General features: G+C 41.3%; 1 protein-coding gene across 1 annotated transcript; it reads left to right on the plus strand.

Annotated features, from left to right (window-relative positions):
• The first annotated feature begins 22272 nt into the window (after nucleotides 1–22272).
• On the plus strand, nucleotides 22273–49558 carry RAD21 (RAD21 cohesin complex component). The gene is made up of 14 exons (XM_082308451.1): nucleotides 22273–22455; nucleotides 29636–29809; nucleotides 31684–31813; nucleotides 34025–34124; nucleotides 35092–35198; nucleotides 36093–36296; nucleotides 36901–37026; nucleotides 37224–37346; nucleotides 38595–38818; nucleotides 39131–39296; nucleotides 39667–39818; nucleotides 41355–41504; nucleotides 44992–45075; nucleotides 47737–49558. Exons 2-14 carry the CDS (start codon nucleotides 29666–29668, stop codon nucleotides 47926–47928), a joined length of 1902 nt encoding a protein of 633 aa, XP_082164577.1. The 5' UTR covers nucleotides 22273–22455; nucleotides 29636–29665; the 3' UTR covers nucleotides 47929–49558.
• Nucleotides 49559–66223: the final 16665 nt, after the last annotated feature.

Raw genomic sequence — 66223 nt, forward strand, 5'->3', positions numbered from 1 at the left:
TAGATGTAGTGCCATATATTAAACTGATGCTACAGCTGACCTTGTTTCCTGAAGGAGAGACAAGAGATTAACTTATATGGAAGCTTTCCAGCCACTATAAGTACAATAGAACTAGACAAAATATCATAAAATACGTCTCAGTTATGGGGCAATCTAACCATTAGCGTTGAGGTGAAAATATTTTGGAGAATCATTAGGGTTGATTAATAGATTTACAGGCCCTGTGAATTACAGAATAAAACTCTGTGGGGACCCCTATTTTCAGTCTTTCTTTTTCTGAGGAGACTACAGGGACTACCGAGGCCACACCAGCCTTGAGGCTGACATATCAAGGCAGACTGCTTTTGATTTCTCTCAGTAACTAGAAGATCGACTTACCTGGCATGGTCTGGGAAGAGAACTTGTGCCTAGACGATTAGTTTAGGAAGTCAGCATGGATCTTTCATAGTTTTCCAGTCATTAAATAATTGTGGCAAAGGAGGCCAACTGCCAGTTTCCAAGCTACTTGTGGCTTACCAAATAATTTATGTTGCTCAGAAGGGCTGCTGATGAGACAGGCTCTACTTGCACCTTGGCACCAACTATTTATGCTCTGGTTCCAAGGTGAGGTGTGACAATGATGTAGTGTGCTGTACTGGTACTCGGGTGCTATACCTGTACTGTTGTGAAGGCTACAGTCCCCTTACAAATTCAATAAGTTTGCGTCAGACACTAAAATATCCATCACTTCAGTGCCAGCACAGTACGCAGCCGCTGTTTGTCACATCCTCATCGTACGCGGTGGAGCGCTGGCAGTGCTAACAGCATTGTATTAGTTGAGTACAGAATAAGTTGTTGACCTACGGTAAACCACTAAGGCTGTCATGTCTTAATCTGAAATATAAAAGTGACTTTATGTATCCAACATTGAAAATGCTAGGGCATTCTCCCTATAAGCAAGAAGAAATATATCCTTGCAGATCACACCTAACTTCCCTGCAACAGAACAAGATAAAGAAATTGTAAAAAGAGCATTCTAAATATATTGTTCTCTCTTGCTTGTGTAGAAGAGTACCAAATAATAAATGATATGAGAATAAAAAATGTTTTAAAAAAAGGCCACCTACCATTGTATGCCTTAGCATAATTAAGTTCATTTAGTGGGGCAATGACTTCTCTCTTCTACAGGACCTCTTGCAGGATGATCTTGGTAAAGATGTTAAACAAGCAATACATTTTTAAAAAGTGATCACCCTTCAAATCACTCAAACCAAAAGACTGACTTTTTTATCTGCTTTGAAAATGATTTCTTTTTGCAACACAAAATCAGCAGCACAGTAGTCAGCTTTCTATTTTAAAATGGCATGGTAGGAGGATGCTTTCAGTTTTTTTTTTTTTCAAAGATTACATATTCTTTATGGTTTCAGTACAGAGACTGCCTAGCCTCGTTAGGAAGCTGGGTTGACAAAAACTTCAGAGAATCTATGCAAATCTATACATTAACATATCTGATGATTAATAGCATGTGAATTTCTCGCAACTCAGATCCACTTATATCTAATAAGAGGCAAGAACTTTGGTAAAACTTCTAGTCAGAAAGAGACCCAGAACCTCTTTCCAGAAAATGTTTGTTTTATCTCATTTGCACTAGTCTGTGCTAGGAAGATATAATTTCCCTACTCTTGTCTCTCATGTAGATGTTGACAGAGCTTCTAACTAGTTTTTGAAATCTTCACTCTAAGAAGGGTTAAAGGAAGTATAACAGGATGATAAAATCTGGCAGATGAGATTTGGCACAAAATGCTTGAAAACCAAAAGCATGTATGACTGATGAAAAGACATGGCATCCTTGGATCAGAAATGTAGAGAGAAGAAGATGCATTGCATATAACAACTCACAATCCTGTAGTTTTTCCCATGCTTCAGAAACCAGTCATCTCAGCTGAAAAATACCCCAGGCACCAGAAATCCAGGACAATCCAGGTTGGATTTCAATGACTGGAATTCATTAACAATGGTTAGCGGTTTGGTAGAAAATCAGCTGTGGTCCAATTACAAATCCTTGTGAGTTTATTCTCGCATGCAAAAGCCAGCACAACATTCGACCACGTAGTCAACGGTGTGTGGTGCTGGCTCTTCAGGGGCTAAGAACCACATGGCTACAAGGCTGAAACATTTTCTTACTCAAAATGTTACTAGAGCTCCTGTACTGATGGCACATGGTAACTTGCAATTTTGAAACTTCCATTGTATTTGTTTTATGAATCATCATAGGATTTCACTCTTCAACTTTCTTATGCTGGCACCTTTAACTGGCAGCTAAGTGACAAAACAATGTACAAGAGCATTTTTTAAACGAGAAGAAATAAACCCAGGGAGAACAAATGGAACTCAGGATTTTGGGATTTACATTTCATTTATTTTAAAACTCCTAGAATTCTATTTAAGTCTAATTATACACATTAAAAAAAATAGGATATACTTATTTTTAACAACATAATTTTTGTGGGACTTTTGTACTTCATGCTTATAACTTCTTTCCTATTACTAACCCTTTCTTCAAACTAACCTGACCTGGGTGGGGTTAGGAGCTGTCCCAGGCAGATTTCAGCCTGTAAGGTGACATTGGAGCTCCCCTTCCTCCCCCTGTCCCCCTTCACCTGAGTACTGGAGACATTACCCCAGTGCAATTCTCCCCAGATCCTCCTTGAGGAGGCAGGAGGAGGAGAGGATAGCCCCAGACAGACAGGCAGACAGGCACTGCAATAGCCCTAGCTGGCCTTGAGGACAGGAGGAAGGACTAGGCAGAGCAGTGCAGAGCTGGGCAAAAGACCAGGAGTGCGGATACTGTTACAGGTACCAGCATCTAATGGTCTTGACGCTGTTGCTTAGTGGATAAATCCAGAATCACTTGTCCCATTGCACGTTGTTTTGTTGCCCATCACAACCGAAACCCTTGTGTCAGTTTTGTTATGCTAACAGAGGCCTCTAGCGGGAGGACAGCAAACACCAGACAAACGCTTTCTGTAAGGATAGTTCAAATGGCTTTAGACAGAACTCTCCTTCAGAGTTGTGACAGCCCAGTGGACACAGCTAGCTAGTGGTGTGGCTTTTTTTTCCCCATCCCTAGCTGGTACAGGATACCATATGCAGAAACACCATGTACTAGCCAAGCTTGGGATCCAGAGGTTCGTGAAGCCGAGGTTCATCACAGAGAATGGCTGCACTTGGGTATTGGCATCGCAGAGCTGGGACCAAGGTCATTTACTCCTGAGAAGAGACGGGGTAGAGCTAGAAGAGCGCAATGTGCACACCACGGGTGCACCCACAGGATATTATGACAAGAGACGGGTGAGGTGCGCCGAGCTTTCAGCAGTCGGGTGAGTCGGCATGTGAAGATACTGTGTGGATGAAGACAATCTCACTGTGATGCTGTACAGCCACCCACTGACCAAAGAAGTTTTAAAAACAACCTTGTCCTACTATGCAAGGATTTAAAGCATAAGCTCTGACACTAATCTTTAACATTATCATAATCTTCACTATTAAATAGTTACCATTTTATTTCAACTCTACAGGGATTCCCTAGAACTTCTTGCATCAGGAATGGCTAAAACATTCCCGAGACCTCTGGCACCAGTCTAGCATATGTAATGTATACTGGGCCTGCTTCTTCACTGTATCAGTTTTATTCCAGTGTAAAACTGATATAATAGAGAACCAAGTCTCCAGCCTCTGTGTTTGAATTGCCAGACCTTAGCTTTAGTACAAAAGAAAATAAATCAGTGTAACTGTTATATATTTCTTGTCTTTCTTATCTCCAGAGGTAAAATCATTTTGGATTGGTGCCCTAGAGAGCAGAAAAGACCATGTGTTTTCAGCTTTTGTGATATTTGTTGCTTCTTTGATCAGAAGATTACACAGTAATCTCGACAATAAAATAAACTCCAAACAATAATAACCCTCCAATGTTTTAGCTGTGTGAAGAAAAACCTCCTCAGTGAAGACTTTGAAAAGAAATAGGTGGTGGTGGAGAGGTTAATGTGGATGTAATTTTATTCTTAAGGTGATTTGACTCATGACTGGGAGCAGCACTACTGAGGAAAATGCACTGAATCTCTTTGATGGGACTTGAATTCAATCACTAGCAAAGGTCCCGTCAATAAGCCTACAGCAGTGGTCCACGATTCCCAGGAAGCACGGCCAGTGAGCAGGTGATGTGACCACTGCAGACGGGCAGCCCTCAGCAGCACAGCCCAGATGGGTATTACGTGTTGCTCTGCCCTCTTCTCTCCCATCTCCGCTTGTCTTTGCCCAAAACAGGTCTTTAAAACTGCCTTCATGCCTCCCTCCAGCCCCAAACGTCAGAGTTTTCTCCTGGTTTCTAAAAGGACATGCAGGTATAGACTTAGATATGAACTTATTTCCCAAAGCTAAGTTCTATGAAAAACAGGTAGATGCTTAGTGAAAACATTATTTCTCTTCATTCTTGTTCATGCTGCAAAACAATAGCCTATTTTATACACAGCCACAACTATAAGGGCCTCTCTCTCTCCCTCTGAACAAACATACACTGATAGCTGGATGGTTGCCATTAAACTGATGAGTGAGCTGGAAGTACAAACTGCTGGCATGAAGAGGGTTTTGGAGTCAGGTATGCATTTCCCACAGCGTTACGTTTTCCATAGCAGGCACGAAATTTCCTCTTTGAAAAGACACTTCCTTTTTGAAATTGTTACTGGCTTTGAGAAAAATAACACATTTCAATCTTTCTTTGCACATTGTAAGGAAACACAAACAGGTTACAAACAACATTTAAAAAATTCTCTGCCGGTCACCTTTAAAAACCTGCAATTTTCTGTAAAAGAACTCTGCTGCATTTTCTTCCATTAAATCCCTTTTGTCTCATGCCTTCTCAGTGCTCTGTTTCTGCTATATGTGAAAAGGTATCTTAGCAATATAATATCATGTCGGGGGCAAAATTCTTCTATGATGTGACATACTACCACAGTACGGTTTTAGGAATCATCTGAGCTGGAGTGAGATATTAGTTTATTTTCAGTGATGATCTTAAAAGGTGTGTTACACTGTTCTAGGAAGACAAGAAGAAAAAAAAAACAAACAAGGTACAAAAAAATGCCACAAAACTGTAGAGAAACAAACTGTAGAGATACAATTTTTCATAAAGTTATATTTAAAAAATAGGTTAGAGGACCCAAAGTATGGAAGTTCTCTTCTGTACTTACATGTCTTTTCTGGTAGGTGTACAAATCAAGATCTAGCTGAAGAAAATAAAGCCGCTATAAGAAAAGTCCCTTTCTACATTGGACTATCTTCCTCAGCTACAACATTTTGACTGCCTGTCATGCAGATCTCTTCCCAAAATGTAAGTCTGCACCCAGTGCTATCAGTGGTAATGTCTCCCTAAACATTCCAAAGGGACCTTTACCTGGTCATCCAGGGTGCATTTATCTTCACATTTCTTATCTAAAAGTTGGCCACCTAGTTCAAACCAGTTGTCCAGGGAACCTCTCCAGTCAGCGGAGGGAGACAAGTACCTTCACCAGGCAAAGATACACATCTCAAGATGTGTGTTTGGCACCAATAAGAGGAACTGCCCTCTGCATGTACCTGTGTCAGCCCACTAAATGTGAAGACAGCTAGCTTAGACAATCTCAACCTTTACATGACTGAAAATCGGTGAGATAAAGCTCACCACAAATGCACTGTTGCAGTGGGGCTGCTGTTGGGCTCAGATTCACTCCACCTTTGTTTAGGTACATTTCCAAAGCACCTACGGGAGGAGTCACTTGCCTGAGGGACCTTCTGTAGAGACTGGAGAACGACAGGCACACCCTGAGCATGAGCCATACCACGGGGCTGCACAGAACACAAAGGCACTCTCAAAGTCTATTCAGGCCACCTAAGATCTGCTGGGAGACTATAGGAGCCAAGAGTGAGCCTTTTCCATTTCAGGCAACCTGGACAAGCGGTTAACATCATGTGGGATGAATCCCAGCTTAAACCCCACTAAACTGTGGATTTCCACATGTACTGTACAGCACTACCTGCAATGTCATACTTTGCTGTAAGATAAACGGTACCTAATAATAAGGCAAATCTGTAGTTGTCTGAAACAGTAGCTCTTAGAGAGTTTTTTATAGCAGAGCAAACCAGATGTTGACTTTATGGATGTGATAAACTGTTTTTAAAATCGTAGTACAATAGGATTTCAGCTGTTAGCACAGATTCTGCTAAGTCATCTGTTTATGTCCAAGGAGAGAACATGTCCTTAATGACTACACTTCTGCTTATTTTTAAGTGGCAGCTTAAAAACATCAGACACCATGAGGTATTGGAGCCAAGTGTCCTCCTGCTATGTTTATTAATTTCAGTGCAGAGCCATTTTAGCTTTGTTTTTTGCCATTCAGATGTCTGTGCACCATATTGCCCAGTACTTCTGCCTGCAGCAGTATGATGCATGGAGATACACACAGAGCTTGTGTGTCAGACAAAAACTGCTGAAGTGTTTCTGGCCCAAAGCTTGTCCTGGCAAGTATCAAAGTCAAGTATTCAAATGAAGTATCCAAACTAGCACACCAGGAGTCTGGCTAACCCCATTAACGTCAAGTTGTTATGGTTTAGCATTCTTGTCCACCCCACAAACTCTGCTCACCTGTAACACCACTCTCAGGGGTAAGCAGACTCAGCTGAATGCAGAAATACCTTTCTTTCACCAATCTCCCCTAGTCCAAGTCCTACTCTGAAGTGCAGCTCCTTGGTTATTTCTACTATTGCTAGTTTAACTGCTGTTATCTCAGCCTTGTTGGATCATGGCACAGTAAAGTCAACGCTGCTGCTAAACCAGGCTGGCCTCCACTGTGCAAAGACCCAAGGCCAGATTAGTCCAGTCCTTCAGCTTAACTCTACAAACCTCATTAGTTAAAATCAGATACCCCCCTCCTTCTCCTTCTCCTTCTCCTTCTCCTTCTCCTTCTCCTTCTCCTTCTCCTTCTCCTTCTCCTTCTCCTTCTCCTTCTCCTTCTCCTTCTCCTTCTCCTTCTCCTTTCTTCTTCTTCTCCTTCTCCTTCCCCTTCTCCTCCTCCTTCTCCTTCTCCCTTGACTGCATCTCCTTACCAAACTGTCCATACAGTCATGCAGGAGGTGCTCCCTGCAAGGCACCTCCTGTTCATTTGTTCCCTTTCATCACTAAGGTAAAAACAGGATTCTACTGACATCTGAGGAAAGCAGAAGCATATAACGCATAAAGAGAAATTATGAAGTACTGTAATTCATACATATGAATCAGACTAAAAGCTACTTTTCTCCCTATACACAGAACAGAGATTTCTATGCTTCTAAAAAATATTCTTATAACATTTATATTTCATATCAATTGACTTGGGGGCTCTCCCTGGGTCACTGTGGACATTTTCCCATCACCAGTGATTTTCAAGTGCTTTCCTACAGTCTAAGGTTTTTCTGTGCTAAGGTAACAACATGAGGGTAAACCTTACTTTGAAGGAACATTAAAACCAAATTTATAACAGCATGTGGTGTTTAACTGCTGGGAGTTGAGGATATTATATACAGGAAGTTTACTGGAACGCTCAGAGCTAGGGGATTTCTGCATATTAGTTATGACACCTCTGGGAATATTTAGATTTTGAATCAGAACTCAGGTGGGTTTCAGTGACATCAATTTTATCCCGAAAGGAATATTATCGCACTACAGGCAAATAGTACTGGTTTGTTCCTATATAAGAAAAACTTAATTTTTATAAAAAATAATGTGCTGACTAGATGAACTTCTCTGCTGTGCTGAAAGATTGTATAAGGTTTATGCAAAACCTTATTCTGAGGATACACAAAGACCTCAGAATAGGATGTGAGGGGGTGTGTATACATATATGGCTTTCATCCTCAAAACACTAAAAACTGGGATTGTTGTGCCCCAGTTAGCCTGTTAAATGTTCACACTAATAGATATAGTTACTAACTGACAAAACAGCTCTTGATGTTGAGATTGTTATATATCCGAGTTAGAGATAAGCAGGATTTGTTAGAGTGAAACTTGAACATAAGTAGGTAAGTAACTAGGTGATTATTTACTAGCATTGTTTCCAAATTTCAGCCAAAGGCAATTCATCTCTTTCTTGGAATAGAGGGAGCCACATGATAGGAAAAATATTTATTCCATGTTAAACAATTCAGATGGGTTTAGCAGCTTTAGTTTTCCAATGACTTGAAACAGGAATTTGGAGCCTGGCATAATACAAGCATGGTTCTACTGATCTGTGTTTGGCTTTCTCTGTGAAATGCTGCCTACAGCAGAGCAAGCTGTTAGCCTGAATTTGAAAGGAAATGAGGCTTATTCAATTACGGTCTCTGTCAATCCTTCCCTAATAACTTTTGAACCAGATGGCCAGTTTAAAAAAAAATATGACAAGGGGACTGAAGTCTTTGCAATCTGAAGTGCCTAAAAGCTTTCAGAAAAGAAGCAAATACAAAAAGAAAGAATTAAATATTGCATACCCAGTGGAAAAGACAAGTGAGCTCAAGTTACCTGTTGTGTTGGGCCTGCCAGGCAGCCCCTCAGCAGCGGTACATCCAGGGAACTAGCATCCCAGCAGCCCAGGATCAGCCACAGTACACGCTTTCCCTTGCCTTGCCCATGGGAGGAAACTGAGGACAAAGTGGAGGGAAAAAAAGGCTTAAGGGAAACGAGGGGGCAATATTTTAAGAAAAGGCAAAGTGCTAGGGGCCGTGAGGGAGGCTAGTGCTCTCCCAGGTGAGGGTAGAGGGAATATGGAGTTACAGAGACACAAATTGATAGGAAATGAGATTTAAGTCGTTCTGTGGCTCATGTGGCTTCCTGCTTATTAAACATAATCGTCATGGTATCATACATAAGCATTTTCACTGAACTGAGCTTTTGCAAAAAGATCAGAAAAAATTGTGATGTGTATATATATATACATATATACATGTATGTATTTAGATCTGATTAACCCCATTTTATCTGAACATCAGGTACACAAAGATATTTCTGGTGGCAACAAGAAGGGCACTTTAGGCAAAGGGAAGAACAACAGTAAGAAGTGAAAATTCTCTTTTTCTTTCCTAACTGTAAAATTAAATTTGGTCTTGCAGTATTTCGATTTGAAATTACTACTTGCAGCTTTTTTGATATAACTATTACAGTGAGCATGAAAGCTCTTCCAGCAAATTCAAACTGATTCTAAAATACCTGCAGTATCACCAGAGTCAAGAATTCCTTTATCTTTTTCATCACCTCAGTAGAAGGTGAGCTTGAAAAATGTTCCACAATGTAGCAAATGAGTTTGCAGACCTACAAAGAAGGGAGACCAGTACAGCAATGCCAATTTGTTTTACTACATCTTTTATTATCGTGAACTGTAGCTTAATTTCTCCTACTGCTTTCATGTTGCTGCTATTTCTATTAGACAACGTATGTTCTATATTAAAACGTGTTATCATAGGATCACAGAATAAAACACTGACCAGTAATAGATGTCAACAGAAAATGCTGGAAGCCCTGTAGTGAAGAATTATGGGGCAGACAATTTGGAGACAACCTGCATATAGGAGCAAATGTTCCCTTGTTTTCATAACACAGTAGTAGTGGCTTTATGCAATGACATATGGGGTTTATATTACTGAAGAAAATTCTGTCTAAATGTGGGGTTATTATCTACATAAATATCAAATTTTTTACGTACCTTACTTAGCCCTTGACCTGAGTCTGACCATGAGTGCCATGGGTCGGTCTTGCATTAGATGCTTCACGTTTTCTTTTATTAATTTTATAAATATTGCCTTCTAATTGCATTGGAGGTTCCACTGTAAGCTTTTGCTAGTGGCTAAACTTTGCAGCCTATTACAAACTAGGGGCAGGCTATGTTCTCATCTCCTTCTCAATCTTGCCCATTTATTGACCTTCTTTAAAGCTAGAAGGCCTAGTCTACTAACTTAGACTAGGACAACTTAAGCAAGATAAACTCCACTGGAAACTTCAAATCCCCAAGATGTAAATAAGACTTTTTCCATTGATCTTTCCGCATAGTGGCCAGAGGCATTAAAAACCTTACTGTTTCCTGGCACCTTGGGTCTCTGGTAGGCTAATGGTGTGTATTTTCCTCTTTTATCACTTGTCTTACAGTATGCCTTGCCTAACTCCCACTCAGATCCAGCCCCTCCTGTCTTTTGATCTCAGTTTGATTGCTTTGCTCCTTTGCTGACTAGATTCTCACAGCTTACGGGGAACTGTGATTGAGAAAGCGGTTCAGAACTAGGCCCATCATAGTATAATTTAGGAACAAATATAATCATCCCCAGTGCAGTATATGAGTTTAGAAAAGTTCAGAAAAATTACTAATGCTTTTTTTGTACTGAAAAGATAACAAAATAGCTTAAACACATTTTAGCTATCTGTATTTGAAACAGAAATGCTCTTCTTGAATAGAGATTATCTGTAAAGATTTAGGAAATAAAATCACAGGTTTTAGGAATGTCGAATAGGAAACAATCTGCCAATCATGTCATATTACCCCCTTCACAAACTAACCAAGCTTTATATTAAAAACAGTTGGGGAGGTTTTTTGAATCTGGCATCTCCTATTGTAGAGTCATAGCTTTCTGATGTTTGGAAATTTTAATTTCTAGCCTCAGTTTTCCTGTGAAAAGGTTATATATGTTTGTCCTTGAGTCATTACTGCTAGTTGGCTGAACTGAATCTTCACCTTCTCTGGCATTTACCTCTCTTGCCAAAAAGAACCCCATCATATCCCTCTGCTTTTGTTTCGTTAACTTAAATACACCAATCCCTTTTACTCTCTTGACATAAACAGGTTCCCTGTTCTCCTGATTCTCTCAGTACTCCCACCTCCCAGTACTGCAAGTCAAGTCTATGTTTCTAGGAACAGAAAATTGTGAAGATGATATTTATACCAATAAAAAATTCTGTACTACCAGGACATGAGGGCACAAGTACAGGATCATCCACACTATCAAAATGCTAGCCTGTCCCCAGCACAACTTTAGCCCATGCCGTCCAGCATTGCTCCAGACAACGCACGGTTCAGGGAACAGAGCAAGTCATGGCCATTCCCAGGAGATGCTCTGAGATGAAGCCTGGGCTTCTCTTTTAGGAGAGAAGGTTGGGAAGGGGGAATGCAATTTAAGCTTATGAGCCATTTATTTACTAATATAGATATAGCCAGAGAATTTCAGACATTAATGAGACTTCATTTACATGCTGTCAGTACCTCCACTGGAGGTACAGCTAATGATTGCATTTTCTGTTTTCATGGACACGTTACATGGATGACATCACATCAACTGACCTTTTGCAGTTGAGGCCCTTAGAAGATGCTTTTGTTTACACTGCCATTTAGTTATAGCTGAACTAATTTCTGATCACTCATTTCAAAGTATTTTTCAACGACCACCTTTGCAATAACATCACATCACAAAACAAGTCTAATATAGTACCATTTCTGATTGGTTCTGTGGCTGTTTGGTGCATGTTCTTGTCAGATACCAGGCTCGGAAATATCTACATTTTACCATTTGTTCTCCAATCTATACCAGAATGACAGACTAATACTTAAGTGAGTTGCATCTATGTCTAAATTGAAACCTGAGGAGAGATCTCTGGCAAACTTCATTCACTCCCTTCAGGAAACTAACTTTCTTTTTTTAACAATCCATCATCAAAAGGGACAGTAATTATTTTTTTTTTTTTCTCTTTGTATCCCCTTTTATAGGGGATACCCATTTATAGTCTCTAGCATTTAGCAATCTGTTCCACTCCAAACTGCCTTTAACATTTTTTCTGAATATGTGATTTCTAGTTACTTATTTCTGAACATTTTATGCTTTACAAAGATGATTGCTATTCATTATGTCCCTGTAGTTCCTATAACATCTAGTTTCATATTCTGCATTGGTTGTTCTAATTTCTTTCCTTTCTTTTGTGTAAACCCCTTATAATTACTGTATAGATACTTCAATTGCTTTTTACTGTTTATATCCAATTTCTCAGACAGATGAGACACAGTCCTTTTTATATCTTTTTTTTTCATTAATATAATTACTTTCTTCTAGCTAGCAATGTTTTCCTACTCTTTAACCTATTCCTTTTTTCATTTGTATACTTTTTAATCAAATTTGGGGTTTTTTTTGCTAAAACCAGATGTCTTTTCCACTCCTCATAATTCCTCCCACTTCTTCACTCACATAACAGACTCCCAAGAGGCCAGTATCCCTGGCACTCAGTACTGTTATCATAGATGTTTTTTAGGAGATGGATATCTTAAAATCTTTTTTTCACAGAGACAATCCTTGGCTGCATTATATTATTATGACTATGCCACAGAATTATAAGAAAGGTAAACTCCAGGAGCCGCTGCAGATCAAGACCAACCTTGCTGCTCAAGGCAGGGCTGGCTTCAGGGATAGATCGTGGGGTGTGGAAGCAGCAGCAGGCAGGATCAAAGGCAGGAGAAGAGCAATAGGAATGACCTCACATTGAAGGCACCTAGAGATTAGCAGTTCATCATGATCCTAGCACATAGATAGCAGCTTCTCAGGACACCCAGATCAGAGATAAAGAACAGTGAGTAAATGCCAACAATTCATGGAGGTGAGAGCTGGGATAGGATGGAGAAACTCATCAGTGAGAGGCCCTAAAGGGTACAAAAAGGCATGTGCAAAAATCAGCACATAGCTCCCAACCTAAGAAGAGACCAGGAGGCAAGATGAGGTCTCAACAGCCGGTGTCCTTGTCCTTCAACAGGACTCCTGGACTAACCACCTGGATTCAAGCATCCTGATGCCTGCATGCTGGACAGAAGACCTGGGTATACATGGCCTGGTGCTTGTCTGTGGGAGTGTGAGAGAGCATGAGTGAAATCAGTATTGTTCTAAAGTAAATCACTTCCCAGTCCCATTTCCAGGGGGCAGCAAGAGCGTGGTTGCTCCATGAGGGGAGATGAGCCGGGAGCTGAGCGTGACCCCGCACAGGCAGGGGCAGTGTCCTCACCAACCAGCCACCCTCCCACCGCCCCTGAGCAAGGTGAGCAGGGCTGGGTTGACAGGAACAGGGCCTGGTGACAGCCCAGTGACCATCAGATGAATGCAAGGTGATCAGTCAGGTCCCAGGTCAGCCCAGGAAGTCCCCGGCAGGACTGAGCAGAAATGGGACGCCAGGGACCCTAGGAAGAGGGTGGGGGTCCCAGGGGAGGCCCATCAGGGCAACTAAGGGTTATTGGCCACGCAGGGCCCTGACATCCACAGATCTTTCACATGGATTTGTTGCAACGTTGCAACACTATTTCCTACTCATCCAGTTGATTTTTAAAAATCTCTGAGGCCAAAGATTCACAGACCCTGGGGCAACCTGTTCCGGAGCATGTTCCATGTTCACAGTAAAGCTTTTTTTCTTGTTTGAATCAAAATTACCCTCACTGCAGCCTGCAACTGCTGCTTCTTGTTCTTTCACTATGCCAGCCTTGTCCTTTCTAAAGCCCCCTTCAAATAGTGGAAGATTGCTCTTAGAGCCCACCACAGCCTTCTCTTCTCTAGGCTGAGGTCCACTTTGCTTTGCCTGTCCTGGTACGCCATACACTCCAACTCCCTGGCCAAATGGTTTAGTAGTCCTCTGCAGTCTGCTGACAACTCCCTTGTACGGGGCAGGGCCCAGCCTTTATAAAGTGTTTGAGATGTGACCTGCCCAGTGTTAAGCAGAGGGTGAATGGAGAAGGTAAACGAAAGCTAAATGAATAGAGGGCAAATGGAAAGAGATGCTCCATTTCCTGAGCATCTCTCCCTAGCTTGCCATAATCCTGCCTGATCTGTTCCAGGTCATGTCATTTGTCCACGGAAGACTGACAACCAGAGGAGACTCTTCTGGTTCATCAGTCTACAAATGTACATCAGACTACATCTTGGTCACTCTTCAAGACCACCATAACAGCCAATACGTCTACAGCTTGTTTATGAATTTGGTATATGAAAATCTCTTAACAAACATCTTCCACTTATATGCTTCCAGGCACCTTCAGCTGATTCTATATGTAGCTGTAACTCATTTATAACATTTATTGATTATCTATTAATTCCACATGAACTATTTATAAATGTACCCTTCATACAAAGTATGATTCATTCATCTACAGAAATTTATTGTTTGGGGGGGTTATATTACATAAAACAATCTTTATTATGAACAGAATTAAATTACAGTATCCTGTAAAAATCATTCATGATTATAGAGACAGAGAAACTATGCTGACATATTTAATAGTACTAGAAATTGGATAGTATAGCTATTATACTGTATAGATAATATATAATTTTTTATGGCTGAACAGCATTTGGGTTCATTCTTTATGTAATAGTTATTTTGATCCACCACATCATTGCTCTAACTTCTATCATAATTCTCTGTAAATCATGTAGCCCACTTAAATGGTTTAATTAATTGTTCTACTTGATCAGAGAAACAATTATATAGCCATACCTATATACAACAGTAAAATTTCCAGGAGAAAATTTCAACAGATAGATAGTCCCAGATATTTGTACTGAAAAATATTTAAATGACCACTTTTAAGTGTAAAGCAACCGCAAACAGGAATTGCGAAATGTAAGAACCGACAAAGGAGAAGTGCACAGCTAAACAAAAAGTTCATTCAGTAAGAAAACTGCATTTTTGTTCCTAAAAAATTTTAAGACCTGATACTTATCTGATATGAAATACTGTATTTCTACTAACTTCCAGTACTTGATTTAATGACAGGCTGATTTATGCCACTGGGCAACCTTGCCCTACATCTGTTAAAGTTACATACTTTGACTCAGAATCTGTATTCCACATTTTTCCCTAAGACTTCAGCCTCGCCTACAAGGTTACCTTGCAGTAAGAATATTCATTATAGTCATGTCATACTAATGGGGATGCTTCATCCATGTTCAATGAGGTGACTTTTACTTTACTGTGACACATCATTGTTTTTATACAGAGAACGGAATTTATTTTCAATGACATACTCAACTTGAGGAAGAGGTATGCTGCTCTCTTCACTCCCCTTTCAAACACCATGCTTTGGAGGACAGCTTCCATGAAGGCCTGGAGGATACTTAAGCCAGTGAGGTTGGAAGTCAATGTAATTCTGAGTATGGAACCAAATCTTTTAAATGGCAGGATTTGTTTCTAGACATCACTTATAATATAATTTTATCAAAGTATAATCCAGATATAATTTTCCATACTCTTTCTAAAGAGTCTTCCATGCTGCAAGGACAATGTTTGGGAGCAGGGTACAACTTGTACCTTCTGTCTTTGGTAAGTCACCACGGGATGACTGCACCTTTGGGGGCCAGACACAGCCGCTGACAGCGGTTTTCAAAATGGCAGCTACATCTTACCACTGAGTGACAGAGATGGGCAACCACAGTGGAAACGGCTGTCGGAGCAGCTTCATTCTGTGCAAAACTGTTTCCAGACCTGGGAAAAACACGGATAGGTACATTAGCTACACTTAGCCCCATAGCTGTAATATAACCAGAAGGAAGGTGGGTGCTTTCCCGGTGATCTGTGCAGAGCCTGCCTCAGAAGCCCAGTGGCCTAAGAGCTTCTTTTTCTCTGCTGAAATGTGCGGTTATTTTCCTCTGAAAGCTCAGCACTCTGCATTGCTACTGGGAAGTTATGAGGTAGAGACAGCAAGCAATCTTGTGATGGAGACAGGTGCCATCATTTAATAGATACCCACATGTTTTAGGGCTTACCAGGAGACTATTAATAGTTTTGCCGCATATTGGTGTACATCATCAGAAAGATCACTTTAGGGTTATTGCCTGCACCATGGCTATCAGTTTGAGCAAATGGTGGAATGCAGGAAAGCATAATCTGGAAAGCCTACAAGTATACACTCGCCAAAGAATCAGATTTGCCTTCTTTGACAATTTTAACTCAAAAGACTTATGCCTACCAATACAGCACAACTATGCTGTAAGTAGCGTAGATAAATAAAACAATAGTTTTAATGTAAATACACTTTTTATGTCAACACATGGAAAATAATGATGATATTGACATCACAGGAGCCTGAGAAGTCGGAGAAAAGGGAGGGAGGTAAAATTGAATTGCCTAATGACAACTGGACCAACAATATATACTTAACACTTTCATTATGAATTCTAAAATTTTCAATCCATCTAATTATTAGAGTGTGCCAAAATCTAGTTAATTTGTATTTTAGCTTCCAGAGATGTACTAGCCTCAGAGCCACAGTTAAAGAAGACTTCATGATTCCTTAATGATTTTAATTATGTACTCTTTTTAAAAAGTTCTCTATTTAGAGAGATGTATGGTGGATTATAATGGGTAAGAAATGATGAAACTCCTTGTGCATTGTATTTTGGGAATGCTTTCAGACATTATCAATAACAGATAATTTTCATATACATCAGCATTATACACCTTTCTGGTTCTATGAATCAGATAAAATTATCCTAACAGCATGTTATTATTGAACTACTCCCAGGGCAAGTATTACATGAATATCACCACGCTGCTAGAGATCTGATGTATACTTTCATTTCTACAAAGTTTACATTAATGTAAGACTGTTCTCAATTAAAATGCTGTAGAGCATCAGCACTCAAGGTATGTATAAAGTTGGTGGATTTGACTGAAAATCCTTTTAAAAAGGAATGTTTCTTTTGTACTTCTGATGCTTGCCTTCAGCCTCTCCCTTCCCTGCAGAGCTGTCCCTGTGCTCTTTTCCCTGCGCCTTCTACTACCAGCCAGTTTCCTCATCAGTTTCACCCTTCTGATCAACTTTAGAAGTTAAAAATGACCACAAATTGCAGCTAGCAGGCTGGGAGGAGAAAGGCAGAAATGTGTAGGAAGAGTCTAACAGAAGACAGGAAAGAAGAAAGACTGCAACTGAGCAGCAAGTTGAAACCTTCAGGCCCAAGAAAGCATTATGGTGTTTATTGGTTAAATCTGAAACCTATTAGGCTCCAGCATGCAAGAAAAACTTCCTCTGATAAACTGCAATTTAAAAAAAAAAAAAAAAACAACAAACTTTTCCAGAAAATTAATATTGCAAATGGCTAAATGCATATTTCAGTTTACTGGAAACAAAATGGGTTAGGAAGAGAAAGGGAGGATGCTTTTAAAGTTTTCTTCTTGAATACCAACAAACTTAAATCATTTAAAAGCTGTTCAGCAGAAGTGGGCTGATGATACATAATTAAGTCAAAAGGACAGTACAAAAATGCTGAGTCTATAGATAATTTGAAATTCCTATACTATTTCTCCTGAGCTGGGAAAAAATCCTTTTCATTCTAAGAAACAAATTTACAGAGACCTTGAAAACCCCAATACAAACAAGTTTATTTGTACTGATTATGTGGTGCATGATTTGCTGTGTCAGATCCTAACAACATTCTACCTATGCAGTATTAGCAAATGTTGAGAGCTGAATTTCCATTGCAATTTCAGAAATCCAAACTTTTTTTTTTGCCTCAGTTACAACTCTGTGTTCCTCAAACGAAATAAAGTGGTAGGAAACATCTGTAACTTGCCACGTAAAGAATTCCCAGCAAATATAAAACCTTTCTGCCTGCAGCTACTGGCAAAAGGCTGTATTGTGAACAAAAAGCCAAAGTGGCAAGAATGCAATGTTTTCAGCTATTCGCATCTTTCATGTACTTCACATGGGATCTGTGCCAGGTGGCCCATACTGAAAATAGGAAGTCTAAAGTACCAGCTAGAGTGCAAATGTTTGTCTTCTAATGTTCAGAGCAGAGTACCACACTGATTCTGTGGTGGCAGCTGAGTGCCAGTTTCAGAAACCATTACACCTATGGATCACCTAAAGGCACTCGTGGTTTACAGTTGAAAACTTTTGTCCATGTGCACTTGCAGTAGGAGGTCCCTTTCTAGCACCTCCTGCTCTTCTCTACAGCTGCAGCAGAGCTGACTTGCTGTAAACAGAGGCTGAAATTGTTCCTCAGAGAACGTCCAACATATTGGATAAACTTTGGATTATCTGCTTTGAAATGTTGAAGTTTTTAGAGTACACAGGTTCTAATCAAATTACAAATGATGATATTCTTTCTTCTGCTTCACATGATAGAGGCATGACTGTGACTGTCCTGAATTTCTTTTTTGATGGCTCAGAAAAGCAATTTATCTGGCAACCATGTTGCTAGTACTTTGAAGTGATTGGGCAAAATAGCTTAGATTGGAAGGAACTCGAAGATGGGTGTGTGATTTAAGACAGGATCTGGATCTCACATTTCAAGGGAAAATGTTTATCAGGGAAAAATGATTACTTCAGTTATTCAAAAGGAATTACAACATGTTGTCCTTTCTCCTAAGAGAAAGTTATTTATGTATGAACTAAGCTGTTCTGCACTTGAAAATCAGGGTTGTGTTGCCTGATAGATACACTTGACCGAAGCTGGAAACGAAAATAGGCTTTTTGCCTCAGTTTCTTTCTAAATGTCACTGCATAATGTGATCTGCTATATGCCAGCAAGAGTGTACATAACAGTCAAAAACTTGCTTTTTTAAGTACCATCTGGAATGCATGTGTCTGAGCAGAGCCAGAGGAGAAATTCAGCGGAGTACTGGGTGCTGCATACAAATCAAACAGTGTGCTTCTTTTCTTGTGGTAGTTCTTTAGGGAAAAAAAAAAGCGGGGCAGGAAGATGAGTTATGCTGTCTGTCTGAGGTCAGGACATTCAGAGCACTTTCCAATCTGAGTGAAAAGAAAACCGTAAGCAAACATTAGTAATGGAGAATATTATATTTTTAAAGTATTGGTCTTCATGAGAAACAAAGTGAAAAAGGCTACAGTTGAAAAATATTTGACTTAATCATAAACATTTGAAGGAGTCATGCAATAATTTAACATGTGATTAATAATGAAGAAAGCTCATTTATGTTCTTTAAAGCTGATATGTCAGTGGATGGAACTCAATGGACATGAATTCCAATACACTGTATTTTGGTCTTCCTTGTGTACTGTACTATAATTGTTTTAATTTTTAGCAGAATATCTGAAAATTATGCTGAAGTTTAAATATCAACTTGCTCATGAACTGCATTCATCCCCACAGTCAATATGAAGCATTTTTATATCAGGCAACTACCTTAGTTTTGGACCATGCAAATGAACTGTCTTGATTTTAATTTTGACGGAAGGAAGCATTCTTGTTAGATGAAGCAGAAAAGTACCAAACTAAAAGACCTTGGAAAAAATAAGCCATATTAAATTAGACTGGCATCATTTTAGAATACTTTCAAGAATAAATTACAGGACAAGATTACAGACTGATCTTCACAGTAGTCACATACTGCCATGAGAAACAGATGTGATAACAATTCAAATCCTTTAGATTTAAATTGAGCCAAATTTAGACTATAAACTCTCTGGGATTTGCATATACTTGCTTCTTTGAAGTATGTACTTTTAAAGCCCTATAATAACTAAGTATGGAAACACTGGAAACTAAACTTTGGAAGAATTGCAAAATCTGACTAGAGAGAGTCATCTGGAAAGGACTGGACCTATGTACTAGCTTTATGCTTTTAATTAGATGGTAGGTATTACCAAAAACTTAACTTTAAGCATCCTAGCTTTGGTTTCAAAAAGGATGTCTTTCATGGACAGAATTGCTTGCTCAAGTGGCATAGAGCATGAGAAAAAAAAAACGAGACCCATTTTTAATTATTTTGTGAAAAAAATGGGCAATAATTAAGGAAATGGTAGTGACAATTAAAAAAAAAAAGATCATAATTCTCTCCCATTGTTAATTTCTGCTATTAGTCAAAGGAAATTTGATGTAGGGCTTCTAGACAGGCAACCAGCACACACTGGCCAATACTAGCTAGAAAAGCCATTTTGGCCAAAAGCCACTAATACTCAGTGTCTGCCGAGACAGAGAAAGAAGGATTTCTTATTAAAATGCATGCAATTGAGATAAGGACTCAGCATGGCAAGAGCCAAAGCAAGGCTATGCTATAGACTTTTCAGTAATAACGTGGGTTGGGGTATGAAGAGTTTACATTTCCGACTCACACAGTTGTGCTATTACTTTACTGGTGTGTCTCTTTTTTCCCTGCTGTGAGTGGTTGTTTTCCTATAGCAGCAAAAAGATGCCTCTTTGCTGGTGGATTTGATGCAATCCAGTATATCAGCACTGTTAAACTAATTTAAGTTTCTAATCAGTGGTCCAGTGGCCCATAGCCTAGATACTCACTGGGTTCAATGCCTGGACCACTACCTGATTTCGTACGGGGACAGAGGAAGGAATAAATAGTGGTGATACAGCAGATGTTTTCCTGCAGAAAAAAAAAGTTGAAATATGACTATACCTAGCAGCACTCCACATGGGGCATATGCAGCATGAATATTTGGCCTGAATAAAGGTTCTAGTGAGACATTATGAACAAAAATGAATGCTGAAATCTGCAAAATTGAGTCTGATGAATCGGGAGACTGAGCCCGCATGTTTTTACATAGTATTTGTTGATGTTATCATCCACCAAGACATATTATCTGAGTGTCACAAATAGCAGTAATACTTCTTAAACCCTTGGTAGGCAGATTTTCTTGATATTCCAACATTTTTGTAAACTGATGCCCCTCTTCACAAAAAAATATTATTTCTGAGAGGTTATTTTAGTAAGTTTTTTGTATTTTGGGTCTCTTTGGGCTAAGGACTGTTTGTTATTTATCCAGAACATTATTTTATGTATGCCCAGCTTCAGATCTCCTAGTGTCTTAGAGAGAAAACCAGAAAAAAACTATTCCCAAAACCAGCCTCCTTGTTTTCCCTTTCCACTCCTTTTACCCAGTCATTTGACTCCTTCTGTTTACGTCCAGGTTGTAGCCACCGTTCCCTCTCCGTTACATCACACGTGGCTATCATAGATTAGTGAATTAAAAACAAGAAAACCTTTCTAAGTCTGTTGAAATCAAGTAACTCCAACCAAAGAAAATGCATGGTGCATGCACTTGTTCCCAACATAGTCAACAAACACCTCCACAGCATAAAAGAAACACCTGCAGGGTCCCAGATAGCAGGAGCAAGCCGTAAAGCTCAGGAAGGCCTGGTGTGTTAACCTCCTTAAGGAAGCAGGCTGTAAAAAAGGGTATTTGCTTTAAATGAGAGCCTTTTGTATTTTTGTAAAACAAGCACAGGAAGGACATGGACCTGTTGGAGCGAGTCCAGAGGAGGCCACAGAAATGGTCAGAGGGATGGAACACCTCTCCTATGAGGAAAGGCTGAAAGAGCTGGGGTTGTTCAGCCTGGAGAAGAGAAGGCTGCAGGAGACCTTATTGCGGCCTTTCAGTACTTAAAGGGGGCTTATAAGAAGGATGGGGACAGTCTTTTCAGCAAGGCTTGCTGTGACAGGACAAGGGGTAATGGTTTCAAACTAAAGGAGGGTTGATTTAGACTAAACACAATGAAAAACTTTTTCACAATGAGGGAGGTGAAACACTGTAACGAGTTGCCCAGAGAGGTGGTAGATGCCCCGTCCTTGGAAACATCCAGGGCCAGGCTGGATGGGGCTCTGCGCCACCTGACCGAGTTGTAGGTGTCCCTGCTCATTGCAGGGGGGGTGGACTAGGCGACCTTTAAAGGTCGCTTCCATCCCAAAGCATTCTATTAAGTTAACTAAAAGTTCAGTCACCTTCAAGGCAGTGTTTTGTGTTTGTTGGGTAAGGAGAGAGCCGAGCACCGCATGCAGCCAGGCCGGACTCGAAGGCTGTGCTATGCACCCCCGGCCGAACGGCATCCCCAGGCCGGGCCCGAGCCCGCAGCACCCCGGGGCGCACAGACCCGCTCAGGCACGGCGCAGGCAGGCTGCCCGACCCCCCGTAGGACGCGGCCCCGGACAAGGCCCCGTCCCCCGCCCCCGCGGCTGGGCCGCCGACAGGCCGCCCCGCCGCCGCCACGGGAGCGATCGGGCCGGGCCTGCCAGCGGGGCCCGCCCCGGCAGCCCCGCGCTGCCACGGCAACCGCGCCCGCCCCCAGCCGCGCCCGCCGCCGCCGCTGCCCGGGGCCGCCCGCCCGGCGCGGCAGGGCCGCGCACCCGCGCAGGCGCAGTCCCCGCCTTGGCCCCGCCCCTCACGCCGCCTGCGTGCCGCCGCCGCTCCCCCGTCCCGCGCGGCGGGCGCATGCGCGGCGGGCGGCGCGGGCGGGGGCGGCGCAGGCGCAGTGGGCGGCGGGGCGGGGGAGGAGGGGGCATTTGACAGTAAACATCCTGCCGATTTGAACGGCCGGTTTGGGCGGCAGGAAGGGCCGCGGCCGCCATCTTGTTTGTTTGAGTGAGCGGCTCGGCTCGGCTCGGGGAGGAGGAGCGGAGCGGTTACCGAGCCCGGCCTCGCCCGCCGCCGCGCCAGCCTCCCCCTGCACCGGACCGGGGTAAGGAGCGGCTCCAGCCGCGCTCGCTCCCGCCGGCCCTCCCGGCTCGCTGCCGCTGTCCGAAGGGGCTCGGCGGGGGTCGGCCGCAGCCTGGCTCTCGGGGCGCTGCCGGCCTACTCGGGCTCGGCTGCCGGGCCCCTGCGGCTGGGCACGGCCGCGCCGGCTCTTCGGCCGAGCCCGCCTGGCGGGGGCGGGTGAGCGGCAGCGGGCGGGGGGGGAGGGCCCGCCCGGCAGCCCGCTGCGCGGCGCCGCCCGGGGCTCCCTGGGAGGGCAGGGCGGTGGGGCCGCCCCGGGACCCTGCGGCGGGGCCGCGGCCGGGGGGTTGGGGTGACCTGCGCCGAGGTCGGGCGCAGCGGGGCCCCGTCTGCGGCCTGGCGGCGGCTCGGCAGAGCCCCGCGGGGAGCGCGGTGTGCGGCCGGGGAGGAGCAGGGGCGGGGGGTGCGCTCCGCGGTGGAGACGGTCCGTAAGCCTGGAGCGGCTCCGCGGGGCAGCCGGGGGAGCAGTGTGCTGGGGGCCGGGGTAAGGTAACCGATCCCCAGCGGTGGGCTGGCGAACGGGACGGCGTAGCTGCGGGGCTGGCGCGTTCCGGGGCGGGGAGAGGAGCAAAGTTTCATCTGCCAGTTTCTCATTTCCTAACGTAATTTAACTTCTCACCTGGATAAGGCAGACTATTGAGTGCTCTTGTAGTCCTCACTAGTAACATATGAACGACCTTCTGGGCACTGTGACTGTTGATCTGCAAATAAAAGGCCCCTTTAAAAATGCCTACCTCTTGAAGAATTAAGATCTTACTCTAGCAGCTCCTGTGGACACCGATATAAATCTTGCAATAGTTTTTAAGATTTCTTTCTGATTCTGAGTGAAGGCTTCTGTTAAATATGAAACGAGGTGGTGTGTTTTTATCAATAACAAAGGAAGTTTGGGGTCGCTGTGGCTTATTGGCATGGCACTGTTTCAGAGAAAATGACTTTTCATTAAATTTAGACACATGGAAGAAAATACTGTAGATTTGGAGAAGTTATTTAGGCCCACGTGGTGTGAACGTGTGCAGTAAGCATACGCTTTCATTAATCTCTTCCTCAGTAAAACTTACTACATAAAAAATGGGGAAACATCAAAGCATTAGTAGGGCCAGGCTTGCATTATATTTTGTGAAGGTTCATTTGTAGCTATTTGACATTCTGTGAAACTTGGAAACACAAAGCCCACTGATCTAAAGTTTTAGCTAGAGAGGAAGTGTGGTGAAGGGAATAAAAGGAGGAGCGAAAAGTTACCGAGAGCTACAATAAACTTAAATTACCACACAATTGAATTAGTTTTGTCTTGCCATCAGGGTTGCTGATATCATGGGATTTCCCACAGAAGTGAGAACAGTCGCCTCAGTTAATATAAGAGTTTAACTTCTTTGAGGCAAAATGGTAGAAAGTTAGTTTTTTACATTTGGGCTTTTTGGGTGAACAGTGCAGAGGAATAACTGCTGTAAAAGGCAGGGTAACATGAGGGGGGTGACATTCTCGTATTCAGCTTATGTACATTTAAGGAGCGTGTTAACACATGGTTTCTGCAAGCCTATTAGTTTGACTTGGAACTGGAATTGCGCAAAACAAGTTGGGATAATCGAGATAGGGCCTAAAATTAAAAAGATTCTTTTCCACTGGATGAGTGGACGTACTGAATCTCGGGGCGAGGGCAGGATACCTGCGGAGGTTTAGGTATGGTTTAGTGTTCGTAGGGTTCAATAATATCAAACTCTATACAATAATTCTGAGTGATCTGCTTTTTGAATTAGTAACTTTAGTGGGCCACTGGTTCTAGCAATTTAATTATGTAGGTGCGTAGTATATTGTAATTGGAGAACAGTGAATGCAGTTCCTGTAAAGGAGTGGTGTGTTTTGAGCAATTATAGACCTAGTAGTGCAACCTCAGCCATAGGATTTCAGAAAAAATGTTGATGGAAAAAAAACAAGACCTGGAGACAAATGGAGAATGCTGTATACGTTTATCAAAGGTGTGTCAAGTTGGACTGGTTCAATTTCATCTTTTTCAATAATTGATTTTGTGGACGTAGGAAACTGAGTTGACTTGTCACTGAACTTCAGTAAAGCTCCAGGTGCCACAAAGAAATACATAAAAATTCAGAAAAATGCCGATTAACCAGAGAATTATAAAGGTGGTTGAAGGAAGGAGATGAAATAAGGTAGTGCTGAAAAGAGGCATTGAGCTGTAAGGAGTTATTAGTGGAGTTTGTGAAGATTGGACCTGTGGTGAATTTTTTTCAGTGGCACCAGGTGTTCAGTGTGCTAATGAAACCTGCTAGTGAGACAATATTAGTAAGTGCCTGCACCAGGGAAGTTTTAGACATGTAAGAAGGACTGTATAGTGAAGGATTATGAGTTACAGTTGAAGAACTCGAAGTACAATTGCAGGGTCAGGGTAATCCTTCTGGACTTCTGAAGTCCGGCAGGGCCAACTCAGACTGCCGCAGGTGCACAGGGGGAGCTCACTCTTCCCCAGATGACCCAGGGCTGGCTTGGCTCAGCAAAACGGGACCAGGGACAGCATAGGAAGAAAAGGTGTCTGTAGCAGGGAACCTGTGGAGAAGAGAGGTTGAAGGGTAGCATAGGAACAAATGAATTAAAATGATTCATTTTTAAACTGTAGTATGGAAGTTGTTTGCTGATCAGTGGATGAATGTGGTTCTGGAGTAGCCTTACAAGAGGAACAAAAGTAGGTGACAATAAAACAAATTGAAGACTGAATTTAACCTGTGAACTGGTGTGTGTATACATAACCTGACCTAGCAGAGTAATAGGCAAGTGGATTTAATGGGCTAGAGTGAATCACAGTAAAATTAAAATATGATGAATATTGTATCTGTTGTCTGTAATATTGTCAACTGGTATTTCATTAAGCTTGTTTCCGAATGTCTTGAAGGCTGGGGCTCAAGCTACGCAAGAGTGCTTTTCAGAGTTTAGATAGTTAGCCATTCTAATACGCAGAAGGATTTTAAGACTTAATATTTGTTAATAGATGCTTAAGAAGTTATACGTAGATAGCACCTACCCAATTTTCTTGTTGCTTCTTCTGGAGGATCAATTACCAGATACTCAGATAAGAGAATGAAACAAGCTGATTCTGGATCAGACCCTGTGTACTATCTGGATTGTATTAGTTTTGCTTTACGTGCTCAGTTACTTTGTGTATAGAATTGTAGCCTTTTTTTACACTTCTATAGAAAGAAACATATATTATGCAATTGTTGAGGACCAGTTTAGGCAGAGGAACCTGAGGACAATTGTGGCACATTGAAGCAAATGCAAAGTTAATTAAAATCAAGTTTTAAACTTTTTTAAACTTTTAAAGACTTTAAATCTTTTAAAAACACAAGTTGGCAAGATCAGGGTTTGGTCCCACCTGGTCTTGTGTGACTATATATTATTTTTGCCTCAGAGCAGTGCAAGCAAGACAGAAAAATGAGCAAGTTCTTAGAACAAGTTTTAAGGTGCTGGTTCATATCCAGTCAATTTCAAAAATTAACAGTTATATTTTACCTTACAAGCTTTTTAAGAGCCATCAGCTACCCTTTTTCTTTTGAGGATTCTTGTGAGTTGCTTTTGCAGCCAGTGACATATGTTTTACATGTCTGCATGAGCACTCTGCCATTCCAAGAAACTCTTAGTTCCTTTAACATTCATCCTAGTCTTGAATTATGCCAAAAAATCTATTTCTTCTCCTTTCATGCCACTGCATCAGCATGCTGCCCTATGAATTAAAGATCAGACAAAAAGCCTGAAATAAGGAAAAGGATTATCTGAAAAGAAAGAAAGAAATCTGGAGAAAGTGAGAGCAACTGTTGGGGCCTGCTTTAAGCAACTGTGCTGATGCTCTAAACAACAGTAGCTGAACTGCTGCAGCTCAGAACCTTAAAGGTGGGATTTGTACAGTTGCTGTAATCCAGGTATTACCATACGGAGCAGAGCATCTGCTGGAATTTGGAAGTGGCAGAGATTCATATTGTGACAGGAAATTAGTGCTTCGAGGAATAGAAGTATTATTTGTTAATAACAGTTCAGATTAAAACATACTTTAAAACTGTCTGTAGTCTGATTGTCACTGTTTCTCTTCATGTATTTCACTGTGGCAAGGCTTCATTAATGGATGAAGAGAAACAGACAACCTCTGTCAGAAACTAGTTATTTATGGTTCTTATGCACTCCAAAAGCTTAAGTATCCTGCACATGTAGTACAATCTTCTCATTAGTCTTACAAGCGAGTTTTAGGTTTGATCCTGTCACTCCAGTACGGAGTGGTAGTTAAACCTGGGAAACACCACAAACACAGGTGACCACTTACTGTTTCTGCCCCTTCCCTTGGCGCAATGGTTTTCAGCCTCTATTCTTTGATATAATTGCTAACAAAGTATGTTTTGAAACCCATTCACATATGTTAAGCTCCCTTATGGGGAGTACTTTGTCTTAGATTGTCAGTTCTTTAAAAGACAGAGAAGTTCACAGTGTGTCTGTTTAAAAAAAAAAAGAGGAAAAAAAGTTGTGAAATCATTAGCCTTGGTGTGATCCTGACACCTCAGTTATTTGGGGAACCTTGCTTCCTCTTGGATATCTTAGATAATTGTTTGTCTTATGCTTGTGTTACCTTTGCTATCTGGGGTTTAAAGTGGTAAATTTTTTCTGTCTGAATTGTCAAATAGTGTGGTTCACACTTATCAGGAAATCTTCAATAATATTTTCATGGTTACAGTTAATTGTATGTTTGAAGTTTTTTGAAGCCCATGCTACATATTTTAATGATTGTAAAATATTGGTGAAAAATTGTGCCGAACTCCCTGAATCAAAGTACATTATTTTGCAACTGTTGTTAGAAGTTCTTAGCGGAGTCATGCAAGTGGTTTTATTAACTGTATGTTTGTGTTTTCCCCTGTTCCTCATATGTAGGGGTAATTTACAGGCCTGCTGTTACCAGAGCAGTGCACGGTTGTGGTGGCAACTCAAGATATCAAAATGCTGTGCTGCAAAGTTATGTCTCTGCTTATACAAAAATACTGTGAGGCCTTTGAAAATGCACAAGGGATTGAATTGTCTGCTGACCTTTGAGACAGTGTGATGTCTTTCAAAAAACACTGGTGGGGAGCGGTGGAAGTAGAATACCTTCCTTTAGATAACTTTAATTGATCAAGGAGACTTCCAAAATTGTTTCATTGTGCTTCGTAGAAAAGCTTGCTCATGTCCATCCTTGTGCAGTGCTGTCCTTAGCCCACACACAGTCTCAACAAATAAAAATGGCATCTTAACTTTTTGTTAATCTGCAGCTTTGTTATGACTCGGAGCTATCAACTTCACTCCTAAGAGTAGTTTTAATCCTTTCTATCTACTGTGTTAACTCGAGCTGAAGCTGAACATGGCCTTTAAATCCTTTCCACTGTGTCCATTCTTGGTTATGAACAGAATCAGTGGCCAGTCTGTCATTAAGACAGATAAACTTGATAATCAGTTCTGTTGTCCAAACAACTCTGTTCTCTGTTTAATGCAGCTGAAATTCAAAACTTTCATCATGTTGTATGTTGAACGATACCTATGAGTGAGTACAAGTACGGAGTATGGTACCACTACAAAGATAATTTTCCCTATCCTTTATATTCCTTCAACTCTCATTTGTTAAAACAAAAAGCACCCCAAAAAAGCTCACCAAAAAAATTTTTGACCTTTACTTTCAGAGATCTACCTGTCGATCTACAATTTTTCATTTATTATCCAGGTATCTAGAGGTTGGCTATACTTCCACTGAACCAGTAATGCAAGTGCTTCTCTTGCCCCTATATTTTTCTAGCAGTCACAATTGTGCTCCTCCTCTTTTTTTTTTTGTGAAGCATACCCTAGAAATATCAACAGCTCTACCCTAGCTGCTTTGAAACTTGTTTCTTTTACCTACATGTAAATTGGTATGGTTTAGGAATTGGCTTCCTGAGAATCTCTCTGGCTGTCACGTTTACTAGTGCTTTGTGTTTCCCTGTGTTCCCTATTTGCTTATAAGTTGTGTTGGCATGTTTGGGAAACACCGTGGGTTTTTTTTAATGGCTAGAAACTGATGTTCTCACACTGGCTATGCCCAGATTAAACTGCCCTGCTTTTACTGTTAGGTTGCTGTGCTTCCTCTGGCAGTTGTTCTGTAGGCATGGAGGAGGTAAAAACGGAAATGCGCTTATTGCATCTCTCCTGTTCTTTTTTGTTTGTTTTTTTGTTTTTTTCTCTCCCAGTTACGGATATTGCTGGAAAAAAAGCTGTTTGTGGAGAATCTTCCACCTCTTTAAAGCAAACTCTGTTTTCTCAACTTGTAGTTGAACTGAATCATATGCTTACCTCATGCATGAAATTGGCATGTTTAGAAAATAAGACATCATGCTGTTCTGCTTCCCTGTGGTTTGATAGGTTGGCATCTTATCAGCTGTAAGAAGGTAGTTACTAGATAAACAGATAAAAGGAAGTCTGTTTTTTCTGGTGAAGGAGAAAGAAGAAAATGAAATCTTCAGGAAGTTTGGAATAATGCAGTCAATTTTCTTACCGTTTTTATCAACACTTGAATAAAAAATATGAAGCATTACTAAGAGGATTACGAAATGGAGAGCAGTCTGCTCAGGAATGAAGACATAATTGTACTCTCTATTTAAGAAAATACGGTGAAATCAAAAAAGTTTAGGACTGTGTATTTTATAATGCTGAATGTTTTACTGAAACAATGTAGAATATGTACTGCTATAGTGTACTAGTAGCTACTGAATTATGAGTAGGAAGAAATGGAAGTGGTAGAAGACTACTGTGGACTGAAAACTGAGAGGTGTTTGTGTGTATTATGAGTTTGGTATCATTGCCATAAAGTTTAATGTAGTCAAGATTTTTTTTCTTGCGGGATGGTAAACATTTTTAAATTATGTAAATGGTCATTGGTTGCTGTTCTTCCTGCTTTATATTTCCTCTGCAATAAATATATATGCTATTACATGGCCACCACTTGTAAGTCTTGGCTTCTTAAATATTTTATACAAATTGTCTGACTTTAATGATTGAAAAGCAAACATGTGCTTTGCTTGCTGTGGATAAGGGGTGTGTTTACAAGGATGGTCCTCATAAATTTTCTAGGAAAAAAAAATTTGCCTTTCTCTTTACAGGTTTGCACTTTGTTTTAGACATCTGGGACCATGTTCTATGCCCACTTTGTCCTGAGCAAGCGTGGGCCGCTGGCCAAAATCTGGCTGGCGGCCCACTGGGATAAGAAGCTAACCAAAGCCCATGTTTTTGAATGTAATCTGGAGAGCAGTGTGGAGAGTATCATTTCACCAAAGGTATGTATTTTACACTGATGTAATGTTACCTTGTAGTGAAAAGAAATTGTGCGTACAGGTTGCAGTTACTATTTGGGTCACTGAAACAAATAAAATTCTTAATGTTGCTATTTTAAAGGATGGAAAGGCCTGTTCAGATGTGAAATGCCCTATTGACTCTTTGATTCTGAAGAGTATTTTCTTGTCAGTTTTCTAATGCTAAAGTATCACACACTTTATTTACAAAATGTTTTGCTTTGTATAAAAGGAGGACTTGTATCTTGATATACCATGCATCACTTAGAAGCAAATGTTTGGAAGAGAGGAAAGCCGAGGCTTTCCAAGAAGTAACTTTTAAAGGCCTTAGGATGACACTCTTTCAGTGCTGCTGTTACTGGGAGCTGTAGAAATAATAATTAAGATATTCTTGTTTATGCTTGTGACCGAAGTTCAAAACATGTTTCTACTTAGCTACAGCAAAAAGATCTGAAGTATCACAGTAGCTTGTAATGTTACTGGTTACATGAGGATAGTTTTCCATAGAGTAAAAATACTACACTGTAGTGTAAAAGCCTTGCTTTTGAAGCTTTAATCTCTGGTTTTCTGGGAAGCGAATAGATAGCAACAAAACAGAAAGAACATAACACTTCTGGATGGCTATTGTGAAACCAGAGGAAATTTTGAGGAACTTGGGTTTTAAAATGTTTTGTGTGTTTTTGTTTTTTTTTTTTTTTTTCCCCCCCTCTACTACTCATGAAAATGAAATCTTCCGTGTAAGAACTAGTGGACTGATATGGTTGTGACTTCTGTCACTTAACAGATGTCTGAATGTCTTATAAGAAAAGCAACTATTTGAAAAGAAAGAGAACTTTATTTTTAATCTTTTGGTTGATACAAATATATGTTTCTATAATTCTATCCTGGATTTTGGAAGAGCTGCTAAGTGTAAGCAAAAAATGTGTAGTACTATTCCAGAACAGTGATTTGCTTCAGTGTCAGCTCTGGAAGGATTTAGAAAGAAGATAATGTTCATGGATTCAGTAGTGAGCTGTAGCATTCTTTTAGAAAAAGGAGACATTGATAGGCACTCTTTCATATATTTAACTTTGTCTAACACTTTCATCAGCTGGAATATTAGAAAGGCATAGTATGCAATAAAAATTTTGAGTTCTTAGCCTTTGAGGTTAAACCCTGTATGGCTTAATCTTTCTGGGAGACGATTATTCCATGTACCCTTCAACACAAGTCTTGTGCTCTTTCAGACTAAAGTACTTATGAAGAGTCCTTCCCTGGAATTTTTTTTATCAGTTTTCTATTCCCACAGCAGATACTTGATTACGTAGTAAAGCAGTGAGGTTAAAGAGGAAAGGAACTTAAACTTGTTTTAATGTGGCAGTGTTTGTTCATGGACACCCCACATCTTCCACTGTTTCTCTCTGATTTTCTCCTTAACTGCAGGACAGAAGATGGAGAGGTAACAAGTAACACTTTTTAACCAAATTGTTCTTAATCAAATCGTAATTTATGGCTGTCCAAATTTTTATATTTTTCACTTTTTTCACAATTAAAGTAACAAAGATGTCAGGAAAAGATGTGGTAAAATGGGTTTTGTCTTGTCATCTTTTTTTTTTACCAGACAGAGCAGTGTTCGGGGAATTCCTGGAGTGACCTGCCATTAATTTACTGATATTTGCCAGGTCATCCATAAATAATAGTAGAGTACCGTCTTGAACTGTAGACTTTGCATTGTTTGTTTCTTCAGTTTTCTGCTGATTTTCATAGTTGTTTTGAATATTTGGTGTTATTGAAAAACTCATGCAAAGCTGACTGAAATGTCATTAAAGGAAAAAAAGTAAGGCTACATCTAATTCACTGATTGTGCAATATATTTTTAGGTGAAGATGGCGCTTCGAACCTCAGGACATCTCTTACTAGGTGTTGTTAGAATCTACCACAGGAAAGCAAAATATCTTCTTGCAGACTGTAATGAGGCTTTCATTAAGATTAAGATGGCTTTTCGTCCAGGTATCTGTCTTTATCTAAGCACTCTGAAAAGTTACATTGTTATATAGTGATATTTATTAAGAAGGCATACAATTCTACCTTCCTATCTCTGTAGAAGAATTGCATAAAGTTATACAGGATTATAGGAGAAGTTGTTTTCTTTAGTGCTGCTTCAGGCTGGCTGTGTGACTGAGTTGTATGCTGAAAAACATCTTTTAATTGAATTCTGAACAAAAACTTTTCCGATTAGTGCTGCTTCAGTAAAATCTCAATTATGATTGTGGCTGTTGGTGGTGTATGATGTTAAATGGAAATATGCTGCATGGTTTTTACCTTCTGTCACAAGTCTGAAAAAGGCTGGTTGCATGTACTGAATAGAAGCACAGAAGGGAGCTTGTTTCCATCAAGGATAAAGATTGCCTTGCCATGAATTACAAAATAAACATAGAAGTAAGCTGTTTTTTTACCACTTTCACATTTTAGTTTCTGGAAATAATGTGAACTGTAATGTGCGCAACAAAGATATTTCTCCTTTTGTATGTGCGACACAACTTCCCTCTCTCTTGTTGCTTACTCTTAAGATTTTCCATGAAGATGAGGGCCCATATTAATACCTGAAATGAGTTTCCATCCAGCAAAGAATTATTTGGCTAACACACGGTTGATAGTTTTCTTTAATTCTGGCCTGGGAAACTTTTTTCCAGCTGGAGTGTAGCTGTGGCAGTGATGCTGCTGGATACTCACAGCTGCTGAATCACGTTCTACCTTTTAAAGTTTGTGAGTGTAATAGATTTAAAAGCTCAACTTAAGGAAGGCTTTTTTTTAAAAGGCAACTTTTGAAAGCCAGTGCAACAGGAAATTTGAGAAAACTTAAGGTATATAATGACTTTATCTTCATTTCTTGATCTTCACATTGTGATTCAGGCATTGAACTTTATGTAGCTTTCCGTGGCAATTTGTTGACTGTTGCCAATTTTTTGTTTACTCTTGCATTTAACTTTCCTGGGTTTTGAGAACACATACATTTGTCTAATTTCACAAGGCAATCTGTTTTTGCAATTTTCCCACTCCAAACAGAGCATGTAGAAGGTGAAGTGCCTTAAAACAAAGTTACAAAAAGTGGCATGCTGATCTGAAACAAGTTGAGGCACTTGTCTTCTCGGTTTATCAGCTTTGTGGCTTAGGCATTGTCTTGATCCTGTCTGCTCTGAGAATCATTCACATATTTTGTTTTAAGCAGCCAAGAGGTAAAAATATTGGATAGCCCTGAAAGGATGGACTAGGTTTCTTCATTCCTAGAAAAGTACCAAGATGAGTAAACTACAGACTCATGCTTTTTCCTGGTCTCTCTGGACAGTGGTTCTTTGATTATCTATTGCGGAGGGGAACACAGTGGGCAGAGTGTTTCTGAAGTATCTGTTCCTCAGAATTGCCTGTGTTGTGTGGGTCAGAAGGCAGAACATAGAGCTTGAATCTTCTGCAAGTTGCAGAAGGAATTGAACCTGCATTTCCCATGCACTTTCAAGTGTCCTGACCTCGAAGCCTTTGAATAAAAGAGAGGCACCAGCTACTGGCACTGTTTTTGTGTGATGCCTAATCTGATAGTCATAGTCTGAGAATGCCCACTGAATAGCAGATTAAGCATCTCGGGAAGATAAGAAAAGGTATGTATGTGGTTTAGGTAATCCAGCTGTTTTAAATGCAGAAGCCTAAGAGTTTGTGTGGCTCAAGTACAGTCAGTACTGTGCTGGGACTTCAGAGCTAATTGAACTGACTGAATGACCAGTAGCAAAGTAGTCATGCTGTGTTGCCACTGCTTTACCCAAACCACACTGCCATGTTGCTGCTGCTTTACCTAAATGAAAATATAGGACTAACTAGCTCACCTGGAGCATCATGATAAAATGATTTTGTAACAGGTACCTGCATAGTGTTGTGATAACATACAGCACCTGTGTTAGCAGAGCTGTGCAGCTACACAAACATTACCAAATGATTTGAGGCTTCCAGGGTTATACAAAACAGTACAAGGGCCTGAGGGTATATATTCTGAATTCAGACTGAATCTCAATACCAACATTATTTAAGGTTTCTTCATAGGTGTCTAGCATTGGTTCAATTCAACAATTTAAAGACAAGAAGCTCATGCTGAGAGAACAGTGCTGAAGGCACAGAGAAAAATGCTGTCCTTGTAAGGAATGGGAACTCATGTCTGAGTGTTCTTCTCTGCAGGGGTTGTCGATTTGCCTGAGGAAAACAGAGAGGCTGCTTACAATGCTATTACCTTACCTGAGGAATTTCATGATTTTGACCAGCCGCTTCCTGATCTAGAGTAAGCTTGGTTTGTCTTTTTATTTCCATGCAAATGATGTTTGGTTTTAGTTGAGGAGAACCTGGTTTTAAACAGCAAACGCATTGCTGAATTAAACAAAACGTCTGTAGGTAACCCGTATTCTTGAGTCTTTTAATATACCAAGCAAGTACGCAATCATCTCTATATTTATTTTAAGTTCATAGTAGCATGTAATTTTAACTGACGTTAAAGCTGTCCTTACAGAAGCTTTTGAAAAACTCAGATATGTATTATCATTTTATTTTTTCTTTTATGCAAGGCATTCTACATCACATACGTTCTCAGGTTAGACAAGATTAGTTTTATGGAAATGTACTTGTTGACCTTCTGTAGCAGCACTTTTAATTCTTAGAACTTTTTAATGCTAATAGGTTACTTTTAAACACAATAACAAGGATACAACTTGAATAGTTCTTGATTTTTAAAAAATTAATGATACCATTTTGGATTATTCATAAAGGAATTTCTGGGTTACAGTTTGCTTTACTTAGTGTTTGATTTGGTTTATATTCACATTAGAGTATATACTAATTTGAAACTACATAAAACTTCTGTGTTCTTCTAAGAAACATACCTTCGCACACCAGAGTGTTAACTTGGTACTGTTACTAGATATACTTTTTGATTTTGAAGTTGAAGGGGAGGAAGTCTGGTCTTAGTTATTAGTTTGGCCTTTAAAATTAGTGACCCCAACATATCAAGGAGTAAGAAAGGTTGCTGATATGCTTACCAGAAGCTAACACAACTTGGATGATAGGTTTTAGCCATGAATGGTTTTAAGTAGTGTTTTCTATTCTGTATTTACCATCAGCTTTTTTTATTAACTGGCTTAAGTGTATAGTGTACTTCTTAAGAACTAATTTCACTTTTATCTAAGCAGGCTTTATCTGTTGTTACTTTTTTTAAATTGAGATTTTCTTAATAATTGCCTTCTGTTTTTTTTAAGTGATATTGATGTGGCCCAGCAGTTCAGTTTGAACCAGAGTAGAGTGGAAGAAATTACAATGAGAGAAGAAGTAGGCAACATCAGTATCCTTCAGGATAATGACTTTGGTAAAAATCTCGTTTATTATTATGTGTTACTAAGGTAGTTTTGGTAACTGTAAAGTTATGGTTTTGCAATGACTACTGAATTACCACGAGGTACAAAACAAATTAGATCAAACATGCTGTGTTTCTGCACACTTAATTTTTAGTTTGTACAGGTCAGTTTTTCCAAAAAGCCTGTCCTCTAATATTCAGCAAGCTTCTAGCTGCCTATATAAAGCTGAAGAATATTCAGTCAGGTTAGTTAGTGAAGTACTATGTCAATTATAATTTTCAAAATGTGGTGTGAATATGAAGTCAGCTGTTGCTTTAATCATAGGTGTGTTTTCAGTCAGAAACCGTTATGAGATTTCTAAAGCTGAAGCAGTTAGTGGTGACTAGTTTACTTCTTTCAGTATCTTCTCAAGGACAGCATTTTAAGATCTGAATCAAAGCCTGAAGACAGTTGTATTTGAATATCTAGTTTCAAGAGCACAGTAATGTAATCCATAATTTAGTAGTCTTTTTGAAAGTATAATCTAGGTATTGATGGTGGTGTTGATCTGGTATTGGTTTGCTCTCTGTACATGAAGCCTAACCTCAAGGCATAAGGTAAAACTTTTTTGAATTCCTTGGAATTCTTTGGTTTCAGTGCAGCCAAAATTTAGTAGGATCTTGCTAAAATCAAGTCAAATAAGTATAATAAAATGCTTTGAAGAGGAGAGAGTTATTTTTATAATCAAACAGTATTTTCTCTGTGGTATTGCTGGGCATAATTCCTTACATCTTGTCATTAACTCTGCAGTTAAGATAACTTGGAATGAAGCTTGGTCTTACATTTGGGCCTTTTCTGATTGATTAGCTGGGTCTCTTGCATCTTGGTTCTTTAGCATTTATAGCAGTGAAATTGTATTCTTGCAGGTGACTTTGGGATGGATGATCGTGAGATGATGAGAGAAGGTAGTGCATTTGAGGATGACATGCTAGTGAGCACCAGTGCTTCCAATCTCCTACTGGAACCTGAACAGAGCACCAGTCACCTCAATGAGAAGTCTAATCACCTGGAATATGAAGACCAATACAAAGATGATAATTTTGGAGAAGGAAATGATGGTGGAATATTGGGTATGTTTGAGAAATTTGTTTTTTGTCTGTCCTGCCTTCTGCCTCAATAATTAGTTCTTGGGGGGACAGGAGGGAGGTTGTTTCTTTTGTTGCCAAGGTCCCTCTCTCGGTTGTGCCTTCAGCAGTGGAATTCTGGTTTGTGAGTGCTACAGCAATGTAGATGATGCATAGCATGTTAACTGTTGGCATGTTTCAAATGAAGTAAAATTAAATCATCCACAGTTTTTTCATTCTGTATGTAACGTTCTTTGGAGAAAACCCAATATGCAGCTCTTCTTGTTCTTTGACTCATTCCGAGGGTTTAATTAATATGTTGAGAATTGTATTGAGTGCTTCTCTGTGAAGTACTAAGAAACCTAGTAAGATACAAATATGTGGCAAGTGTATTGTAATAAAGGTTATGTGTAAGCTCAAAATTTGGGCTGAAATGTGGCTTGAAAAAGCACTCCTAATTGTTTGTGTCAGCATTGAAAGTGTAGATTTCTCTAACCTTTACACTATCTTTATCTGTGTTGTCATAAATTTGTACTTCTTTATAAATTTGTCTGTACTTGTTACATGAATTTGTGGTTGCAAAACTGATTGTTTTATATGGTTGTTTCAGATGACAAACTTCTCAGTAATAATGATGGTGGTATTTTTGATGACCCACCTGCACTGTCAGAAAGTGGAGTAATGATGCCAGAGCAACCTCCCCACGATGATATGGATGATGATGATAATGTATCAAGTGAGTATGATCTAGGGCTAGATCTAGAATTACTTGTTTTCAACTAATTTAATTAGGATTCTAATGCCTTAAAAGCATGTTGAACTCGAAAGTATGAAATGTGGTAGACCACTTTAAGGTGTGGAGGAGGGGATGGGAAGGGTAGCACAGTTTCTTAGTGTTTTGACATAGTGCAAGATACTTGTTCTAATTGGCAGTGGGTGGACCAGACAGCCCGGACTCGGTAGATCCAGTTGAACCATTACCAACTATGACTGATCAGACAACACTTGTTCCCAATGAAGAGGAAGCTTTTGCTCTGGAGCCTATTGACATAACTGGTGAGTAAGCTATTTGGGAATATTTTACTTGGGTCATCAGAGACCGCCTTAGCTCAATGGAGTGGAAATGAATGTCTAGCACTGCTGCTGACTCTTCTCAGTTGGAAGAGAAACCAGGGACCAAGTACTGAATTCCTTTTATTCTAATGGTAGCCTTCCAGTACTTTCTAGGTAGGTAGCTTACATTGATGGTCTTGGAGAATACTAGTTTGTAGTTTCTGCAGTCATTATGTATAGCGGCATGATACTGTAGCTTTTGATCCACATGCTAGTTAAAATACGAGCTGGAATAGAACTCATCATGTCTTTAATTCTAATACAGTATCTGCAATGCAGCACAGTTCTCGGTATGCTATGTTTGATGGCCAGGAGTGACTGTTTACACTGAGAATGAGTGCTCTTGTAGTGATTCATAGCTTTAATGAACTGCTGCATGCAGGAGATGCATCTTTGTATTTGAAGTTCTACTGAATAGTGAAATTCCTTGTCTTTTTCTCTAATGCAAGGTACTTTCTTATTTTAACTGGTACTGTATGTGGCTCATTAGAAACAGATCCCTGCTTTATTAAAAAAAATAAGATTTTGAAAAAATGTAGTTTGTCCTGTGTTTTCAGACTGAACTCCAGGCCCTGATTTACTGCTTGGCCAATTAAAAAGCCCTAGCACTGCCCTCTGGTGGCAAGCTAGCAACAGAGGTCCTAGCTGATCAGCTGGGACCAGCAAAGACAGCGTTTGCCAGAGCTTCAGGGTCTGCTGCAGAGTGCCAGGCTGTAAGCAATTTACAGTAAAGTCATTCTAGAGCAGGATGAGAGGTACAGGTAAGATAACCACCCACATTAACACTACCAAAGCTCAGATAGGGCTTAGGGGAAAAACTTGGTGTGGTATTTTGACTCTTTGGTCAGAGGGACCTTACATCTCAGGGGTTTGCTCCTGAAGAACACCAGCCTGACGAGCAAGCCATGAGGGAGGGAGGCATGTGCAGCTGAGGACATTGAGGCTTAAGTGGATTCAGTAGAACTACAAGTATATGCAGAAGAATCTGTAGGTTATGGGACAGCATTCATAGTGTTTGACCTTTCATAGTGCTTACAGCTTTTCGTTCCTTATGCCAAAGCTAGCATTGCCTTAGATTCTTGAGGCAGCTTTATACATGGGCAAGTAAGACCTATAGAGAACCTGCAAGATTCTTCTACAGTGTGGTATCTGTTTGAGCTAACCTTCATTACTTGCTAAAAATCTCAACAGTCAAGGAAACCAAAGCAAAGAGGAAGAGAAAGCTGATTGTGGACAGTGTGAAAGAACTGGATAGCAAGACTATTCGAGCCCAATTAAGTGACTACTCTGATATTGTTACTACTTTGGACTTGGCACCTCCTACTAAGAAACTGATGATGTGGAAAGAAACTGGCGGAGTTGAAAAGCTTTTCTCTCTGCCTGCACAGCCTTTGTGGAATAACAGGCTACTGAAGGTAATGTTTTTGTGCAGTTTCATTTTTGAAATGGACTATATGCAGGATTGTGCCTCATATATAGTAAACGTTGGCATATGAATAGTAATATAGGGATAGCAGTATTAATAATTAAAAAAAACCCTCATTAAAACAACTAAGATAACACCAATGCTTAAAATATTTATCAGTTACAGAAATAAATGAATTTTTTTACTGTTACTACTGTTGGAGAGGAGCTTAAAAATGGGAAAGGAAGATGGCCCATAATCTGAAATGAAATTAAGGACACTGAGAACTGCAATAGTGAATAATGTAACCTTTCTCCTGTAGCTCTTTACTCGTTGTCTTACACCCCTGGTACCAGAAGACCTAAGAAAGAGGAGGAAAGGTGGAGAAGCTGACAACCTTGATGAGTTCCTTAAAGACTTTGAAAACCCAGAGGTTCCCAGAGAGGAGCAGCAACAACAACAGCAACAGCAGCAACGAGATGTCATTGGTTTGTGTCTTGTCAAAGATGCTCTGCTTCCCCTCAGAGCTTATTTTTCTCTGTTCTTTATATAAAGTCACCGAAGATTATGAATGAAGCAAAGAGCTTTGTAATGATTGTTTAGCTTGATAAACGATCTGTGACTTAAAATAGCTTTTTTTTTTCCAGAAGTAGAAGACCCTTAAAAATTCAGTTTGATCCAGTGGATTAAATGGGTATAGGATTGGGTTGTATGCACATCTGTACCAATTCTATTCAAGTCACTGCAAAAGCTACGCAGGCTGTTATGAGTGTTCAATTCTAAATAGCAGCTTGGACTTAGTAATGTCATTTGAAACTGTATCAAAGTATCTAAAACTAGGTTTGTTGTGGAATATAGATGAACCTATTCTGGAAGAACCAAGTCGTTTACAAGAATCAATGATGGAAGGCAGCAGAACCAACCTGGATGAATCCGTTATGCCACCCCCACCACCTCAGACAGGTGTTAAACGCAAACTGCAGCAAGTAGAACCAGAGCCAGTGTTACCTGTGAGTAAGATCTTTTTTTTCTTTTGAGAATGATAAGTTGGTAGTGTCTTTGAGGAGGAAATGACACAGGTTTGAGGCACTAGCTTTCTGTGGTGGTGTGAGAGATGCTGGAGTAGCATCCGAGTCTTTGTCCCTGGGTAGTCTTTACGGTGTTTTTCTTAAGTGGCAAGCTTATTGAAACACTTAAAATGCAGGTAGGATAAAGAAATGGCACCGTTTCCTCCAGAAAAAGTCTTCAAGGATTAAAATGTATTGCTTACAAAGGTATCAAGTTCTTCTGCTTGCAAAGTGTATGTGAACAGCTTTCACTGACGAAGAAAGGATTGTGCTAGCTGCACAAACTTCCTTTTTAAGATAGTTCTAGTGTTCCAGGGTTAAGGGTTCAAAGAAAAACTTTGCTCTTCAGTAATGATTTCGTAGTTGAGTTATGAGTAGACTTGGAACCTAGCTCATATCTACCTCTTCTGTGAAAGCTGTGATGCAGTGTGAAAGGAAACCATATTTGTGAAGGGGAGAGGAAGTGTGCGAAATGAAAGGTGAATGCTTACCTGGTGAGAACAGTCCTGGTTTATGCTGTCTTGTGTTTGTGCATTTTTTTTAACCCCACTTTTCGTACGTTTCTTGGCTAACAGGTTGTTTGCTGTAGAATGAGACTGTTAGATGTTACATTAGCTTATTAAAAAAGGTGGCAGCTGCTGCTCCTCTTGGCCATGTCATTGGGTGAAAGTGGCATCAACTGTTTGTACTTTGTGCTGAAGCCAGTGCTATTGGTGTGTGTTGGCAATTGTTTGATCACAACCAGATCAGGCCTCTAGCAGCATGCCTGTAGTGTTACCTGCTATATGACTCTAAAACAGAAGTTATTTTGAGCTATTTTAGGGTATGTGTAGAAACATTTTCAGGTGTCAAGGTAACTTAACTGGCAAACACTTAACTGTGTATGGATTCAGGGGGAGAATACTGTACATTAATTTTATTAAAACTGACTACATAAATCCTGTTAGACTGCTTTTCTGCATTTTCCTCTTTATATAAACATCATCTGAGAATGATACTCGAGCGCCAAAGTTACTCATACATTTTTGGAAATTTTACAAAGTACCTATGTTTTAATTCCTTTGTGCTTGCATTGCAAAGAACAACATTTTGATATTTTGAAGATGTCTTGTTCCAGTGAGTTGAAGTGTGTTCATGTAGCACAGCATCTGGTTACGTGGGATTTTAAAGTTACATGTGCTGATCCAAGAAATGAGATCAGTAGTTTGGATGGTGGACTAAGTGAAGTTATTGGAAAGCCTTTTTCCTTATAGTGGTATCGTAAGTTCTGGTTTGAGTAGAATCTAAAGGATTAAAAATACATTTATGGAGAGCAAAACAAAAAAAATTGCTTTTCATTTTTCAAAAATGAAGCATTCTGACGAATGGCTAAGACTTAGAGACTTGGATTTTGTGAAACTGGTTTGTAGCATCAGCATTCTATTGTAAAGCACTGATAAAATGATGCTATTGGTATAACTGTATTGTGTACTCTTAAAGCATCCACCATCACAACAGCTGGAAATACCACCTGTAGAAATGCCTCCGGAAGAGCCCCAAAACATCTGCCAGCTAATACCAGAGCTAGAACTTCTGCCAGAAAAAGAGAAGGAGAAGGAAAAGGAGAAAGAGGAGGAGGAAGAAGAGGAGGTAAGAACTCTATGTAGAAAGGATTTGTGTGTTCCCCAGCACCGTTTGACTTTGGATTCATTAAATGGCATAAGAAATAAATCTTCAGTCCTTACTTGGGAAATGGTAACCTTTGGAAATGTAGATTTTTAAAATGAATCCATGACCGTTTTCTATTTTTTCTATTATTCCATTTTATAAATTGCATATATATATTCTGCTTTGAATTAGAGGGTTCTCCTGTTCTCACGCATGGTTGGATTAAACCACTCTGTATGTTTATGATGCTTTATACAAGAAGTTTTGAACTTAATTTTATGGTTCCATTTTAAATAGTTCATGCCACTTAATAAAAGTAGACTTCTGTAGGAAAACCGTCCACATCCTAAAATGTGATGACTGAAGTTGTTTCTGAGCTACAATATTTAATATTCTGTGGATATCAAAACAAACTTCATTGATTCTTTTTATTTTACACCCAAAATGCATGATATTAAATTAGCTTGTTAAAAACTGTTGGAAAAAGGATGTATCTGGACACGTGAAGCTTCCTTCTGTAATAAGTCACATGTACAAAGAAATGTGAATTGCTTTAGTCAATTACTTTAGCCAAGATGAATTTCATAGCAATAAAAAAAGCAGTTAGAATAGAATAGAGTATTCTCAGTTGGAAGGGACCTACAACAATCATCTAGTCCAACTGCCTGACCACTTCAGGATGTTGCTGAATGCAAAGAGGTGTTACTTTAAAAGTAGTACAATGAAGAAGAAATACATCCTGACTTAATTTTTAGAGGGGAAAAAAACTGGCCAAACAGTTTTTCTGCACAGTTTTTGGGTCTTGAATTAAGACTGGAAACAAAGCAGATGCTGCTTGCATGTGTCACTTTCGTGTTGATCTTTTTAATTGCTCATTTTAAGTAAAGTTCTTATTTTAAAAGCCATGTATAACACATCTTCCATAAATGAGTACTGTTCTGTGTAGGTGAGTGCTTCATAGGACATGAGGAGCTGAGTTGTTACAGCTAGCCATCACAGCTTTTAGCAAAAACCTATTTTCCTTTTCAATGGTTCTATTTCCACAGTGAAATGAGAACGTGGCTGAGTTTCATAGAATCATAGAATGGTTAGGTTTGGAGGGGACCTTAAAGATCCTCTAGTTCCAACCCCCCTGCCATGGGCACGGACATCTTCCACTAGACCAGGTTTCTCAAAGCCCCATCCAGTCTAGCCTTGAACAATTCCAGGCATGGGGCATCCACAACTTCTCTGGGTGACCTGATCCAGTGCCTCACCACCCTCATAGTGAAGAACTTCTTCCTTATATCTAATCTAAATCTACCCTCTTTCAGTTTAAAGCCATTAGCCCTTGTCCTATCACTATGCTCCCTTGTAAAAAGTCCCTCTCCAGCTTTCTTGTAGGCCCCCTTCAGGTATTGGAAGGCTGCTATACGGTCTCCTTGGAGCCTTCTCTTCTCCAGGCTGAACAACCCCAGCTCTCTCAGCCTTTCCTTATAGCAGAGGTGTTCCATCCCTCTGTTCTTTTTTGTGACCCTCCTCTGGACCTGCTCCCACAGGTCCATGTCTTTCCTGTGCTGAGGACTCCAGAGCTGAATGCAGCACTCCAGGTGGGGTGTCACCAGAGTGGAGTAGAGGGGCAGAATCACCTCCCTCGACCTGCTGGCCATGCTGCTTTTGATGTAGCCCAGGATATGGTTGGCTTTCTGGGCTGTGAGAGCACATTGCTGGGTCATGTTGAGTTTCTCATCAGCCAACACCCCCAAGTCCTTCTCAGGGCTGCTCTCAATCCATTCTCTGCCCAGCCTGTATTTGTGCTTGGGATTGCCCCGACCCATGTGCAGGACCTTGCGCTTGGCCTTGTTGAACTTCACGAGCATGGGCTCACCTCTCCAGCCTGTCAGGGTCACACTAGATAGCATCCCTTCCCTCCACTGTGTCGACTGCACCACACAGCTTGGTGTCGTCGGTAAACTTGCTTGAGGGGGCACTCAATCCCACTGGCCATGTCGGTGACAAAGACGTTAAACAGTGCTAGTCCCAATACTGACCCCTGAGGAACGCCACTCGTCACTGGTCTCCACTTGGACATCAAGCTGTTGACCGCAACTCTTTTGAGTGTGACCATCTAGCCAATTCCTTATGCACTGAGTGGTCCATCTGTCAAATCTGGGTCTCTCCAGTTTAGAGACAAGGATGTCATGCAGGACAGCGTCAAATGCTTTGCACAAGTTCAGGTAGATGATGTCAGTTGCTCTTTCCTTATCCACCAATGCTGTAACCCCATCGTAGAAGGCCGCTAGATTAGTCAGGCACAATTTGCCCTTAGTGAAGCCATGTTGGCTGTCACCAGTCACCTTATTTTCCATGTGCCTTAGTATAGTTTTCAGGAGAATCTGCTCCATGAACTTGCTGGGCACAGAGGTGCAGCTGACTGGCCTGTGGTTCCCTGGGTCTTCCTTTTTTCCCTTTTTAAAAATGGGCGTTATGTTTCCCCTTTTCCAGTCAGCGGAAACTTCATTGGACTGCCACGACTTCTCAAATATGATGGGTAGTGGCTTAGCAACTTCATCCGCCAGTTCCCTCAGGACCTGCAGATGCATCTCATCAGGTCCCATGGGCTTGTGCACCTTCAGGTTCCTTAGATGGTCTCAAACCTGATCTTCATTCTCTGAATGAATTTATTTTCAGTCTCTGTGTTTCCCTTCTGTGACTTGGGCGGTGTGGCTTGAGGACTTGCTGGGGAAGACTGAGGCAAAAGTCATTGTGTACCTCAGCCTCCTCCACATCCTGGCTAACCAGGTCTCCCGTTTCCTTCTGGAGAAGACCCACATTTTTCCTAGTCTTCGTATTATCACTAACATACCTATAAAGCTTTTCTTGTTGCCCTTGATGTCCCTGGCCAGATTTAATTCTATCAGGGCCTTAGCTTTCCAGACCTGATCCCTGTCTGCTTGGATAATTACTCTGTATTCCTCCCAGGCGACCTGTGCTTGGTTCCACTCTCTGTAGGCTTTCTTTCTGAGTTTGTCCAGCAGCTCCTTGTTCATCCACGCAGGCCTCCTGGTGTTTTTACCCAACTTCCTCTTCATTGGGATGCATTGCTCCTGAGCTTGGAGTTAGTTAATGTTTGCAAAATAACATTGTTGATACCGTGTTCTGTACTAGCAGTCCTAGTTTAGACTGAAGTGTCTCTTCTCATTCAGCTGTCATGACTGAATTTTTGTTTTACTAATTGTCAGCGTAACATTTTGAGGTGTAATCATAGTGGCAGGCAACCCTACTGTTGTGTGTCAGCTTACGTGTGTGTCTTCCTCCGTCCCCCTTCCTGCCTCTCCTGGATGTGTCCTGTGACTCAAGTTGTCTAAACCTTCTGGCTTCATAAAGGGAAAACGCTGCAGTGATTAATCTAAAGTACCTCTTTCATTTCATACTTCAGTGGATGAAAAGATTATTGTTTTGTAAATTCGTGAATTTTGGCTGCTTGCAGGAAGAAGATGGCACAGGGGGTGATCAGGATCAAGAAGAAAGGAGATGGAACAAGAGGACTCAACAAATGCTTCATGGACTTCAGGTACACGTGATAATTTGCTTTCTTGTAAAGTAGCTTTTGAATGTGGCCACTGACGCTTTTGACCTGAGTTAAAAGGTTAAGAAAGAGCTTTCTTTGCAGTAGATGTTACAGACTTAAAATATAAGCTCTGTCTTGGGTGGTGGTGGGGAAATGCTTGTAACTGATTAAATCATAATATAATTGTCACTTTTTTCCAAAGAATATTTGAAGTAAAATTTTTCACTTGAGTGTTTTTCAGCCTTTATGTCCACACCTGATGTGCAAGTAAGATTCCCAGAAATTCAAATTTTAAAATAATTGGGTTTGATTTGTGTTTTTAATGAAACCTTATACCTCTGACTTTGTGCTATGTGACCCTAGGCAAACCTTATCAAGGCATAGGAATAAAACCATTTTACAGGATGTTTACTCCCAGCTAGGCTAGTTTGAAAACTTCCATGGTATGGTAAGCTGAATCTATAACAACTGTGGGAATCTGACCTTGGCTGAGGCGCATCATTACTTTTCAGCATGTGGCTTCGGTCTGCACAGATGGATCATCTTTGTAGGATGGATTCTTGCTTGCTGGAACTAAAGAGCTTTTTTCTGATAAGATGATTGAACATCCCTAGTATACACTTGAACTTAAGTGCAAACTGCTGTCTGTTTGCGTATAGGTCTCTGTTTGTGTACTTCATATATTCTTGGACTACCTTTGCCTTTCAGTCTAGTTTGCGGTTCCTACCCCTTTGTTCCCTTAAACATTTTGGCAACTCCTGAGATTCTCCTGTCACTGAAGTGTTTCCGTTCCATTTCTCGAAGCTGTTTTTGTTTTCCAAAGTTATCCTCACTTTTTTTGTGAAATTGATAGGCTCCATCTGTGCTGATACAATAATGACAGTGAGCTTTTATCTCTGAACTTCCAGTATAGTAGATTTGGTAGTAGGGGTGGGAAATGCTGTGGAGTTTTCAGTAAACTGAGATTTAGGAGTATTTTGTATTCTGTTAAGTTTCTCAAAAGTATGATATAATCAAGCAAAAGCTTTACATTTCTGAAAAAGTTACTTATTTCATAAGAACTACTTGCTTACATCTCTAAACAATCAAACCTTAATTTTAAATTCCTAAATAGCCTTTATGACACTTAAATACACTTAAATTTAGTTCAGATTACATTGTAAACTAATGTGATTTGAGTTAGTTCTTTTGCACACCTGCAAGAATTCTGCTAGTTTAAGAAAGATGGCTTTAAACTGTTGTTGTGGTTTAACCCTGGCAATCAGCTCAGCCCCACACAGCTGCTTGCTCACTACCCCCTGGTGGGATGAGGGAGAGAATCAGAAGGGTATAAACAAGAAAACATGTGGGTTGAGATAAAGCCAGTTTAATAGGTAAAGCAAAAGCTGCATGCGCAAGCAAAGCAAAATAAGGAATTAATTCACTGCTTCCCAACAGCAGGCAGGCATTTAGCCATTTCCAGGAAAGTAGGGCTTCATTACACGTAATGGTTACTTAGGAAGACAAATGCCAAACCCCAAATGCGTGCACACACCCCTCTTCTTCCCCCCAGCTTTTATTGCTGAGCATGATGTCGTATGGTATGGAATAGCCCTTTGGTCAGTTGGGGTCAGCTGTCCCAGCTGTGTCCCCTCCCAACTTCTTGTGCACCCCCAGCCCACTTGCTCCAAAACAAAAATATTTGCTCCCATCCAAAACATAGCGCCCTATGAGCCACTGTGAAGGAAATTAACTCTGTCCCAGCCCAAACCAGTACAACTGTGGCTTTAAAAGTAATTTTTAAAGTATACAGATGTTTAGTTGGTAATGTTGTGTAATGTTTCCCTCTGTTTCATCACAATTTCTGAAAAGAGCTTCAGAATTCTTTTGACCACGTCTAGCTTTTTTCAATTCTTTCTTCCATGTGTCCAAAAGAGCATCACACTGGATGGCTCAAACGTTAAGTCTGTAATGAGATTTGAAGTTAAGATCTGTTTAATATAAAGTAATTAGGTTTGGCCAGCCTAATATCTTTTCATCTAGTAGATATTCCAGAGCAGATGGTTCCGTTTTAAACTGAAGACGTCAGTTGTTGTTCTAGCCAGCAAACAGATGTATTTTCCTGAATTTTTTTTATATTCTGGCCAAGTCTTTGAAAAAATGTAAGTGACTTTGGGTGCTTAGTTTCAGACAAACAGAGGAGTTTTAGAAATAAACAGGCTTTCACCTTGGCAAAATTATGCATCTTTTAAAAGAACCTTAGCTCTTGAAATTTTGTTTTAAACAATAGATCATGATTATTTTTGGAGTTATTTTTATTTTGAGAAATAAAACAGGGATTTTTTTTATTCCTATTTAAAAATATTTGTCCTGTAGTCAAAAAAGACTGGCTAGCTGTTGGTGCAGAAAGAAAGTCTTGTGCTGTGCTATAGTGTTTCTGGAATAAGTTGCACAGATTCAAGACTGATTTTTCACACATCTCTGGGAAGTCTACTTGGTTTCGTTTAGATAAGATCCATATAGAAATTTTCATGTACATGTTGTAATGTCCCCATCCAAGGCCAAGTCCTTCCCAGTCCCTCACAGTGTCCTGGGGGTGACGACAAACAGAATCTTGCCAAGGGACATTCTTGTTTGTATGTCGTTCTCTATTTAATTTGTTGTATCAATGTTTGTGTTTTTCAGAGAGCTCTTGCTAAGACTGGAGCGGAATCTATCAGTTTGCTTGAGCTGTGCAGAAATACGAATAGAAAACAAGCAGCTGCGAAATTCTACAGTTTCCTGGTACTTAAAAAACAGCAAGCTATAGAGCTGACGCAGGAGGAGCCTTACAGTGACATCATTGCAACACCTGGTCCCAGATTTCATATTATTTGAATGGTTAGATTCAGCAGAGCTAGTGTTCGTTTCACTAGTGCGTACATGTATTGCCCCATCTGTAGGGCCCACAAGACCATTGCAGAAAATTTAGATTTTATTGTCTGTATAAAGTCCTTGGTTTTCTTTTTGGGTTATTTTGGTTTTTGTATTTTAAATTTACCACTTAAATTTTTAGTGAAACTGCTGGGGTGGGTGGCTTGAGTTCCAAGTGCAGAAACCAGACAGCTCAAGGACCCAGGTGAAGATTGTTTTAACAACTCAGAGCAGATGTGTGCAATATTGGTGCATGTAATGTTGAGTATCAATGGAAATGTCTTACGATAATTTGACTAGGTGATTCAATAGTGATATTTTTAACCTATACAAGTAAACCTGAATGGCCAACCTATTGTCTGATTAAAAACTTTGCCAAACTCGTCTAAAATGTCCGGTCTGCTTCTCATAGTAGTAGGTTTTTTCCCCTTCCCTAGATCTTTGTGCATACCGTGGGTCTCTTAAAGCTGCCAATATGAAAGGTAGTGCCTGATACGTCAGCTTGCTTTGTCACTGCATTTTTGCAGTCAGATTTTTGTAGCCCTTGATGCTAAGGGGAAACGGGTGTCTGTGGAAAGCACTTCCTCTATGTGATACTATTGCATACATGAAAGGACAGAACATGTGTTAAGCATTTTAGACGAAACATTCCTTTTCACTTATCACCTCATTATGGTCCACTACTGATAATGGCTAATTACTGTTAATAAGCGTCAAATAAAAACTCTAGTCATTTCATTTAAACCTTTAAGATATCAAAATGCTTTAGGTTTGTTAGAGCTGTATATAAACTCCAGACTTTTTAAAACAGACTTCTAGATTGTAAATTATCTGATTTTTATTAAGCAGGCATATGAAGATGAGAATAAGAGAAGTTGAACAGATTGCCTTTGTAAAGATGCTAAATTCAGATACCACCTGTACCGAAAGGGCAACAAACTTGAATATAGAGTACAAACAGGCACAGTTCCACTTAATTGTGTAGTGTATTAATGGCTCTTTGGATATATTTATGGTTTTAGTATCAATTTTTCCAATAATGCACACTCCTGTGTTCAAAACATTTTATCAGTTTTGCAAAAGAAGTCCCATTTGATTTTACTTACAAAGAATGAAGCTTTACTGTTAGACCAGGTAGCACCAGAAATTATGTGAATATGTTGATTATGGAAACCTGTCTTAACTTTTCTTAGGGCAAAATTATTCACACTGAAGGTTCTGGTTTTAATGTTGGCACTTTTGTGAAATAATTTTGGGACTCAAATTTCAGTGTATCCTCAACTGTAAAATTATGTGAATGTTTAAAAAAAAATCTGAGACTACATGATGACCATGTTTTAATAATCCTTGAAAAAGTTAATTGTATAAAGTTACTGCAGCTTTATTTTCAACATGATGTGCCTGTAAAACCATGATTTTCCCCTTTGTAAAAAGAGACATTGTAGATAACTTGAATGTTTAATTATAGAAAAGGTCATTAGTTTCTTGTTACACATTTTTAGTCTGTTTTTGTTGCTTTTCAAGGTTAATATTCTTGAAAATAGTTGATGCTGTTATGTATAACTTTTCTAATAAAAGTTGTGTTATAAGCTGTTATCTTGTTTGAACACCTTTCATTTATGTAGTAGGGACCTAGCATTTATGGGTTGCTTGTTTTGGTATTAGGAGTGGACGTGTAACGATTTAGCTCTTTGAGAGATTTAAAGCTTGAATATGTAAATAGATTTCTTGCCATTGGGAAGGAAGAGTTATTTTACTGGCCGTACTGTGGTTTTGTTCAAGCGTTCTATGCTAGGAATGTCTGCGGGGAAAATGAGGGGAGACTGTCTATAAAATGTGATTCATCTCCATGCCAGTCCCTTCTGAACGCCAGAACAAATATCCAGCTTGAATGCTTTTAGCTCTACTCTTCCCTTGCTTCTAGAATTGCCTCTGCACGTGGGTATGTCAGTGCTTCTGAGGTTACGTGCTCCTGGTAGATCCAGGCACTTGGATCCAAGCCTGTATGTAGAAGCAGTGCATCTCCCGTGGAGTCGCTCGGGTTACCTGCAGAGCTTATACAGAGCCCGGGGTAATGAGCTCTGGACGTGGGCTGTCTCTGGAAGCTGAAGAACCAGCCTGGATCCAAGAAGCTGACTTAATCGGGGCTCCACACAAAAGCGACTACTGCCTTTGAGCTACCTGTGGAGGTGGTCGGGCTGACTTTGTGCTGCAAGTCTTGGGGGATGCAGGCTGGCTGCGTGCGTGTGTGTACAGCTCGCCTGCGCCGGAAAATAACCACTCGGTTTTTCATTTCTTTGGTTAAAGCTCTGTAAGGGAGAGAAGTATGGGAACTCGGGTACTCAGACTAGAATGAAAGGTAGCTTTTCCACTTTCTCTCACATCAATAATCTAGGACATCTTTATCATCAGTTTTGCTCTTTGTTACACCACTGTGATCAGCACTCACGACAAGCTGATTTTTGCATGAATGTGTACTCCTGAGAAATATAATCTGAGGCAATGAATGCAAGCTCTGCTTTATAACATGCAGGATTTGTTACTGGCTCTGAACATGACCTGCAAGTAGTACTGACAGACTTGCATTTCCTGGAAAGCAGGCTTCGCAGTAATAATAATGAGGTCGACTTCACAGTAACGAATCAGCTCCAAGGAATGGTGATAGACAAAGCATTTGCTCTCTTTCTCCTGTGTCTGCAAGAAGTATATTTCCCTACTCGGTTATTGTGCAGACAGATGATGAGATGCAGAAAGGCTATCTCTCTCGCACAGCATTTATGCTGTTTTCCCTGTGACTGCTGTTCTTTACAAAGATATTAGGGTACTTAAAAAAAAAATAGTACAGCATCTGCATTTTATTATAGTTCCTCTTCAAATAAATGTCTAAATGGTTTTAAAGGAATCGACCATAAGCATTCAGTTAGTTTTTACTAGATAAGAAGCCATTTTCCTAGCAGTTCTGTGAGTAACACAATCTACTTCTCAGGAAATCTTCTTGTGAGGGATTTAGATTTGATCGATAGCGTTGCTGTAAAACGTGTTCCTTGCTGCTTTACTGTTCAGGCTGGAAGGGCTCCAGTGTGTTTGGCTGTAGCCTTACACTGCATCAGCGAGGGGAAGGAGCCGCTGTGAACACCGCTCAGTGCTCAGCCTTCCCTGCTGGCAGCAGGTTCGTTCTGTCTGCAAATCTTAGGTATTTACATCAGTGACTGCTATGCATGCCCTGCTTTCCAAATTACTCCTTTTTGGTGGGTGAAAAGGAAAACAGTTCATGAATCTAAGGCAATATTCCTGCAAGGAGACTCAGTTGTTGAATGAATTCCTGCCCTGCATGGCTGACCACCTTGAAGACGTACTGCTCCACTTCTTCCTCCAGAGAGCTCCGTTCCCCTTCCAGCGGGGTGGGAGGGAGGAAGCCAGGCAGGTAATGGCATCTACATCTGTCGGTTAACTAGCGCTCTGCTTCTGGGAAGGCTAGGAGTAGAGGACTCCTTGTAATTCATGAGATGCTTTATAAGGCAGGTTCTAACTTAGCTAAAAGTATTGGCTGAAGGTATCACTGGAACTTGCGCTTCAGGATTTTAAACCAACTTGGTCAGCAACCGAACTGGCAGCTGTGGTGTGCAACTTTGCTTCGGGGACTTTGTTGGAGGGTCAAGTACATGGTGTTAGGGATGTTGAGCTGTGCCCATCTTTTGTAGACACTAGATTGCCTCTTCTGCTTTGGTCTTTCCTTCACCTGCAGATGAGGGAAGTCACACCTCAAAAGGTTATTCTCCACTCCCTATCGTCATCCCACTGCCGCACGTGTGTCCGTGTGGTGGTACCTAACAGATTACTTCGGGCGGGGAGTAGGGTTCTGCTAAGTTTTTCTGTTTCCAGAGCTCTCAAGCGTCCACTACTTGTGGAACGTATTTCCTCAAGTGGTTAGCATGTTCCTGCTTGTGCTTTTTCAAAGATTTTTCTTTTGTTATACCTACAAGAATTGGCTAGGTTATATACTGTGAACTTCTGTGAGATAAATATATAGAAAAGCCAAAGGACCAGGAAATAGATTGTCCCAACACACAAGGAAGAAAGGGCAATTCTCTCTGCATTTCTTGCTAACCTCTGAACGTCTGCTAAAGCCACCGGAGAGACAAGCAGGGGAGGTAGAAAAAGGGAAGGTTTTCTATTGTTAGTCTCACAGGAGCTGTTTTTACATTTGGTTCAGTTCAAAGCATTTGCATGCAGCATCCAAAAAAGTCCAAAAACTCAGCTAGGAGAAAAATCATATTAGCCAAGCTCTAATGTTAATGTTGTGTTATAAGTAGAATAAAGTGCCAGAAACTTTCTGGGAGAACACGCCCTCCAATTTCATTTGGCCCCAGCTATTCCCCAGCAGCCAGCAAGGATACAAGTAGTTTGGCTGTCATGAGCTAGGTCTCTACATGTTCTCCCTTCCCCAGCCCCGCCGCTTTTCTTGTTTGCCCAACTTTTGTTTTCAATAAAAACATTAAACATTATAACATAGCCTGAAACTAACACTAAATAATTGAGGACTGTGTGGTTGACCTTTAATTATGGATGTTTATAAATGTTGTTTGACATCGATCAAGAATGCGTGTGATGAGAAACACAGATTTGCTCATGACACTTAGCATCCTTCAAACCCATCGGGGTTTAAAGCCAGTAGCATTCTCCATGCAAGGACTCCTCTAAATGAAACTGCTCTGCTACTTTCTTGGAATACTTTCCCCTTCCCTGCCTTGCAGTGCCCAGGTAGTGCTGGCAATTATTGGCACAATTTAGTTATCTGGGTTTGGGGATGGTGGGAACTGATTCGGGGTAAAACCCACCAAAAGTAATGTGTTTTTTTTCCTCCGGCTGGATCAGTTCCTACATCCTGCGTGCTGGGCAGCCGTACAGAAACTTGTGCCAGCATAACACAAGAAGCACCAGGCAGGAGAACAGAGAAGGGAAGGGGTGAGGACTGCTTTTTCGGGTGGCTGTGCCAACGTTGCATGTGCATTAAATCAGTCTAAGAAAATTATTTACAATAATGCTGTTTGAATTCAGGAGTCCCAGCACTGGCTAAAACTGGTGGCTTGGCATGTTTATTGTCAACTTGCACACCAGTATTAATATTCTGCTTTTCCAAGGTAGAAGTTGAATATTCTCCCTCAAATCGGGTATTTCTATGGCAAAGCTCAAGCTCAGCCTCTGCCAGAGGATGTGTCTGCACTGGCTCTCTGTTCATTTTGTGAAAGTTAATATATCCAGTCCCCGCGTTACTTGAGAGTAAGCCAGGATTAAAGTCAACGCGCGCTTCACACGCAGCGCGTACCACACATCGCAGTGGATTTTAACTCTGAAACGAAGGGATCGGGATACCATAAACCATTCCACCGCTGAGCATTTTTGCAGAAAAGTTCAGCCAAATTTGTTTTTGCACAAATTAAGCTGCTTCTCATATTCCTTGACTACGGGACTGATCTCCAAAACAAAAGAAACGCTGATGTTTAAGGAATAAGCAACCACAGTCAATGTTGTGAGAAAAAATAGAAGGAGAAGCAGCTTAGCATCTGGATTCAAAAGCCAAATTTGATGCTTAACTCAGGAATGTTTCTCTGATTGATCAAATAACTGATGAGAGACGCTGAAAAGAAACTAAATGTACCATTTTGCGTTTTGTAATTACATAAATGCAAACTTGCAGCTAGTCTTGATGATGCTGAGGGAGGCAGCAATGAGCCAGAAAAGGCATGAGAAGATTTGTTATGGTGGCAGCTCCTTAGCAACACAAGCTGCAGGTTTTCCTTGATCATTTCTCAAGATTGAAATAAGTGCGGAAGACACCGGGTGCTTCCAGTGCTAAGTTTCATCTTCGCATCTGTCAGAAGCAGTTCCAGTTCGTTAATTGTGGCAGGCTGCTCCCCGCAGTGTGATTTGGGGCTGGGACCTCTGTCGCCTTCGCCACCGAGCCTGTGGAATTACAGGGAGGCTATGTTCAGAGCTGAGCAGATAGCCCTAATACTTAAAAAGGTTTAAAACCAAGCCTGAGGAGACCAGACCCACTGCATGCGAGAGAAATGTATCAGGAATACTTAAACCATCTTTCACGTCAGCAGCAAAGCCACCATCATTCCCCTGTCTCGCTGGTGCTGTTCCCTTGGCAGGGGTGACATGGCCACCAGAGCGTTGCAGATGTTTGAAAGGTTTTACTGATTACCGACGAGCTGCTTTTGATGAGGCACAATTGAGCAAGCGGCTCAGCCTCTGGTGCACGCAACTGCGGGGGAAGTTTTCGCTGCAGCTCGTGCTCCCTGTCCTGGTGGCCAAGAGCTGCTCCCTGGAGGGCAGATGCAGATCTCTCCCGACACGCAGAGCCCGGGGAGGAGGAGGCTGAGCCTACCTCAGAGCGGAGCGTTAGGTCGAGCTAGACAGGTACGCATATAAGCTTACCTAAAATTATTTGCATTTATGGCAGACTTTATTCTTATGACTCAATAACGCCATTTCTGTTACGAAAAGGCCCTTCTGGTTCAGTGTGATGTGCAGATCATTCACGCCCCGAGGGAAATACAGCGGGTACCAAATCCAGCCAGATGTGCTGGGCATACGTATCGTGGAGCCTGAGGCTGGACTAAACGTGAGAGGACTGTGGGTTTTCATTGCAAATGAGGTGGAGGCATAAGGTCTGCCAGCTGTGGAGGTGGATTCAGCAGGATGAGAGCCAGGGCCTGCAGTTTGGCTGCTTCTGTAACCGTGACACCTACCTGAATGTTATTCCAGGAGCCAGCACAAGGATGTGACAAAGTTACACACGCATCATTTTTGAGTACACAGGGAAAAACCTCCACCTGAGTGTTCTTCTGCCCAAAGGGAAAATGGATGCTCTTATGCTGCAGCCCCAAGTCTGGTACTCAACTGTGAGCTGCCAAGAGCTGCCTGAGAGCCTCAGACCCGGGGTTTGCCTCCTCCATAGGAGCTGACATTTTCCTGAGGGATGAACTATGCAAGGACATGTATGTAAACACTGCTCCGTGAACGGCACTTGGCCAGTCACCTGGCCTTCGAACTGCCCACTCTCCTTCCTCTCCAGTAGAGGAATTTCCCAGCCTTTCCTACTAGAAAGCCTGATCGTGGCTAACCAGGGGGAAGCCCTCGTGAGAGAACCCCGTGAAGATGACCGCGGTGCGTGCCCTGCCATTTCACTCCTACGTCTCGTCACCTCAAGCACATTGCAGCTGCAGAGGAAAGCCACTACTCCGTTCCCCGTCACAGCACGATCTGCCAGGGGCAGAGGTGAGGAGAAAGGTGGAGAGAGCATCTCTCAGCAGGAGCCTCACAGTTAGGACAGAGTCCTTGCACCCAAGTCACTGACGCACAGTCGGGTCTTCATCACTTGGGTAAGACTTAGACTAGGGTACCAGGACAAGGCCCGTGGCGAGGGACAAAAAAGATGTCCGTATGCTTTGTAGTAGGAATGTGAAAACAATGCAACTTTTAAGCAGAAATCAAGGTGTTTTCACCGGAATGTTACACAGATATGAGTAATGAATGCTCGTTCATGACTCTTTTCCACCTACTCCAATGGAGAGGTACCAAGTTAGCACCAGGTTTTAAATCCAAAGAGGTAACTTAAAACGTTACAGTAAATTTGAGACTAGCATTTAAAGCAAAAAATAATGTTTTAAGGTTGATGGACTAGCCTGCCACAAAAACTGTGTGTTATTTGAAAACTACAGCTTCTAATTAATGCTGTCCAAAATAATTCTGTTCCGAACACAGGATAGAGAAATCCGGTTTAACCAAAAGGTACAGGTAGCAGTCAGATGCTACATTTATGAAGTTTGATTGCAGAACTAATTGGCTCATAATTTGACAAATCATCACTACAATACATATTGTGCACGTGTTTACAACACATCCTCCTATAACGAGCTTCTAGATAAAGGTAGAAGTAGCTATTATTTAAAACAATGCATTACAAACTGTAATTTCTCCATATTGTTTTCCTCCAATCAGCTAAATTAGATCTTCTTTTTCAGGCTTAGCGTTTGGAAGCACAGTAAAGTCTGGTAGGTATGAGTTCTTGATGAAAGCCATGTAACGGTGGGAAAAAAGCCAAGAAAAGAAGATTTAAAGGAGTTAATTTCCTGCTGCCTGAAGGTTATGTGTGAGGTCACATGTATTTATCTTCCATCATGACTCCATATTTCCTTCTGGAGGGGAAGGAAACTTGTCTTCACGGCCTTTCTGCGCTGATATTTTAATTTTAGAGGACCTCACTGTAAAAGAAGGACCAAGAACCTATGCAGTCCAGGGAAGGATCTTAAATTCTTGAAATATTTAAAGTAATATGAGGTGGAAATGGTCCACAGAAAAATGTCATCAGCTATCTGCTACCAACCTAAATATCTGTCTGCACCGCCACTGAGGACTGAGCTAACCTACTCCCTCCGTGCCTGGATTGGTCTCGCAGAGCCAGAAACCTTTCTTGGAAAAAGTCTTTCTCAGAAATCACATTCCTGAATATTCTTTTCATGAGTCTGCAACTGTAGTCACTTGGCTCTCAGTTATTTTTCTCCAGCATTGGCAATTTGTTGTTTCTCTCAAATGTTCATCTGGCTCTGTTTTACTTAATCGTGATGTCTCCCAAAGGTCTGCACTAATGAGTTTCTGCATTCATACCATATGCTTTCTTTGCCATGGAGAAGTTTAGTTGTATAGAAAACAGATTTTGTGACTCTTTCTGTTTCCCTTCCTCTTCTACCCTCAAATCTGAAAGGTCTTCCAGGCAGAAGAGGCTTCTTGGGTCCCTTCACCCTGGGAGTTAGAATCAGACCACATCTTAACAATGCTCCTGTGTAATTTAGATACGTGGCAAAACTTTGAAGTAATTGTCCAGGTCCTTCTTGATTTGGATTTAGGTTAACTAGCTTTTTTGGAGCCTTCATTTGAAATCCCAGAGGCCAAGGTCATCCACACACTCAAAAAGTGGTGGCAACTCCAGGCGACACCAGCCTCCTACTGAAAGCGCTGCGCTTCTCAGGGTGGCATTTACAGCCAGGCAGGACGGGGAAGGACTGCTCCTGAGCAAGGGGAGGTTTCAGAAGGTTTTAGGAGGCTCGAGGTAGCTAGAGATCAGCACTGGAGCACAAAGCTCCCAGGAAGGGCCAAGCCAGCTGCCCTGGAGGTAATCACAGCTAGCAAAGGGAATTGCCCAAACTACTCAACTGATAAAAACAACCCATAAGAACTAAATATCCCAGACAGAGAATAAAAAATCTCATTTAAAATTATCCAGTTAGGAAACAGCCCAGCAGGGAATGTTCTTTACAAGAAAGTCCTTGGAGGACCATTATTCCCACCCTTTCTGGCAGTTGCTCTCTCTCCACTCCCATAAATTCCCATCCCAGGGCAGTTCTGGCACAGATCTGCTATCAACAGCAATGCTTAGTTTAGCGAAGCCTCACAAATCGAGCTCCAGTAGCACAAAGAGTTCCCTCCTGCATTTTCCCCATATGAATCACTTTGTTTCTAGTTTTCTGTTGTAGATGCAATGGAAGCAGCGTTCAAATAACATTCCAGTTTTTCAGATTGTCCATCAAGTTGAAAGTGTACATGAGTGTTGTTTGCTAATCTAGGTCCATGCACAGCCTGTTCCCTGGTACAAAACGCTATCGGTTGGCTGGAACGTGGGGACATAAGGAAGAACCCAGTGCTTTTGGTCCTAAGAGAAGCAGCAGGAAGGAAGACGGCTCGCTCCAATACAGCTGTGTCTGGAAACCTCCTGGGCAGGGAGCCATTCATGCACTGTCCATGTGTGAAGTACGGGAAGATGATGACTGTCCTGAAGGATGGAGACAAGGACAGTGATGTTGACGTACACTGGAGTTGGGGGGCAACGGGGCAGAGGAGTTCGTATTGGTGAGCGCTGGGAACACATGGCAGAACAGATTTGTTCAGAAGAATTTTGGAGAGCAGCAACAGTTTTCCTCTAGTCAAGGAGCTTCTTAGACTTACTTTTTTTTTTTTTTTTTTAATAGCACCAGCTTAGCAATAGTATCACTCCCTGATATCCTTCAGAAACAGACTATTTTCTTTTTCTGGAAGCTGTCATTTCTCATCCTGTTTGTTACTGGAGGCTCAGGCAGATCTGATGCACTTTGCCGCTGTCCCAGAGCAGCATCCGGGACAGCCAACCTCCTTAGCAGTGGTGCCAATTACAGCCCATCACAGGCTCGTGCTGGACCTACCTTTGCATCCCTTCATGGCACTGAGGTGGGTATCTCAGACCCTCTTGGTGATGAGAGTCCCACCTACGTAAGAGACTCACCACACCTGAAGTTCACTGGTGATGTCCTGCCCTCTCTGCTTTGCAAGTCTACTGGCAAGTAAGAAGATCGTGGGTGGCGTTTTACTCTGAGACATCGACTGACTTTCAGGCAATGGTATCAAATCTTAGCTGATTATCTAGGCATTGCCAGAAGAGCAGAAGACAAAACTGGGCTTATGTCTCCAAGACACCAGTTCCAGTTTGTCTGCTGAAGCTACTGCTGCTACATTATTTTACAGCTTTTGAGATTTTTGCCCAGGTGTTGGTCATATGTATTTTTTCATTTACTATGGATTTTCTAGTTGTCTAGTTTTGTTTTCTTTTGTCTGGTTTTACAAACAATTCCCAGTGTTCAGGATGCTTTCATGGAAACACTGGGTTTACCTGTAGGATGTCCCCTGATAAACTTGACTATCAGTTATAGATGCTCACATTTTTCACAAGCTGGCCAGATTTCTTGAAGCAGACTAAAGTATGTTGCATTAATGTATGGGAAGAGACTTAATCTACTTTTACATCCATTTTCAATAAAACACAATTTTCTCCGAAAGATCTGCCTAAAACCTTTGTCTTCCAACTTGAAATATATTTCTGAAAGTAATAAAATTTTCCATTACACCAGCAAAGTAGATATTAAATTTTATTTCTCTACGTATCAGAACTTCCCATCCCTCGAGGGGTGTCTTCTGTGTATCTTTGCAAGCTTGATAAATGAAGTACAATGAATCCAACTGATGTCCCACCTTCAGAGCAGGGTTATTATAAAACAGGGGAAAAAGAATGTTCCTACAGTAAATGGAATTAGAAAAAAAAAACCCTCCTTGTCTTCTTAGCATACACAGAAATTTCTGGCAAAAGTTATGATAAGGTATTTTACTCCTGTATGTTCACGTAACTGTAAGGGCAGCTTGCCGTATACTTCACTCATTTAGAGAAAATATCCCTGTGACAGATGACAAAGCTATGTAAAAAATAACAGAGCCTGGCGATAAATTCATTGTGCAGCTTTGACCTACGGTCTTTCTAATACTGCATCTCCTTGGGACTTTCTAATTTCAGGTGTTCTAGCCTCCTCAGCTGTGACTCTGTCTTCCTCTATTTCTTTTTCTTTTCCTTTTTCTTTTCCTTTATTAAATTCAAACTACAGGACAAAAGTTTCATTGCCTTCATCCAGGTCTGGAGATCTCACCTGCTTTAGGCCAAAGGCAGGTGAAAGTCTACCCAGTACTAGTGGAAACTTTGCTACATGGACAAAAAAAAAAATCACTCTGGGAAAGCATGGCATCTTGTCATATGAAGCAAAAAATGGCTGAAATGCCAGTGCTGTTGAAGTGAGAGGAAATTACCTGATAGATTTCAGAGCTTTGGTCCTGGAGTTTGGGACCATGGAGCTGGGCTGTCTGGGGGGACGCCCCACAGTCTTGGCCAGAAACACCAGTGATGGTGTCCCACGGGAGCCGGTGCTGTGCTACTGCTCACTCTCGCTCACCACCAGTGCTATAACAAACAGAAATGGTGTTGTGGAAAGGTGGTCTTTGTCACCTCATAGGAAGATGTGACCTTCTGCAACCAAGCTCTGTGGGCACCCCAGAGCTGGGCTGGTGTCGGCCACTCCTTCACTCTCTCCTTATTCCTTATGCTGAGAGAACACAAATAACATTCAAACATTGGCCATTGGCCAATTTGGTCAGTTAACTTGTGTGCTGCCCTTTTGCTTTAGCTGGCAGGGGAGGAGGGAGTCTGAGCAGAGGCCTCCTCATCTAACCCACCACTCACGCTGTGACCGCTACCGGAGACAGGAGCACAGAGAAGTGCCTCCTTCCCCTGAAATATAAACCTACCAAACACTACAAATGACTGGTGCAATTAAAACCGCAGTCCAGAGAAGGAAGATAGCTCCTCAATTTTTCACAGGTTGAACAAGATAGATGAAAGCGATGGTGTCTTTCAGGGTTCAAGAGAGACATGGGCAAACTGCCTGTCTTGGCACAAGCTGCTCGCTGGCCAAAGGGAGTTAGGCAGAGGATCAGCCACCGGGTGAATATCATGGTTCAATACTGATCACTAGTCTGTTATTTTCTTTTCCTTTTTAGTTGTCTTATTGTAGCTGTTGTCTGCTAGTTGCTTCTGTGCCCAGCTAAAATCTTCATGGTCACTCTGCTCTCAAGGTGTTTGGTCTGGCGAAGGCAGGTGAGGAGGCCACGTGCCTATCCTTGAATCCTAAGGTTTGGATTTCTTCTAATCAGGCTGACCTGCTCAACAGGTACCTTGCAAAAACTCTTGTAGGAAATGGATGTGGCTGCGGTCAAAGAGCAAGAATTCAGATGGGGTATTCGATCCCACCTTAAAATAACCTTAGACAAAATTGCATCTTCCTTGGACAACGCTTCCATGCAGATATGGCAGCAACCTAGGTATGGTGGGGCTCTCTGATGCCCTCTGAGTGTACCTCATTCTCCCCCCACTTTGTCAGAAGCAAAAAGAAAATGCTCTTGATGTTGAATAAGCTACCCTGATATACAGACACCTGACCCGTGTAGTGGTCAGTCTGGTGACCAGACACATTCCTGGAAGAAGACTCTGAGGTATCTGGGATATCTTGTCCTACCCAAACCTGCAGGCACCCAGCCCTGGCTGTTGTTGAAAGCAGGATACAAGACCGAATAGACCCTGGGTATCATCTCCTCTTAAAAACCCACTACCTTCTTGAAAGCCACCCCGCCCACCTCCTCCTGCCAAGCTCCAACCCGTACAACGGATCCTGCTTCCTAGCACCAAGCTAGGGCTGGCACAGCATTTATGTCTGATGGAAATGGCAGTTTCATTATTCCTAAAATGATTTGCTAAACTTGAAATAGGAATGCTTGGCACAGAAAGATGCGTAGCAGATACCACAGACCACGCCAAGGAGTTTGGGGATACCTCATACCTACTAAGAGGTACAGCCAGAAAAAAAGCCACCTGTTTCCCTCTGAAATGTCCCTCTGTGTGCAGATAACAAGGATATGCAGCCTGAATTGTGATAGTAGTTGGGAATGTTTTAAAATCCATTTGCAGGTCACATCTAGCAGGCAGGCAGGCTGTCATCAGCTCTGATTTTGCCATTTCATTTCCACTCGCTCTCATTCATGTGGAAAGATCCTGGAGCGCCCTGGGCTGTGATCTGCTCAGTTCTATTTTTGTCTCCTTTCTGAAGGAAGGTGACTTCTCACATGTGGTTGTTTTCCAATTATCACTTGTTGAGACATACCCCCTGGTTATATTACAAAGACAATCAGGTGGCAAGTACATATTTACAAGTCTTTATTCTAAGGCACAGGAATGCGTTATTGATCTGAGCTTTGAATTGAAACTGTGGGGACTTTCAGGAATTGTGATTCTTCTGGCTGAGTTGACCCAGCCTCTTACTCTTCCATGGGAGATATAGAAAATCGAGTATCATCTAATTTACTTGTGTGTGTATAGAGTGAGGGTGGTCCATTGTACAAGATTTAAAATAACCGAGTGTCTCCTACAATATGCTGTGAAGTTCCCATTGTATTTGATATTAACTAGGCTTTTTTCCAGTTACTGTTCACCCACTGCACACCAAGCTGTGACCCAGCTGCTTCCTTCATTTCAGAAGCTTAATCTTTTTGGTGTATAATATTAGTTTGTAAAGCACTTTATCAGGAAAGCATGGATTTGTGAAGGGATGAGTGGGTGAGCTGGCAGTGCTGTGGCCTTTCTGTTTGCTCTATCCCACTCACAAGATGCACGGGATTACCTTTGAGCTCTCTCAGCAGTGTAAGTTTGAAAACCGAAAAAAGTGTGACGATAAATGAAATATTTCCATTAGCAGGGAGCAGATGGACTCGTCCTGCATCAAAAAATAGCTCAAATATTGACAGCATTACAATAACACATCAAAAACAGGAAAACAAAAGCCTTGGGGCTGCTGCACCCGCTTCTGGCAAACTGCGCCATGGGCCAATCAAAGCCACCTTCCCTCCCTGTCCCAGCAGAGTCCCAGGGCAGCTCCCAGGAGTCCCCACTGCATCCCAGCCACAACAACAGGACCAGCAAGGGCCTGCTTGGGGCAGCCTTGTCATCAGTGGAGGCTCCCTTTTGTGTGAACGTGCAGGACCAGCTCGGTGAAACCTCCAGCCACTGATTTTCCTCCATTCTGCGAGCTCCCAGAAGTGGCAAAAGTGCCGGTGAAAGCTGCTGAGAAGAGAGGATCTATTTTGTTGATGCTGTGGACGTTTCATGGCTCATAACCTTTGATTTTTTTTGGCAGCCACCTTTTCCTTTGCACCAGTGTGGTCAGCAGCTGACTTTTCTCTTTGAAACTTGAACAAATTTGACGTATTTCTGCAGTTTCTGTTACTTTGGTGAGCAATTTATCCTGGGGTCTTTACACCAGCTGTTTTCCTCTTCCAGCTGTTTGCACACATCTGATGGAATCATTTCATTAGAGCAGCTTCAAGCTCGTTGTAGTCAATGCCCCAGTTTCTTTTACAAGTCATTGAGATGCAGTTCATTTTCTTGCTTGTAGTTTTGGAGACTGAAATTGAGCTGCATCAACATTCTGGTAATTTCTGGTTGTTTCTTACCCATCTTTTAATTTATAGACATCCTACTTCTTCTAGGCAAACAATACACCTATTAACCCCCTTCTTTCTATGCCTTGTTTGATTTCGAAAATCAAATCTGAGAACCAACTCATAGAGCTTTTCATCTATAAACGGATGTATTCAGCCTACGGTGAGTTGTTTTGGCTCTGGTTCATACAAACAAGAGTACCAGATGTAAATGTGATACTTGTAGGGCCAAGGAAACTGAAGAAGAAAACCGGCATCTTTCTGAGAGTGCCAGAAGGATGCACACAGTAAGTGTAGGAGCTCCCTGTCTAAGATGTGGGGACAGTAAGAAAAGAGGTCCACAGGCCTGGACTGTGCAGCCTTACTTTGTACCTGGGCATCCAGTGTTGGAGATTTCTGTGGGCAACAGCTAACAGAAAGCATGCTGAGAAAGAAATAAAAGGTATGATCATGCTGCAAAAACCATGGGCAATGAGTTGAACAGTTCGATAATAGCACCAGATAGCTGGAATGGAAAATGCTCTAAAAATGCCTCTCTACAGAGGCTTGCAGTTGAAATTTCAATACAGTAAGTGGACTATTTCCTTATCAAACATGACAGAAGGCAGAGCTGACTATAAGTTACCGTACAACTATGACCTATGACCATTATTTAAAGCCACCCTAGTGAATAGTCTGACACCTGGAAATCCATCTACCAGTAAGAACAGTTATTTTGTCCATTCCTAAATCATATTTCTGAACCTTTTCTACCTGTCAGTAGTTAAGTTAGAAATAATTACATGATTCAATAGCATGTTTCTGGAAAAATAAGTAGTATGAGAAAAGAGGTCTTTTTCCCCTGTTCAGCTTTGTTTTCCGTACTGCCTTCTGTGCTGCTCTCACTCGCCATGTATTATATGATGGTTTCATACTAATCTGAAGGAAGAATCAAGTAGCCTGGATGTATCTTATTCTAAATTACATGTGCACTTGGGCTTCTGACCCATGGAGCAGTCTGATAAAACAAACTGGTGTGGTGGATTTTATTGAAATGGGTTTTATTGAAAAGAATAAGCAAGGGAGTTTACTCTTAAGGCAGCAGGGGTTAATCTGCTACAATTGTGCTGAGTTAATTAAAAATGGAACAATCCTGTGATTGCATCAGGGTTCCTATTAAGACTAAATCAATAAACCAATGGGTTCAAATCATGCAATCACTAAATTAATGCAGCAAGTAATCAAACTGGAGTCCGAGGTCGGGAATGGAAGGAATTACTTTGTGTTAGTCCTGTTTCAAGCTCTCGTGAGAGCAAGGGGCAGAATTTAAGGAAAAGCCAGCTTTCTTTCCGTCTCAGGCTGCAGGCTGTAGTCTAACCAGTGCATGAAATTATTTAGCCAGTGAAGAATCATTTTGGTTTTAGGCCCATGCCAAGGAGACGTTGTAATCCCATCCTGTTTCATTTTGAGGAAATGCAATTTAGAGAGTTCTCCGCGGTTCCTCTTTAACATGGCCTCTTCGTGCTTGGCTGCTGCCAGCGGTTACGGGTTAACTGTTCTCTCCAAATACCACAAAAGCTAGAAACTTCCCAGAGAAGAATAAAGACTCCTTCCATGAGGCACAAAAGAAGTGATACAAAGAGGAGCCCACTGCTCCCAGACCAACCGCTCTCTCCCCTCCCCAAGCACTTGTTCCCATCAGCAAACTGCCAGGCAGTGCTTTTCTGACCTGCCTGGCTTGGGGAGAGACTATTCCACTATTCCACAAGCCACTTTTCTTTTTAATATATCCACAACTCTGAATTTGTTATTCCAATATAAAATGTCCATCAAATTGTTTGTGGCACACAGAAAGCCCCTCATACAGATGTCACGCTGCATCCTCCCTCCAGACCTTCTGGCCCAAGTGCCCCTACACGGACTGCCCTCCCTGCCCTCCCTGCCCACTCATCAGCCAAAGAAGTTGCAAGACTTCAGAACAGTTTGGAATCATTATTTTATTTTATTGCTTGGTTTATTTAAAGTCCCTTTAAAATTCAAGCTGTCTTATTTCTCAGAAGAGAGACATCAGCTTCCTTGCTGTGGCTGTGGCTTTCTTGCTGCCCTACCTTTATCCAGGCAATTTCAGGGGAACATGCTCTGTAAAGCCAAATGCTGTGCTATTTTCCAACCATTTCATGCATTTTCTTCTCAAGACAGAGTATTGCAAGGAAAATAGTGAGCTTTTACCTGTGGAGATTTAGTTCAGGCTTCATTGGTGAAGTTTTGAGAGCCAAATTTTTAAAGATGCTTGAAGATCCTGACAGACAACTTGTAGGATTTTTGGTACTGTCCTTACAGCTGATTTGTAAGCTTTTGAGTTTCTAACTCTCACTCAGATCAGTGCCTTTAGAAATCAGGTGTAATGGCTAATGAGTGGGTGCTTTGAGCAAGTGCAAAATTGCCCTATTCATTTCCCTATGCTTAAAAAAACCCCCTGGTACTAAGCATCCTACCGTGCAAAGTGTCCCGGTAGGTACATTTTCCTATGTTTATCCATTTTGGTGTATTGCTTCAATTAAGATTGCAACTGTCAGATGAACACACTCTTTAAGAATTGATTAGGACATTATGATAAGCACAAGACAAGGAAGCCAAAAGGCTGTAATTTTTACCCCTCGCATGTAAACCAGAAGTTATTTCTGCCTTTGTTTCCTTGTGTACAACACAGGGCTGGGAACTGTGCCCCTCCTTTGCTGAGGTCCATCGCCACAGGGACAGGCTATGACACGAGAGAGAGGGTCAAATCTTTCTTTGCCAGGGTGGTCCACACCTGATGTAGTACCATCAATAATTCCAGGCTGAGCACAGCGATGTCCTGTGTGGTCACCGGATCGCACCGAACAGTCAGAATAACCAAATGATTTCTTCCAGTTGAGATCGCTTTTACGGTGTAACGACAGGGAGTTCAGCCTGCTGGGCATAAACACATCACATCTGGCAGTGCCGTTGGGGTTGTGCCATCACCTGGTAACTCCAGAGGGCTGGGCAGGCAATGATATCCCTGCCATAGACTTCTATGGGACAAGTGAAAAATACACAGGCAGGCTAGCATGCTTTACTGGATTTGACATATTTTTAATGAATTAGAAAAGATCCATGTTAAATTCATTAAGACTTTTCCGTGGGGGTCTCTAACCAGAATCCCACAGCTGGGATTTAAAGGTCCTGAGACAAGATGTAGAAGTTTTCCCCTTGGATGAGGCCCAGGGAACGTACTGGAAAGATAAATGCACACTTCTCTCCTCATCTTCTTTCTTTCTCTGTAAAACATTTAGGCTTAGATCTTCCCTGGAGATAAATTGGCACGGTTTCACTCGTTGCAGCAGAGCTG

The sequence above is a fragment of the Platalea leucorodia genome, assembly GCF_965183815.1.
Source record: "Platalea leucorodia genome assembly, chromosome: 1".
NCBI classification, from domain to species: domain Eukaryota; kingdom Metazoa; phylum Chordata; class Aves; order Pelecaniformes; family Threskiornithidae; genus Platalea; species Platalea leucorodia.

What these genes read in the sequence shown, in the direction of transcription:
- RAD21 (XM_082308451.1), top strand. Translation starts at nt 29,666, where the DNA reads ATGTTCTATGCCCACTTTGTCCTGAGCAAGCGTGGGCCGCTGGCCAAA. An exon ending in CAGCCGCTTCCTGATCTAGA is followed by an intron (nt 34,125 to 35,091) that starts GTAAGCTTGGTT and finishes GTTTTTTTTAAG; the next exon opens with TGATATTGATGTGGCCCAGC. An exon ending in GGAATAACAGGCTACTGAAG is followed by an intron (nt 38,819 to 39,130) that starts GTAATGTTTTTG and finishes TTTCTCCTGTAG; the next exon opens with CTCTTTACTCGTTGTCTTAC.